The sequence below is a fragment of the Abrus precatorius genome, unplaced genomic scaffold, assembly GCF_003935025.1.
Source record: "Abrus precatorius isolate BTA unplaced genomic scaffold, Abrus_2018 Scaffold5, whole genome shotgun sequence".
In the NCBI taxonomy this organism is placed as follows: domain Eukaryota; kingdom Viridiplantae; phylum Streptophyta; class Magnoliopsida; order Fabales; family Fabaceae; genus Abrus; species Abrus precatorius.
Window position 1 is genome coordinate 17,413,986 of NW_020874395.1, and position 72,089 is coordinate 17,486,074.

A 72,089-nucleotide genomic window follows, 5' to 3' on the forward strand; every position below is an offset into this window, starting at 1 on the left:
AGAAAATAGGTTAGATATGAATGAAAAAGGAGAGGAGTAAAGATATTGATTGTATATAAATATAAAAATTACTCTTAGAGCTTCATTTCTAAACTCATGAGATGTTATAATTTTTATAATTTACCCCTTTTGTATATACCTTCCTTTTATTTACCTCACATCAATTATTATAACCATTTGGCCAAACTATAACCTAAAAAAAATCTCATGATTTTAACTTGCATTTAATTTATTTGATAAAGAGTCAGTTTATAGTCAAACCTATAGTAGTATACTTTTCTTTAAGAAAACTGAATGATATCTCATTTTATACCTTAGTAGGAAAGGAAAGTAGAGTACCTTAATTTGATGTTTGAGTGAAAAGTATGAGAATATAATATTTTAATTGAGAATCTTTTTTATTGCTTATGCTCAATAATATTACTCTTGTTGCTCTTTTTATCTCCTTTATCTTGTGTGGTATTGTGTTTCAAGTTATTCTGTTATTCTCTTAACCAGCACTTTGCTTGAAGACAAGCAAAAAGATAAGTATAGGGAGTTGATAAGTCTGTAATTAGGCCATCTTTTACGGCCCATATATTTATGTTTGGCCTTAATTTTAATTAGATTTTACACTGATTTATATATTAAATTTGCAGTTTAGTATGAAGAGGCCACAAATGAAATTTGAGTGCATTTTGAACCCAAATTGATAAAAGATCAAAGCTTCGCAGTAGTCAGCACGCCCAGACACTTTAAACAAGCACGAGGGTGCTTTGAGGCCATGCACGGTCATGCTTAAGGCCTTACACGACCGTACTCATCTTACGAGAAGTTTAATTATGAAGAGCTTTTAGGGTTTTCAAACCTTATAAAAGAGAAACCTTTGACATACTATTTTACATTGTTTACATCATGATTTTTACTCTCTAATATACCTTTCATCTCATCTCTCTTGCACGGGATCTTTGACATACTCTTAGTGGAACTTGGAGTTTCGAGCAGCTGTACTTAAAGATCAGGACCTCATCTTATTCTAGTTTGCTTTTCTCTATGATGTTATTTATGATTGTTTTAATTTTTCTCTTTAGTATAAGTAACTAAGTCCATAGTCAGGGCTATAGAAAGTATTGTTCATAAATTTTGAAGCATGAATCTATGTTTGATTTTCGTATGTGATTAGCTTTTACCTTATTACATATAATTGTATAATGTTAATTAATTATATCGTCAAGCAACCGTCCCTTGATTAATTAATGGATCTATAGGATAAAACGAGATAAATGATCGGGTTAACCAAGCCAATCTTTCTTTTCCAATCGTTATTAAATTAATAAGTTCATAGGCGTTTTATGCTTTTTTGAATTAATATCTTGCACGATCATTGGATATGTTAATTTAAAAAAAGAATATTAATATTGCATGACCATTGGGTATTAATAGTATTTGTATAAATGATTGGTAGTCACAAAGAAATCGAATTTAGAGTTAAACGGTAGAATAACATAAATGATTGAATGAAAAAATCTATATGTCCTAGGTTCTTCTCCAATAAGTTCAACTAAGAAGTGCATTGTGTTCTTCGTTATTAATTTCATAATTGATTTTATAAATTCTTGTTTTAATTAATTTCATATATTTGAAGTTCAAACAATTGAATTAAGAAATTATTAGTAATTGAGAAACAATTCTTGTGAGACAATATTTCAAAAACTTAATTTAAGAATATTTTATTACTTCTCAAAGGGTACACTTGCTTACCAAATATATACTAAAATTTTGATATTGGAAAATGTATAATATAAAAATAATAATTTTTTAAAATGTTAACATAATAAATAATATGTATAGCATTTTATTTATTTTTTTAATTAATCTTATTTAAAATAAATATAATGAAAAAAGATATAATAACTTTATTAAATACTAAAATTTTAATATTAGAAATTGTATAATATAAAAATAATAATTTTAGATTAAGTTAACATAAAAATAACAAGTATACCAAATTTTTTTTTAATTATTTTTAAGAAGAATAATATAATTTAAAGAGATATAATAATTTTATTAAATACTGAAATTTTAATATTAAAAATTGTATAATATAAAAATAAAAATTCTAGACAAAGTTAACAAAATAAATAATAAGTATAGCACATTTTTTTATTTTGTTAATTATTTTTATTCAGAATTAATATAATTAAAAGAGATATAATAATTTTGTTAATATCAAAATTTTAATAGTAGATATTATATAATATAAAAATAATAATTTTTACAAATTAACATAATAAATAATAAGTATAGCATTTTTTTTTTGAATTATTTTTAATGAGAATTAATGTAATTAAAAAAGATATAATAATTTTATTAATACTGAAATTTTAATATTAAAATTGTATAATATAAAAATAAAAATTTTAGACAAAGTTAACATAATAAATAATAAGTATAGCACATTTATTTTATTTTATTAATCACTTTTATTTAAAATTATGCCTTTTTTGGTACAATTATTTAATGTAAAATTTATAAATAATAAATAAAATTAAGTTTTTAACCACTAATTTTGATAAGTAAAAGGTCATGAATAAAAAATTGATTAAATTTGTGTTGAGTATAATTAAGTAAAAATATATCATTTTTTTTATAATTGAATAAAGTTTTATTTTGATATATATTTATTTCATAGTTTAATGATTGATTAATATTTTTTTTATTTCAAGTAATGAGAGTATTATGATATCGTCGGCCATATAAGCCTAAAATGAATTATATTTTACAAAATGTTAGACTTGATCGTGTCACACAAATATGTCAAATGCATAAACGATGGTCTTGTAAATGCATTTGTTAAACCTTAGATATTAGAAACACATACATTTCATCTTTTGTAGAGAATGCATAATAACATTAGAAAATATTGTTATGTTGTGTAACAGCTTAATTTAATTTCAATAAATAAAGAATTTCATAAATTTATAAAATAATAAATTTTTCATTTTCAATCCAAGTTCATTAAGCATTTCAAATAAAGAAAGGGTTTACAAATTATATCGAACAGTTGTTACAGGACTTATTCAAATACAACAGTTTTCAAAATAATATTCTAAGTCCTATAGCAATTTCATTCACCCCTTCACTAAGCCCGGTGCTGATCGTCTTGATTACCTGAAAAATAAATGTAAGGGTGAGTACTCTATGCTACCAAAACACGATCAAACATAGAGTCTCACCTCCAGCACATTTTCAACACATTACACAACCACAATCATAGGCAGCATTTCACATCCATAAGTACAAAACACAAATTCATGCATACGCACACCAACCACACTCATTGTAGCACTGTGATCACAGATTTACACCATGAATGGTCGCTGGTTACCCCCGTCTCACGGATACCACGTGGGCAGTCACGGGTCGCTCAGCAAAGGTAATGGACAGAGGTCTAGTCAGGAAGAGAGTGTGTGGCCTGTGGTGCACCCGTTCCATAGTCGGTGTCACCACTAATCTCTCTTCCCCAAGGTATTTCTACCGTCCTCATCTCCCACACCCCTAGTGTATCGCTGAACCATTCACAGTACATTACAACGACGCTAACACGCCTATTCACACATATTCTATTCATGCACACAAGAATCATGCTTACACATGGCACACAGCCTATATTCAATTCACATTACACGGCACATAACCCACATTTATAGTTCATATTACACGGCCCTTGGGCTCACATTTTCACAATATTCATCCAAATATACAGCACAAGTGCCCATACCCATTCACAACATTCGGCATACATGCCCTCATTCTATCACACAATATTTACATACAATCCACATCTATCAATTTCGGTTCAACACATATAATGTTCACATATCACGGCACATGGCCCACATTACATTTCCTAGCAAATTCCTACCCTCTAACTCAGCCACAACACAATATTAAACATAATAACAACAATTCATGCACAAAAGAGTAGGATAGAGTCCCCCCTTACCTTGGATTGAAGACTCACACACTAAATCTACCAAGAAGTGCTTCCCCCTCACAGATTTTGTCCTAAACACATGGAGAAACTCTATAAGAACCCATGGAACCATGAAAACAGAGAAAAGGGGATGAAAAATCGAAACCCTAACTATTAAAACTCACCTCCAAGCGTTCCCCACACGGATTCAACTTTCAATCAAGCTCTCGAATGGCTTTGGAGGTAATTAATCAGTGGAATAGGGCTTGGAGGATGAGAGGATCGAAAGGAGAGGGAGAAATAACTCTCCCCGAATCCTAACCCCCTTTAAATCATTTTCTAGTCGTGACCCTCGCTGCAGCGACACACCCTCTCGCTACAGCAAAAAACCAGAGAAAATTGCACCCTGATTTCTGCAAAATCTCGCTACAACGAGACCCTCTCGCTACAACGAGACTCCACCCAGAAATGCACCATAGTATGAATATTTGCATGCTCTGGAGTGATTACTATGAATATTCATAGTAACCACGCGCAGGTTTGGTTGATTCTGGGCTGCTATAGTTGTCACTTTAAGCTTTGAAAGTGATCACTTTGGTCCCTTTGCTGGAAGTGACTTGTTGTAGTTGTCACTATCAATATTGAAAGTAGTTACTTTCACCTCAAATTTCTCAAAATCCAATGATTCTTCAAAATAAGCTTGTGAATTCCTGCCACATTATTCAAATGATCAAAACATGAAAAATAAACTATCTAAATCAATGTAAATTAACCAAAAACTAAGAAGCCTATATTATTTAGCCTAATTGGAATATTCATCTTATTTACGCTATCTAAGTCTATTCTTTTCTATAAAAAGTAATAAATGATGTATAAAAATTTAGTAAAATGTGGATTCATCACAACCACAAACTTAAACTTTTGCTTGTCCTCAAGCAAACCAAAATTCAAGGACTAAAGTAAAAAAGGTTTGACTTATCCAAAAAAATTTCTCAAAATTTTTCTGTTCCAATCTTTCAACTCTAATATGCACTTTCTCCCTTTCAAAATCATGGAGTCATTCAACAAAGAAAGCACACTCATATCAATTAATTTTATGCAAAGTCCCATACAAGTGAAACAAAAATTCAACAAGGTTCATCATACTTCACACAATGCCAAGAAATTATCTGGCTCACAAGGTGGTGTTTCACTCTTCACTTCTCAGTGTTTCAAGATAGGTATTTTCCCTCAATACATGCAAATTGTTCTACCCTACCATATGCTTGCCCATATTCTCAATCTCCTTTGCCTTAATACAATGATTTACCTATCAAAAGGACTTCGTTGGTCACAAATAGGGATAGGTAAGGTTCAATTTGATCAAGGAGGGTCAAAAGCTCAAGTGGGTTTTCAAGATAAGGGAATCCTCTTGAGTGAGTGAATAAAACAATTAGAATGAAATGCATCAAATGAGGTAGCCTAATAGGTTCAAGCATTTTTCACCTTGTTTTTCATCATTTTTCATTATGTGAAGATCTCTTCAATCTCATGGACCTTGCTTCATTTTATTTTCTTTCCTTTTTCATTCTCTCTTTTATGATTTCTTGGACTTTGGCAACCACTCTTTTCCTTCAAATTTGAGCAAATTATATATATATATATATATATATATATATATATATATATATATATATTGACATGTATTAGTAACATGTATGATGTCTACCACCCCAAACTTGAGAGGTTGCTTGTCCTCAAGCAACTACTGTCAAAATCAACATCCCAAACTTAATGTTTGCAACACAGAAAAATTAGGTGCAAGAAAAATTGTTTGGGCAAACTAAGTTTGGCAAAAGAAAGGAATGTAATGCAATAAGGTGCAAAGGTGGGCAATGGTGAGTGGTTATGTGTGTGTGTAAAGGAGGCCTCAATCATCTAGATAAAAAATTGCATAATGCATATTAAATTAAGAAGTAGGGCAAGTTCTAGAGAATAGATGCAAAATTACATGAAGCATACACACAGAAAGGAAATTAGGGGCTCAATTCTCTACCATGGTAAAAATGGTGATAATTACTCAACATCATGTGAGGATAATTCACCTTGAAGAAAAGATATTCAGCATGGCATAGAGAGAAAATTATTTACAAAAGTGGAGTGTGTTCATAAATTGAATGAAAATTGCAGTAAGAGTCTAGAATTGGAATTACAAAATTGGATTCAATGAAAAAGAAAAAGAACAAAGATATATTTTTGTATTTTTATGTATAATGGTCCAGGGAAAAAGAGGTTAAGAGTATATGAAATAGAGGCAAAGAACTTCACCCCCCTCCCTTTCATGAATGATAGTGCCTCAACTAATGGCAAAAAAAAAATGATGCTCCTCTTGATGGAACTGAGGGCATGCTCTGCACAAAGAGACAATAAATTCAGCACCAGCAAAACAAAATAACTCAAACTGAGATAATATATATATAGCATGCAGGAGTTAAGTTGTTGTTCAGAGCAGAAGCAATAAAGGAGAATTAAAGGCAGGAAAAATAATTGAAAAAGTGTACTAATTACAGGAAAATTAGCTTAAAAGATATGTACAATGAAAGAGAATGTTAAATAAATAACAGAAATAAAGGTTTAAGACTATATTGCATCCTCATCAGCGCTGGAAAAGAGGTCATCATCATCAGCTGCATCAGTATCAGTGTCCTCATCATCTCTCTCTGCTGCTGCTGCCACTGGATCTGGTACCTCTTCCCCTGCAGAGTTGCTATCTTCCTCTTGGCCCTGGGTGCATTCTTCCTTGGAGTGTTAGCCATCACTCTTGGTGGAAAGTGACCACTATGGCTTGGGAGAGTGATTACCTTCATGGCAAATTTCAAAATTCTTTCTAAAGTAAATGCTTGGTGCCATGGAAATGATTATTCCTCCCTCTCTACTTGGACTTCATGAATATATGCACAAATTGAGTCCAAATACAGCAATTTTTCCTCTACCAAAATTCTAAACAAATCATCAATCAAATAATGAGTCCACGATTCATGATTAGTAATACAGCTTAAATGAAAGGATGCTTATTGAAATCAAAATAGTACTAGAAAGTGCTATAAAAACTGTGAGTTGCCTCTCACAAAGCGCTTCTTTAACGTTACTAGCTTGACGTGTGAAGTGATTTACTCATGACAGGGGCCTTGGTTGAAGGAAATGATAGGAGAGTACACATTCACCTCTTCAATCTCCTCCAAGGGAATTGAGTTCTCTAAAAAATAATGCTTCAGGCGATGTCCATTCACTGTGAAATTTTTGCTAGTGGATTCACTCTTGATTTCCACTGCACCATTAGGAAACACTTATGTAACTGTGGATGGACCAATCCACCTGGAATGCAGCCTTCCAGTCATGAACTTGAGACATGAGTTGAATAGAAGCATCTTTTGACCTATACAGGACTCTCCTCTACCTATCAATTTATCATGATACTGCTTGGTTCTCTCCTTATAGGTTCTTGAGTCTTCATATGCTCCTAAGTGCAGCGCTTCTAGTTCTTGGAGTTGTGGCCTCCTTTTCCTTTTCCTCTTTCTCTTTCTTTTCCTCTGAAGCTGCTTCACTAGTTTAGTCCACTCTTTCAACAAAATTTTGTGCATGCACAGGAGAGGGCTAATACCAGGAATGTCAGCTAAAGTCCATCCAATAGCTCTCTTGTGCCTTTTAATTACTTCCAACAATACCTCCTCTTGATCGCCTTCAAGCTTGGTGGAAATAATGACCGGGAGCTTCTCATAATGTTCTGGTAGGGGCTTCAACTCCAATGTGGGAGGTTGCTCCACAGAAGGAAGTGATTTGGCACTTTCATTTGACAAAGTCTCTGCAATATTCAAACCAAAGGCGTTAGATTCAACTGTACTTGTTGTACTTAATACATCACATTCTAATCCTATGGAATTTTCAGGTTCAATGTTGAAAGTAGTAGAGTTTGCATTCAAATAATTAGAAATCTCAGCACAAATGCCACACAGAGAAGAACTATTACACGATTCACAATTGGAAGTATCTACACAATAAGAAAAATTAAGGAGAGAGTCTCCTCCTAGAAATTCAGACAAACTATCATCTATTAATTCATCAAGATGGTTAATGTGGAAAACAGAGTGTTCTTCATTTGGGTGCTTCATAGCATCCAGTATGTTAAAGCGGACAACATTGTCTCCAAACTCCATAGTAAGTGATTCGGCATGCACATCAATCTTCGTTCTCGCAGTCTTTAAGAATGGTCTTCCCAAAATGATTGGTGCAACACTATCCATTGACTCTTTCATGTCAAGGATGTAAAAATCAGCTGGAAAAATGAGGTCATTCACCCTCACTAACACATCCTCCACAAGTCCAGCTGGATGTGCTGTGCTCCTGTTTGCTAGCTGGATGATAACACCTGTGGGCTGCAATGGTCTAAGAGACAAAGATGTGAAGATAGATAAAGGCATAACATTAATAGATGCACCTAAATCAAGCATGGCATTATCTATCCTATTGTTGCCTATAATGCAAGGAATAGTAAACGTCCCTGGATCTTTGCATTTCTCAGGCATGGAAGTTTTCTGCCTCTCAAAAAGAGCTGATACATTCCTCCCCATGTTCACTCTTTCATTACCCTTTAGCCGCCTTCTATGAGTGCACAAGTCTTTAAGGAATTTGGCATACTTTGAGATTTGCTTGATAGCATCTAACAAGGGGATATTGACTTCAACTTTTCTGAAAGTATCCAGAATTTCTTTATCAACCTCTTCTTGCTTCTTGCTGGGCTGAACCATTTTTTGAGGGAAGGGAATAGGAATGGACCTCTCCTCTTTGTCTACCACTTTTGGTTGACATGGTGTGGGCATAGGTGCAGGCCGCTCTTGGCTCTTAATCTCTTCTCCTTCACCTTCTGCAGCTAGAGTGCAACTAGGATCCTTCTCCTTAGGCATTTCTGGCTCTTGCATCACCTTACTAGATCTCAAGGTAATGGCACTCACATTCTTTGGATCGGTTACAGTTTGTGCAGGAAGATTGCCTGAACCTTGAGATTGAAGTTGATTCAGGGATGAAGCAAGTTGACCCATTTGATTCTCCAAGGTCTTGATACTTGCTTGAGTCTGTTGCTGGAAGGCCTGACTCTGTTGTTGGAAATTGAGATTACTCATGGTGAGTTGCTTCACAAGGTCTTCCAAAGATGACTCACTCTTTTGAGGTGCAGGAGCTAGTGAAGGGGAGGCTTGATGGTGTTGTTAAGATGAAGATGATGGATGGTGATGTTGCTGGGCTGAATATGCTTGTTTTGTCCAGCTTGATGTGGTTGGAAATGGTTGTTGGTTGGCTGGCTAGAGCCTTGATGCTGTGCATTTCCTCCCCACCTTAAGTTAGGATGGTTCTTCCAACCGAGATCATATCTATTGGAAGATAAATCCCAGCTTTGTTGTTGCTGCAGCTGCTGAAAAGGGAATTTATTAGCATAAATATTAGCAGCGTAAGCTTGAGGATTACCTTCTGAGGATTCAGTTTCTTGCAATGTGGGGCAACTATCAGTGAAGTGATTCGTAGATGAACAAATCCCACAAAGCATTGCTGGAATGGATGGAGGTAAGGTGTATATGCAGCAGAATTCTTTTGGATGGATGCCAACTATTTTACCATCGAAGCCAACTCATCTAGCTTATGCTCCAGCTTGTGTGAATCTGAAGTTTGAATTTCATGGACACTCCGGGACATGATGGAGTTTTTCCTTGTAGCAAACTGTTGAGAGTTAGCTGTCATATTCTCAATAAGAGTTCTAGCGGCTGCGGGAGTCTTGTCAACCAGGGCTCCCCCACTAGCTGCGTCGATCATGCTCCTATCCATTGGGTGTAAGCCCTCATAGAAGTATTGGATTAGGAGTTGGTCACTTATCTGATGATAGGGGCAGCTAGCACAAAGTCTCTTAAAACGCTCCCAATATTCATACAAACTTTCCCTCTCTAGCTGCCTAATACCACATATTTCCTTTCTTATTGAGGCAGCCCTTGAAGCAGGGAAAATTTTTTCCAAGAACAATCTCTTGAGGATGTCCCAACTTGTAATAGAGCCAGGTGGAAGATAATACAACCAGTCTTTAGCCAAATCCATAAGAGAGAATGGAAATGCCTTTAATTTGACATGCTCCTTCGGAACACCTTGAGGTCTCATGGTGGAACATACAATGTCAAACTCCTTCAAGTGTTTGTGAGGGTCTTCACCTGCAAGACCATGAAATTTAGGCAAAAGATGGATTAGACCAGTTTTGAGAACAAAAGGGGCATCCACATTCGGGTATTGGATACATAAAGTCTGCTAAGTCATGTCCGATGCAGCAAGTTCCTTAAGTGTCCGATCATTTTCTGCCATTTCTACAGATTCAGAAGTTAAAGAATATGGAGAAGAATAAATGGAAGATGAAGAATATGATTCCTCAGTATGTGCAGAATTTTGCCTACTTATCCTAAGGTTCCTAAGATTCCTAAGGAATGTCCTATCAATTTCAGTATCTAGAGGATAAAAATCTCCCGAATTTGATCTGGTCATTCATTAGGAATTAGCTATGGAAAATTGAAAAGAAATAAACTAATGATGCAGTAAAAATGCAGAAAAATTCAGATGACAATTATGCAGAAAAACTAACATCTAAGTGCAGTAAAATAAAGCATTAACACCAAACAGCAAAAACAGAAAGAAATTGCAAACTATGGAACGAAAATATGCAGCACACAAGCACAAGTTCTACAGAATTATGCAGAATTATGCAGCAGAAACAGGGCAATTATGCAGCAAATGAAAGTGCAGTGTAGAAAACAGCAATTGGTTCTACCTAAATGCAAGATAACTCTACTTATCTATAAAGCTACAGCTGTACTAAAGTATTCACAATGCAAAAGTTAAAAGAGAATTCACTAAATATGCAGTAAACAAAAACGAAAACAGAGCAAATAACATGCTTATAAAAATTAACACCAATATTCCTCGGCAACGGCGCCAATTTGATGATGGTTTTTTCTTGTTGTTTAAAAGATTTGTCGTAAATCCTCATCAAAATTTAAACAAATTAATGTAGTACTAGGGTAACCCTAGATTGTCTCCCGTGAACATTGGTTATTAATCTTCATTAAATATATTGAAGGCATTAATTGAACAAGCAATTAAAATGAGGGGTTTTGTGGTTTCAAATCAAAATAAAGAGCAATAAGCAAATGAGTTTAATTAATTCAAACAATAGAAAACAGCAATCCTTAGTTCAACCACATAGATTCTATCATCATTCTACTCAAGAATTAACACTTATCCTCTCTCCCATGAATTAGGTTAATTTAACAAGCGAAAATCAACCTTATGGTCCTAACAAAATTACGCAATTTGTTAGGCTCTAATCTCTCATCCAAGATTACGTAACCTTAGAATTAAACCTAGGATTAAGTAATCCCTAGTTTAGAATTTCCTTAAAATGAATTAGGGTTAATTAAGCAATGTCTCCCTCATTCATCATTAATTCAATTCAAGAGGCTAGGAAGAAGTAATTCATGTAAAGAAAGGATTTGTATTATCATTAAAATCAAGGAACTCAAGAACCCATGTGAATTCACTAAGGATTACACAAACTTAGCCCTCCATGGAAATGGGGGTCAAAAACGCAGTTGGAAAATGCAGAAAACTCATTAACATTAATGTAAAAGCAAAAGAAATGAGAAACCAAACCTTAGGTTGGACCCTTGGCTGTCACCCAAGGTTGCCCTAAGCTCTGGAAAATGTCCTATTTTAGTAAAGAAGAAGAAAAGGAACGAAAAGTGTAAAAGCTCCCTACCCTAATTTGGTAAAAATCTATTTATACTAAAGTTGGCGCCGCCTAAAGTAATTACTCTCATTCTTTCATAGTAACTACGCGCAGCATCAGTTGGGTTTTTCCTCTTTGGAGTGATTACCATGAATATTCATAGTAGTTACGCGCAGCACTGGGACATTTTGGGTCTCTGGAGTGATTACTATGAATATTCATAGTAGTTACGCGCAGCACCTTCAATTTTTGCATGCTCTGGAGTGATTACTATGAATATTCATAGTAACCACGTGCAGGTTTGGTTGATTCTGGGCTGCTGTAGTTGTCACTTTAAGCTTTGAAAGTGATCACTTTGGTCCCTTTGCTGGAAGTGGCTTGCTGTAGTTGTCACTATCAATATTGAAAGTAGTTACTTTCACCTCAAATTCCTCAAAATCTAATGATTCTTCAAAATAAGCTTGGGAATCCCTGCCACATTATTCAAATGATCAAAACATGAAAAATAAACTATCTAAATCAATGTAAATTAACCAAAAACTAAGAAGCCTATATTATTTAGCCTAATTGGAATATTCATCTTATTTACGCTATCTAAGTCTATTCTTTTCTATAAAAAGTAATAAATGATGTATAAAAATTTAATAAAATGTGGATTCATCAAAACAACATAGCACATTACTAGAAACCATTACAACAAGGCTTTATATGAGACTTCTCACTGACCATACACTTATACAGTTGCCTTTTTCTTTGTCATCCATGTTTTTCAATATGTTGTCATGTATTCATATCGAACATGAACTTCACTAATCACAAGTTTTATCTTAAAAGAAGGGTTAGTTTCTACCATTGGCTTAATGCATTTCACAATTGTGCTTGTATCCAACTTTCTATGATCTTGCTAAATTCTAGCCTGAGTGTAATTGTGTGACCTGTAATAGTTCCTCATTTTCCAAAAATATTTGTCCTTCCTCAAACGAGTCATCTGCAATCTATGTCATAGCTAACATATTTACAATAAAATGTATTTGTTTTAGACTCAAAAACTTTGTAGTTCACTCCTTTTGATATATTGTAATACTTAATTATTCGTATAATAGTTTCTATGTCATTAAATTGTATTTCAATATGCAATTCTCCATGTACCTCACAATCATTTATCAAACAAAAAACTAGTTAAAAAAACTATACATAAATTTATAAGCATAATTATAATATTTCAAACATCACATACTTAAGTTAACATACTTTGAAAGTTCATGTGCTTGCGTAGTAGTAAGATTTAAAGTAAACATGAACACTAGCTACTCAAACGGATGTTGGCCAATCACTAGGTTTGATAAATGGGAGTTCCCATTATCTGCATCATCATCTACATCCTCATCATCATCATCTCACCACTTCCATAATTTTCTTTAATGTTGGCGTTATCACTTTTGGTTTCATTTTATTTCTATTTTACCTCTCTATTAGGAACGATGCACGCATAGCTTCATCCTACTCATCGCCACCTTTTTCATATACACCAATTGTAATTTGTTTAAAAACAACATATAACTCAATATTAGGAGTTGGGGCACAGCACTCATGATGTATCCAAAACATCGTTTCTTATTGCAATTTTTCAGTATTGCATGCAACCTCCAAAAATATATATTAGAGTTAAAGATTTTGGCAAGTGCACCAAGTTTTTGATACAGTATAAAGGGTTGTTGTATCCGCAGGGAATATAGATACTTAAGCGATTTTAGCTATCCAATTTAAAATTAACAAATTCCTAAATATTCAAAAATGTACTAGTAAGTGATATTTTGGGTTTTTTGATAGTTTGGTCCATAGAAAATAAATACAAATGCAAATAAAAGCAAATTAAACTATTATGATAAGATTAGGGATTGGAGTTCATCTATTATCCTCTTCATATTTTAATTCGAACACACATTGAACAATTACCAAACTTCTATGATACATTCCCATTATATTTACTTGTTGGATTCCTCTCACCTGAGATTCTAAGATATATTTATTAAGTGATAATTCATTACTTAAACAACAAATAATCCAATATTATCAACAACATTTATATAGCATACAATAGAGTAATATAAAAATATCTACCTCTAAGATTTATTCTTTTTTTTTTAATAACATTTTTCTTATTATCCAAATTTATATTATTCATATATATTATTCAAATACATATATTTATATATAGAGAAATGTATAGAATATGATTTGATTTATATAATCTTTATTTTTAGAAAAAGATTTTATAATTATATTATAATTAACTTAATTTTATTTGAATTGTTCGAATTGTATAATCACCAATTACTGACACTAGTAAACGACCCAAAGCAATTTGATTATAATTCAATTTGTGACGATCATAAGTCGAAAGTTCATATTCTTCAGTCATTGATAAATAATTTGTTAGACAATACTCAATACAGTTACCACAAAATATACAGATTCTGAAATCAATACTGTAATTAAGCAATCATTTCTTTCGAATATCAATTTCCAGTTTCTAGTTTCCAGTTTCCAATCAACAACGAGTAGATCTATGGGACATACACAAACACATACTTCACAAGCAATGCATTTATCAAATTCAAAATGTATTCGACCACGAAATATTTCGATGTGATTATTTTTTCATAAGGATATTGAATAGTTATAGGTAAACGATTTGCGTGAGATAAGGTAATCATGAAACTTTGACAAAATATATTCCTAGAGTCTCAACCTATTGAGTGAGTTTACCCCAGATGGGTCTCAAGTTAGTTTTCCAACTCACCCCGGATTCGTGAATCATGAATTATTCACCGTAAGGTAGAAACAAGCATTAATATAAAGATAAATACACCTAACTCATAGAAAATGAACAAACCATATTAATGAACCAAAATACTCAAAAAGTTAAGATTACATCCAATCCCACACAAAGTTCTAACTGTTCATGTCATATAAAACAACAAGGAAATACATAGGAAAGAGATAGAAATTAGTTCTCCAATGATGTAGTTGCTTCCTCACACTTCTCCTCTTGCTCTGCACTCACAAAATTAGGTCAATGATGTGTTCGGGCTCTAAATCCCTCTCTGTCTCTCCCTTTTTGAGTTGAATCTTCTATCTTTATAAGACAATAAGTGAATTCTCACTCAAGCGAGCCTATTTTTACTCAAGCAAAAAATAACTCGAGAGCAAAGTCTGTTGTAAGATTTTTCGCTCAAGCACCATTTCTTGCCCAGATTCTCACTCAAGGGAGAAAACCAACAAAAAAAATATGGTGTGAATTCTGCATTTTGCACTCAAGCGAGGTAATTCTTGCTTGAGCGAGACTTGAAATTCTAGGAGACTTCAACAAATTTGACTTATCTTCAAAAAATATAAAAAATAAAAAACAATTCCAAATCTAGCAAACCATATATACATTTTGAAGCTCTGTATATGTAGAATCCAATCCAACTAGAATCAGACAAAAATAATATTTATAAAAAAAGTTATGGCTAAAAGAGTTGATAGAGGTCAGATTGGCTGAAAATACAAAAGTATAACATTCATATAGAACAAGTCCAAATCATTCCTATTAATAAGAAATGGTAAAAAAATCTCAAAATAAGGCATATGAAGGATGTTTTGAAGACACAATAAAGTTATAAATGTGAACACCTCATCAAGCCTTTGCTCATAATAAAATTCACACAAGAGAAGTGGATCAAATATCTTCTATTATTTGACAAAATTAAGGATAAAATTGCTGAATTTAAATGACATGAACTTAAATGCATTAAAATATAAATTGCATGAAATTTAATTACAAACCATGTGAAAAGAAAGCAAATAAGTGTCAAAATATATATTGACAACTACTAAAATATAACACTAATCAATTGAGCACCTGTAAGTTATACTTCTACTATTTTTGAAGTCTTCACTTCAATATATTTACAAAACCAATTAGTGCTTCATATGATATAGTGTAAGAAATATACGTATAAATTAGTTTTTCACATGTAAATTTCACACCTTAACTCGTATTTGTAACAATCTCATTATTAAAGACCACTTTATTTGCACTCATTTCTTTCTTCAACCATAAAGTAATAAAATGAAGAATGGAATGGTAAGATTCAGTGAAAAGAAATGGAAAGCTTAAGAGAAATGAAATAAAAATCTTAAAGTGCAATTTGCTACAAATAACAAATGTCTATTTATAAAATTAAATTTTAAAAATTGTCATCGACGATTTTACTTTTTAAAACTTGTTATTAACAATTTTTGCTTGCAAAAAAATGTTTTTTTTTTCTATTTTAACCATTGACAATTTTTTGGTTTTATTTTAATTTTTTAAGCTCACTATTAATAATTTTTGAAGATATAAAATTATTATTATTTATTTAAAACTTGTTATCGGTAACTTTTCGTTTTAAGTAATTTTTTCATTTTCAAAGCCATCGTTGACAAGTTTTCAAAATTTCATATTCAGATAATACTTTTTAAAAGCACATATTCTGGTAATTTCATAAATAAAAAATCCATATTAAAATAAAATAACCCCAATTATGAATATATGTTATAAGTGGGCAGAATTAGATGTGCCTCAATATATATACATGTTTTCACTAACTTTGTGATTAAAAAAAAGAAAAATTTAATAATTCAATGATAATAAGTTTAAATTAATACTCTTTCTATTTATTTATTAAAAATATACAAAAGCAATGATAAAACTTTATATAATGTATTATTTCATTAAATCTTGATTAAAATATTTTATTTAAATTTTACCTATTTTATTTATTATATTTTTAAATTTTTTATATTATTATTTGATGGATGAAAAAATGATAAATAGAAAATATAATTAAATTAATTGGTTGAAGTATTAATTTATATATTAAATTTGGTATATTTAGAAAAAATAAAATAATCTGAAATATTTAAATCAAAAACTATATAGCATAAGTAACAGTAAAAATAAAAAGGAAATAGATGGAGTATATTAAACTTTGATGCATTTCCCATATAAAAAGTACACTTGATAAATTAAATTAAATTAGTAAGTATATGAGTCAAATTCATTAAATGATGTCTCAACACATCATTAAACATTAGTATATCAAAATTCAATTCAACATATATTAAATATAAAGTTGTCAGTAGTATTTTTTTCTGGCTTTATATCCATTTAAAATCTTGACGCATTTACCATATGGTTTACGAAAACCATTAATACAGACATACGGCCAATTTTAAACCAGAAGTGCATCTGTTCATTATCTGACTTCAAATGGCCACAACACATTTATTTGACTGACCAATTGGACCACCGTTTAATTGTGTCTGCAAATGGAACGGGGTCAGTCATAAAAGCGATGCTGCATCAACTTGTTTTTTTTTTATTATTATTATTTCAAATTCTTACGAGACACTTTAAATGTGATTTTGAAACAATTATTACCGAAATTAATATTATTAATTATGTGATAACTCATAATTAAAAGATATTGTAAAAAAGCTTTTAACTATTAGTTTATAATAATTAAATTCTTTTTTCAGTATGAAATTTTTTATTCAATCATTCAATTATAAACTATTATATAATTTAAACTTATTAACTTAATAATAATTGCTTTAAACCTATATTTATGACAATATTTTAATATATTAACACTTGACGGTTAAACATTCTTTTACACTGATAATATATTAAAACTAAACTCATATAAACTCTTCAAACCATTTTTATAAACTCTATTTCAGAATAAATTTTTTTCTTAGTTTATTTCTCTTGTCAAATTTTCTTCCTTGAACAATATCTCTTACATGGACATTCATTTGTCACTGAACATACTATGTGGGAATACATGAAGCAAGTAACAAAACTCTCCCTCTAAGACACTTCTTTCTCGATTTGAAACGTGAGTCTTGAATGGGCTCTACATGTCTTCGAGGACTAACGTAATTGAAACACAAACTTTGGATTGAGTTTGGATTAACAGAGAAGGATAGAATGAAATAAAATAGTATGATAATTAGTTTGGATTAATACATAATCTGTGGCATGAAGGAATGGCATCGTGCTTTGCTTCTAAACCCCTGAAACGGAGATGACCTCGTCCCATGTCGCAAATGACAATCTTAACGTTCAAGCTCGAATTCAAGGAAAGAAAGTTTAACTAGTAGGTTACATTCAGTCAATGGACTTTCTAATGTGTGATTTGAAAAGTTTACAATATAAAAACTAGAGAAGCAGAAAAAGACAGGAATTTGTGTATTCAGTGACCTAGAATGGCATATAAACAGACGTAATTTTACATTACGATGAATTTCAATTTAAATATTTTTAACCACTCTATGGACTAGACAGTGTCTTGTATTCACAGTCCACTGAATCCTTTAAAATAAGAAAAATATTAACCAGTAAGGATATAAATTAGGAAATTAAAACTAATTTTTTTATTAAAGTAATATAATATATAGCACTCCTTTCAAGATTTTCAATCCATTACTAATGTAATTTTTAATAATATTTTATTTTTTAATTTCTGAACAAGTATATTAATTGACAAGACTCTTAAAATATAAACTTGTATTTTCAAACTATAGAATTATATTTTTTTTTGTACTGAAAATGTAATTGTTTAACGCGTGATCTGAAAAGTTTTTGTACATAATATGGTTTGTGGTTCTAATACTTGCAAGTTTAAGCTGAAATACAGAGGGTAGTTTTAGAATTTTAAACTCTTTTTGTCGGGTTTCTAATAGATATATTTGATAAGAAATAAATAATCTTGCTGAAAGTAAGGCTAAGTATTAAACGTAAACGTTTTTCCCAACCTAAAATATGGTTTGGCCATAATTTAGATTTCTAAAGTCAATAATAGGCCATAATTTAGATTTAAATTAAACGTCAATGGAAGAAAGTAGAGTGAGTGAGAAAAAGAAAAAGGTGAAAGAAATTAATATCCTTTACAATATTTAAGTTCTAATTGATGTGGACAATCTTGTACTATCAATCGATGGCTTTTTGAGTTTGCACTCAATACATATTTTTCATGTATAATTATTGCTATCTTATATTATGTTATAGATGGTGATATTATCGATCCAATTAAGCTGGCTCAACACGGGTAATTGACTCATCATGTTAATTTTGTCAAACAAAAAAAGTAGGTAAAGTTCTCGAGTCAAGAGAGTGGTTGAAGTTTGGGTAAGTAGTTTGTGGAAAACTTGTTTGTGATTTTAGTCAGTTACCCCGTTTAGAAATTGTAAGAAGACGAAGAAAATAAGACTCGTCAATGGTCAAACATTACGAAATTCCACAAAGCCCAGAGGGTTATGTGAACTCATTGACCGCACTTTCTAAGGCAGGTATCCCGCCACTAACACCATTCCCATGAACTTGTCTGTTCTCGGATAGATGAACGCAGCCAAATGCATAAGCAATCTTCTCCAAGTGATTTGCTAATCTTGTTTTTTTTTTTAAATAATTATAATTAGAAAATAATACTCAAATTTGTGTGAGATTGATTTACAAAGTATCAAAGGTGTTTAAAATTTTAAATGAAATCGGAGTTCCTGCTTCAGTATTAAGACATTATTATCGCCTAAACAATAACACACGAGTTCTAATGGGTACAAAAGAAAAATCAGCGACCGTTAGGGTCTCCCAGAGAAACAAAAGTTCAGTCCAAAGGTGCGTTTCAAATTTCAACAAGTTTGTAAAATATTTTAGCTTGATGAGTCAAACAAAGAAAGATGTCGTTTTCCTCTTCAATATGACCCTTCCCCTCTGTCATGTTTTCCTGCTATAGTCCCATTGTCATTAGAGGCAAGCTTTGACCAAAGACCACACACCCCATTTAAATCAACCACACACAAAAATCACTACACCGTATATAACCCTTTTCTCTTCTCCTATCTTGTGCTGTGTGTGTAAGACTGATAAAAAAAGAAAAAAGAATTCAGAGACAACAAAGAATAAAACTATGGCAAAGGTAAGGGAGAAGCTATACATCACCGTTCCGAACCTTTTCCGGTGCCCAATCTCTATGGACGTAATGAGGTCTCCCGTAAGCCTGTGCACCGGCGTCACATATGATCGCTCCAGCATTCAGCACTGGCTCGACTCAGGTCATGACACGTGTCCCGCTACTATGCAAGTTCTTCCCTCCAAGGACTTCATCCCCAACCTCACCCTCCACCGCCTCATCCGTCTCTGGCTTCTCTCCGGCGAACCTTCGCCGGATTCCCGAACCTCCGGCGACCAACTCCGTGCTCTCCTCCGCGGAATCCAAACCGCCGACGAAAACCTCGCCGTTTTTCTCTCCAAGATCGCCGAATTCGCCAAACTTTCCGGTGAAAACCCCCGATTACTAGCCACCTTCCCTGGCTTTGACTCCGCCATCGTTCGCGCTCTTGCCAGAAGTGCTTCGCGGATCGACGCGACAGAAAACGCGATTTCAATTCTCGATTCAGTTTTCCGGGAAAACGGAGATTCAGCCGTCGCCGGAGAGAAAATCCGACGGTTGATTCTCGACGCTCGCGAAGAATGCTTCGTTTCGATGATATCCGTTTTGAGAAACGGCTCGTTGCGATCGAAGATTGAAGCGGTTAGGATATTGGAGTTTCTAGCCGGGGATTTCCAATCGAAGAAATCAATCGCCGAAACGCGAAGTTTGTTGTCGTTGCTCACGAGCGTTTTGAAGGACGGGGGAGAGGAGATAAACGACGCCGTTTTGTCGCTACTGGCTGTCGTTTCGGTGACTCAGTCAGCGAAGGTTGAACTTGTTAGGTGCGGACTCGTTGATGTGCTTTCGAAGATGTTGCGAAACTCGTCGTGTTCGTCGACGACGGCGGAGAGGTGCCTGAGGATGCTGGCGGTGGTGGCGACATGCGCGGATGGGAGGGCAGCAATGGCGGAGGAGCCGTCGTGCGCTATCGCGGTGGTGGAGAGGGTGCCGAAGGTGCCGAAGGCCGCAGCAGAGGATGCGGTGGTGGTGTTGTGGAGCCTGTGCTGTTTGTGCGGAAACGTTAAAGTGAGGGATGACGTGGCAAAGCGAAACGGCGTCGCGGTGATCCTTTTGGTTATGCAGAGGGGGTGGGAGGATCACGTGAGGGGCATGTGCGTCGATTTGATCAAGGTTTTGAGGGGTGCGTGCAAGAACCCGTTGGAACTGGGAAGCTATGACACCAAAACCACTCATATCAAACCTTGCTAATGTTGAACCATATTTTTTACTTTTTGGTGAATAGTTGACCCTCTTTTTAGCATGCAACATAAGAATGTTTCATGTTGAGCTTACTCTGTTCTTCATCCTTTTGGAAAGAAAGATAATGTATATTGTTGCGAGAATAATGTTTGAATACAATGAAACAGAAGGAAAACAAATTTAATTTGAGATCTCCGTATTTTCTTAGGGCATAAAAATATATAGATTGATTTGCAAGAACTTGCTCTTTCATCTACTGAGAAACAGAAAAAGGTTTTTTGATTTTGGTGATGCCTTATGCATTCAAAGGTTTTTCATTTCGTTCACCCTAGGGAGGCAATGACGTAGGTGCATCCATGTTTGATTTCTACACCCAAATTGGATCCATCATGAACATCCAAACTAAAAGAGACCCAACACTCACCCAGAGCTAGGCCATGAACCAACCTGCCAACTTGTTCCAGAAGTTTCGCCAGAATCTCCATACGCTAATTTATTGGGTTAACTGTAGATATTTATATGGCTTGAAATCCGAACGCAATGGGACAGAAAACATAACATGAAACCAAGTCTTCCACATACTTGTAATTTATGTTTGAATACTGTCCAAAAGGAAGAGGATTGATACATGTAAGACCCTCTTCTTTCTTTGTTAATATTGGAAAGTTCTATTGTTTTGAAGGAAGAGGATTACAAAGGTAAAGAAATTTTTAGAATTGAGTAAGGCGTTAGCCAAGTTCAAGAAAATGTAACTCCCGTCGGAAAAGTCTTTCATGCTCAGAGAGTTCGTTGCCAGCTAAGAGTGGCAATTGCAGAGAGGAGTGGTAGGTAGTAAGCTTGGTTTCATGGCATTTTCGTGAAATAAAAAAATAAAAGCTAATTATGTATTTGCTGTGATGGGAGAAACACAGTAAACGGTAGGTTGAAATAAGACTGTAAAGTAGAAAAAGTTCAAAGATGTTGTTAATATACATACATCACAATTTATATATATATAAACTTTCTCTAAATAAAATTTATTTTAAATTATTACTCATTAATTATTTATTTTAATAATTAACTAATTTTTTTGTATGTTTGTACATAATGTTAACTTCTTTCAATTAAATAATGACATAACCTTTAATCTCTTTCTTCCACTTTATTTTTAAATTTTTACGTTACAAATTTACATTAATATTTTATTTTTAAAAAAATTAATATTTAAGCACAAAGAACTTTAATTTTAAAAAAAATAAAATTTATATAAACTTAAATTTTAAATTTTTTAAAAAATAAAATACTAATGTTGATTTGTGACGTTAAAGAAAAAGATTAGAATGACACGATAAACTATTATTTGACAGAAATTAACATAAAATATAAAATTAAAAAAATTAATTAGATATTAAAATAAAAAATAAATTTAATAAGTAGTAATTTAAAATAAAATTTATTTTAAAGTAGTTAAAATATTATATATATATATATATATATATATATATATATATTCTAATAACATGTGACTCTTTACATTGATCATTAGAGTTATATAAATTTGATTTGATTTTAAAAAAAATTTAATTATTTTAAAACTACGAAAGAGTTAGATGTAAAAATATTATAAGTTGAAGTATTTAACACACAAAATTTTAAACATGAATTTATTAACGAGAGTTTATTCAAATGATATATAATTTTTCTTTTAAATAATGCTAGCTACAATTTTTAGATTTAAGTATAAATATTTAATAATAGTATAATAAATATAATTTTAATAAAAAAAATAGATATTTAAATTTAATAATAAAGACTAAAATTATCAATTTTATAACAATTTAAATCAAATTGTATTTCACAAAAATTATTGTTAACCAAATCAATTTTATCATGACAATTTTTCACAACAACTAGTTTTATGCAGATCAATGGTGGCATGCTCTTCTCATACCACATGCATCGTGCTATTACTAAAATGTTAAAAGTTTAGGGTGGGTATTTGTCAAATTCAATTTTAGAAAATTCAAAATCAAAGATCAATATCTCTATACTATGACTCATTTTTGTTAGAGACAGTAATACAATTTGATAGGTATCGCTTCAAATGAGCAAGTTAAGCATGTGGATTTAAATAGATTTATTGAAACACAATTTGAGTATTCTTTGTGCCTTGAATCTTGAGAAACAAATGCATCTTCTTAACTAGAAGGTAGTGGAAGAAAGTAGGCTTAAGAACCTGAAATTGTAGCACTTGCATGGAATTTTAGATAGTGACTATTGGTAGACTCTCTTGGTATGAATACTAGCATCTAGCTAACATTTGATTAGTCTTCCTTTAGCTTTAGAGGGGAGTAATTTAACTTCAATACAAAACCAAACCATTAAAGAAGCTTTAGATGAGTGGGCTAGGCAGGTGGATTTAAACAGATTTATTAAAATACAACTTGAGTATTCTTTATAGTTTGAATCTTGAGAAGCAAATATATCTTCTTAACTGGAAGGTAATGGAAAAAAGTAGGCTTGAGAATCTCAAATTCTAACACTTGCATGAAATTTTTTATAATGGTTATTGGTAGATTCTCTTAGTGAGTACTAGCATCTTGTTAACATCGGCTCGGACTTCCTTTAACTTTAGAAAGGAGTAATTTAACTTCAATACAAAACCAAACCATTGAAGAAAACAACATGGGCCTTGACCTAATAGTATCCATACATTTGGGAAGTGACATTCAATTTAGTAATAGTAATAGCACAACATCTTTAACTACAAGGAAAATGAAAAAAAAAAAACAAAAATAACTAACAACTAATCAGTTTTCTTTATGAGATTCAAAAGGAATCTCATAATGCAAAAACACTAAAGTTCTACCACATCTTTTTTTTCACATAAGCCCACACAAAACTCCAACTTGCAACCCAAATCTATTATATTGTATCTGATTATTTTGCTATTGAAGTTGTAAAGAAGGACACACAGAATGAGACAAAGATAAAGAATGTGTGTATTTCATGCTTTTGTAGCCAAACTCACACCTTTTGTTCTAAACTTGTTTTTCCCTAAATTGAATCACCTTGTTGCTTTTGTCTCACAAGTTGCTAAACCTATGAAGCCAACAAACCAAAAAAATAAATAAAATTAATAAAATTAAATAGCTAAACTTGAACAAACTCAACTAATCTAATTGAAGTTCTGATAAGAGTAGAAGAAAGAGGTCAAAGAACCGTGAAAAGTGAGAACAAAGCCTAGAGAAAAAAGCAGTATGACAAACACAAAGGTAAAAGAGAACCAATATCCTCAAAGCAAAGGATGAGAGCCAGACGAGACTTAAGAATGAAACTAAATAAGGGGAATTAGTGTTAGAAATTGTGACATTAACATGAAAAAAGTGAGGTAGGGTGTGAACAACGAATCATCATATGCTAGGACTTAGAGTGACAATAACATACTCTATGAGCCACTTCCCTTCTATCTCCTCCTCCTTCATCTTATTTTTATCAATCAAATCCTAAAACCTATTATTCTTTCTCATACTCGCAAACAAAACCTATTATTCTTATTAGTTAGATGGTGGGGCAATTACTTACCAAGATAATGATCAGCCACACTAGGATTGAGATAAGGAGAAATGGAAATTTTTGAAGTTATAAATTTGCTTGAAAAAGTTGATTAGAAAAGGGATAACAAGTTTTTACTTAAAGAAAATTACTTGAAAAGATAATTTAAAATGGTTAAGATTTACCATTTCTTCTAAAAAAATTCTTATTTGAGCTAGTCAAAATTGATATTTTGACACAATTTTGCATAACATAACTTTAGTAAGATTTTAATAAAAATATGTCATTTTGATGAGTTTCATAAAAAAAATTGGTGGCCTAAGAAACATTAATTTTTAGTTGAAAAAGAAGTGATTTTTCAACAAATTTTTGGATAAATTATGGCTAAGGAAAAATATGATTATTCAATTAAAATGAAAAGACATTTCAATGAGTTTTATAATAAATTAATGACATAAGAACATGGTTTTTTGATCGAAAAGGAAGAGAATTTCAATAAGTTCTTGACGCAAAGTATAGCCAAAAGCACTGATTTATTAGTTGACTTAAAGTTAACATTTTAAATTGCATCAACATTCTTTAGATTTGTTAGTTAACTTAAAGATATAACTAAAGTCTTATTTACAAATCTAAGACCAAAGATCTTTTTTACTTCCTTCCATCAATCCAATTTATGCATATCGATATAAGACAACATGCATGTTGGAGTGCTAACTATCTCTTTTATTATATTCGTCCAAAGATAAATGTTGAGAATATAACTCAAACTTTTTTTTTTCCTAAATTTTTCTATATAAAATTTGAATAAAAATGGATTTAAATTCATTCAACTTATATCTTATTAAAAAAATATAAAGCTATGTAAACTTTGAATATAAAATTAAAGGATTTAAATCATTTCCAGTTTGTATGAGAATAAAATATTTAATTTCATTTTCGCTTAAACAAAAATGACTTTATTGAATTTTTCTTAAACAATTTGATATTTGCTCAAGTAAAAATTGCTTCGCATGTTTAACCCAACTTGAAAGAACTAGTTGATTGTACAATTTGTCTTTGTGAGTTCTTAGAATAATATAAGCTAATATTGTTTCCTTACTACAGAAATGACATGTTCAATAAAAAAGGTAAATGCTCTTAAACTAACAATAATGTATGAATATTTTTTTTTTGACATCTTTTTTTGAATGAATATTGGGTGATTTAAACAAAAATTTTTAAAGTCATTTTTTGTTTAAACAAAAATAAAATTAAATATCTTTTTTTATGCAAATTAAAAAAATTTAAATCTAAAATGAAACTAATAATAATAACAATAATATATCACGCTTAAATATGTGTCCAGTTATGTAAAACTTATAATATTAGACTTTATCATATTAATCTACCATAACATACCTCAACTAAGTAAGATACATATATTAATTGTAACTTTACAAGACTTGATTAATGTGAAAAGAAAATATTTAACATGGTCAAAAAGTTTAACAACTTTAATTATTATATGAATTTAGTTAAAGAAACAAATTTATTATTAATTTTCAATGCAATTAAATAATAATTTTAAATTATTTTTTCATCTTAATAAATTTGTAAGTCCATCTTTAACAAGTAAGACCTTAATGGACATTACATATGTTTCGTATCATTTACTTTCACCTGATTTTGTTTCTTTCACACTGTATGGGTTAAAAAAAAAATAAAGTAGACACAACTATCTTAATAAAAAAAAAGTAAAGGATTTTTCAATAAAATATATTTCTTAAAGATATGTTGTCTAGCTTACAAATGACATGCTACAAAAAAAATTGCAATTAAGCAAGAGGAAAATAAAAATAATAAGAAAATAAAAATTTTAAAACTTAATTAAAGAAAAATAAATATTTTTAAAATTATTTTTTACTTTTTTTTATATTTTCAAACCAAATAAAATTATATTATTATTTATATATTTCACTTTCTTTTTTCATCTAAACAAACAGGTGATTAGAAATTATTGAATCTCAAGACATGCCTACGGTTAGGGATTTAATTTTAATTTTTATCCTTTTCTTCAAATAAATTAAGAAAATTTTCTTTTTAATTTTTTAAAATTTTTTCCTCCTTATTCTCTCTCTTCCTATATATATACATCTTTTCTAATTTCTTTGACGATCCAACCAAAGGATGATGAAAATCCGTGAGACTAAATATTGAAAAAGATCAAATTCGGTGTCAGTGTGAAGCCTTCATGATCTATAAATACCACTATTATATCTTAAACTTTTGCTAGAAAAAAAATGAAAACCCAGGTTTATTAATTATTTTAATTAAAATAAAACACAGGGTACTGATTAACACGGTGATCGTTAAGATCATAATTAATTTTCATTGCAAGTGATTTCCCAGCATGTTCGTGCAGCAGAAGTTACCACTCTCAAGTCGTGTCTCGTGACCTCGACCACACCTGAGCGAGTAGCTGTAGCTAGCATCCACAGCAACACCAAAACCACCTCATCACCATCTGGGGTTAGGGTTTCTGTCATTCTCCATTTTACAAAATTAGGGTTTCTTCTCGCCATGACGGACGGCTTCTGGAACCGCCAACAGGCGCTTCTTCCCCACTCCGGCATGCTCAAACGACCGCGTTCCGACTATGGTTCGTTCTCTCTTCCGCATTTTCTTCCACCTTTCGCTCTCGTTTCTCTTTTGCTCTTTGTTTCGTGCCATTTGCCCTCTTTCTCTTTCGTAATTTGTGAAACTTTGCCATTGGGCGTTGCCATTTTGCCCCTTTTTGCTTTCGCTTTTTTGGGCTCCATTTTGAGTGGTTTTGTTGTCGTTTAAGGGTACCCCGTTAGTGAGGGGTGCGTGGCCTTCTGGGTTCTCACTTAGATGTGTAGGGTGCTTTCAAACTGATTGTGTCGTGCACGTGGCGTTCTTGCGGGTAGACGATCGATTTTCTGTTGAATTTCTCAAAGTTTTGCTTATGTAGGAAAAATAGTGCCTTTTCTTTGTGTCTATGATCTGGATTTAGGTGGTGAGAAATTTGTTATTTTTTAATTGAAAAAATTATATAATGTTTATGGACATGAATAATGATTGATTAGGAGGTGACAAGCCAAGTTCTGAATTAGGCAGCTATAACTCTATCAGGAAGTTATTAAGCAATTATAGGACAGAACATGATAGTTTTAGTGATATGTAAGTTGCATTACTGACATTAAAAGGTAATTACGGTGTCAGCTTGTTATTCCTTGTGTTTTGAGGGAGAAAACTCGTTAGGGGAAGCCCTATATGTGTGAGGGGGTACTCAAATCAAATCTGGCGTAAAAGCCAGATTATTATTATTATTATTACTTAATTTAGTGTGTTTATTTCTTGAGTATTGGTCCGACCTGCTGGATGCCATCAATGATGATGAATGATTGGAAAAGCACATCGAGGTAACGAATGCCGAGATACAAAAATCCAATTCTCACCAGATGTTATCCAATATATTTGAAGGGATTTTGGAGAAATGAGAGAAAGGCTTGACAATTTGGATACCATTCTACCATTGTTGAAGGATTTGAATTAAGCAAAAATAACTGATTAAAACTTCCTAGTTCAGAACTTGGCCAATCGGAAGGTTATGTGATAATTTTTCATTCAAAAAAATTCTCAAATAAAATGAATACAGAATTCAAAATGAAATATTAGCCCCTTCCATCCCTTCCCATTATAAGTCATCCATATCCAAACGTAAGGGGGATTGCTGATCCTTTTGTGTTTTTGTCTATCTATTTATTTATTTCGAGTTCATTCATATTTTGCACATTGAGATCCTTTTTGGTTGACTATATGAAGTATACAACACCATTGGGCTCTATCAAAAACTAAATTTTTAGTGATATTATTTATCATGAGATCCTTTTTGGTTGACTTTCTCCAAGGTTCCTTTTGGTTCCCTTTTACATTTTTTCACATGGCTAAAAACCATGTGATCAACTCTCTTCACTGGTGCTTTCAGTGGTCTTTGTACATGTCTAGACAACCTGAATTGATTTTCTTTCATCTTAATCTCTCTTCTTATACAATTATTTTTTACCTTGTCTCTTTTCATATACCACAAATCTATCTTAACATTCTCATTTCTATTACTCTCACTTTTTTCTCGTGTAGTCTCTTTAAGGCTAACATTCACTATCATATATAATAACTGGTCATATTCTAATTTAATAAAACTTCCTTTTAAGCTTGATAGATACTTCGTAGCTATATTTTATTAATAACTCTTGATGTATTTTTCTATTTTAATTACCTACTTTTTAATTTGTGTAATATCTTTATTAATTTCTCCACCATTTTGAAAGATAGATTCTAAACACTTAAATTTAAAATCTTGTGATAGGACATCATTTTCAATTTTAACCTCCAAATCAACTTCATTTTGTTTCTGCCTTAACACTAAATTCTTTATCCTTTAGTTTTGCATTTGTGGTGCAAAGATATTGTTTGGAAACACATACTGATCCCCTTTTGGCATTCTCACTTGAAGAATTATTCATACAGCGTTTTTATGCTTTTTGTCCAAGAATAGCACGTCTAGTTGAAGATTATAATTATCTACAATCTATATAGTGGAGTTATTGTGATGTCATGTAAATGGTGTTGAATTTGGTAATGTTTCCAATTGCTTTATATAGGTTTATATTAAGGAAGCTGATTATTTGGGCATGCCAAGTTAGGGTTTGATGAGATGATAGGGGTTAGGTCGTATTATCTTAATAATTCAATTGATAGAGGCATTCATTGGTGTGCAATATTCATCTGACACCTATATGTATGGCTTTACACAATTTCCTGGTGTTTTCAAGGGGTTATGTGTTAAACATAATATGATGGATGGATTATTAAATCTCAGTTTTTGTACACTGTAAATAACTTAGTGTTTTTTTTCCCTTCCAAATTAGCACAATGCAAAGAATCATGTGGATTATCAGTGTATTCATGTTTTAAGAACAGAGACATATGATAAGCTAAACTACTTGGGTGAAGTAGGAATCTAAGATGAAGTTGCTAGGTTAGTTGGAAGCTATTCTTGTCTCTATGCTTTTGAGATTTAAGTGATTAAGTTCTTACTGTATGTAGTTTCCATGACAAAAAGAGGAAATTTATTTTAGGTATCATTGGCATTTCTGAGCTTAAGTTTCAAGTATATCAGTAGATGCAACATTGACCAAGTGACCGCAGAAAAACAATCCTAAAATTTTGGGGGGGGTGGGGGGGGGTGGTCTTCAATGGTCATCCATAAATAGAAGTGCTTAAAACACTTTTTATTCTTTTTCATACTTCAACTCGAAAACAAAACTATTAATTCTTCTGGTATTCACCTCATTCACTATAGGGGAGATTTCTAAAATTTGTTTATTGGCAACAAAATAATCTTAGCACATGCTTCTGGTGTCAAGGAAATGGTTTTCATGATTATCTGAGAACAAAAATTTTCATGCTAGTATGTGATCACATTCCTTTTTCTGTTTAAGCGTTTTGGTTACTTGTTACATACCATTGTTTCAGATCATGGGCCCAAAGTTCCATGACTTTAGTATGTGAGAAAAAGGTTGGATAGAATTTAGGTGTTGCTGAGATTTGACATGAAAAAGAGAGTAAGAGTTTTACTACCTTAGTAACGTTTACTTGATTTAAAATAAATAAATAAATTGAAATGCACTGGCAGTGTAAATATTTTTTATATGATCATCCAATTGTGAATTACTACATCATTGAGCATTATTGACTCTTATAATAATTAATTTACAAGTCATATTTACTGTATATTTTAATGGGTTGACAAGATAAAAAGTTCTACATTGACAGTGCATCAGAATTAAACTTTTTTAAACATATAAAAATATTTTCATTTAATATGCTTGCTGCTTGGGGACAAATTTGTAAAATAAGGACAGAAAAACTATTTTACTTGGAAACTTTTTGTAGGACTGAATGACACAGGCTATATATGAACCACCGAAAATATTAAGAAAAGATTTGGGAAGAAAAGAAAAGCCTCCCAGAAAAGTGGGTCTAGCAAAACTTAGTTTTCTGATAAAAATTAGCTTATGATATTTCTTCCCATTCTTGCAGAAGTGGATCTTGCAAAACTTAATTTTCCTTTATTTTTATAATTCATCCTGTATATATAGGTTCAATTTTCTGATTTGGATCAGCATTTGGCATTTCTTTTATGGTGATTCTACCTGCAAATGAGCAGAATGAAAAAGATTCAATCCCCATATTTGGGGTTCAGTTACTCAAACCTCTCACTAGTCTAGTTTGAACTCAACAATGATAAAAATCAAATCTTATCGGTGGGTTTGGCTTCATGGAGCAGCTAGTGTCATAGGGCTTAATTGCACTTAAGGCAAGTTGAGTCCTCTGCAATAATCCATGAATACATCATCTGTTGTCAGGATTTAGGCTGCACTATGACTTCACTAGTGTTGTCTTTTTGGAATTCCCTGTTGCCTTTACAGTGTTTCCGTTTTCTTTGTGGTTAGTATTTAGTTTTGGGCTTGACACTATAGATGACTTGCTGTTTTGGTTGTTTAGTTAGCTGTAGTTTTGTCAAAGACAGATTGAAGAAATGTATCTATAAACCTTTTGACGATGGATAATGAGTAAATAGAAATATAGCATGATTAGAAGTGCGAGCGAATGATCTAAATATGACATTACCATAGGATTTGAGTTGGAGTAGTAAAAGAAACTTTTAAGAGGATGGACAATGGTAAAGCAGTTGGCTCCGATAATATCCCTATTGAAGTTTGGGAAAACAAAGACCTGAGTGACTCACTAATATCTTTAATGAGATCTTGAGATATAAGAAATGTTAGATGAATAGAAGAAAAACACTTTGCTTCATAGTTGTCAATAGCGCGCGATTGCAGTGGTGTTGGTGGAGCGGTCTTTGGCCGCTACAGATCTGGCATAGGGGCGCATTTTTTCTGTTGCGTCCATCACGACCAATGGTGGCTGTATCTGCAGCCCAAAATGCGGCCATTTACAGTGCAATAGTGCCATCACAGGGAAAGATATTATCTTTCCTTATTTTACCCTCAAAGTGAACGAATTTTAGGGTGTTTTTAATGGTAAAAAAGGCTTTTAATATTTAAGAAATAAGCTAATTTTTCCTTTTGCCCTTATGATGACACAATTTTTATGTTTTTTAAGGGCAAAATAGTCAAAATGAAATAGGTAAGGAAATGAAATGTTAAAAAAATCATATTTATTTGAAAGGGGAATACAAAATGAGAGAATTCCCAAAAGGACAGAGATGAAAGTAATCCTAATTGTCAAAACTTGTTCAGGCTTCGAAAAGGTATTATTTGTCTTCACCAATAACCTTTGCTATTCTTCTTGTAAGCCCTAATCATTCCTTCAATAGGGTTCTCAAAAACCCTTGAAATTCTCTTAAAATAAACCACCAGGTAGCAAAGCATGACTGTGCATACCTGCCTGTCAAGCACAGCTGTGCTGGTCCACAAAGCATTCTCATGCCGAATGCTAAGCATGGTTGTGCTAGTTTATGAAATACTCTCATGCTGAAATGTTAAGCATGGTCATGCTTGTTGCTAAGCATGACTCTACTGGTTACTCATGCTTTTCATCAAATTTTTTCCGATTGCAACTAAAATGCTTCCACAATTCATTGGTAGTTGCTTCATGCTAAGATGCAATAACACATAAATCAATGCAAAATTTTCATCAAGTAAAGGCTAAGTATTTTGTATTTGTAGTCACAACCTCACCAAGTTGAATGAGGCTTGGTTGTATGTGCTCAGTTACAGAGGTGATAGTGGTGTTGGCATATTTGTTTGATGTGCAGCATGTTTGGGTACTTTTTAGCTTTTGGAAAGCCCCAAACTGTGGATTTGGGGTTCCTAAAATTACATCAAACCTGCACTATCTTTTATTATATTCGGAATGAATATATTGTATTAGAGATGCAGACATTTTCAACATCGTGTTTACAGCTTTAGTGCTCTTTCTCAGTGAAATATAACACTAGAATTTTTATTTATTTATTTTTATCGTTATTATTGTTACATTGCAGATATGCCAGCTTCTGGTCTGTCTTCAGGTAATGAGATGCATAATTATATTGCTCGTGATGATGATCGGACCAGTCAGAGGATGCTAAAGGACACAAAAACAATTGGATCTGCTTATGACCGCTACCTTCAGAGTGGGGTAACATTTCATTTTGTTATTTTTGCTTTGATATTTCACTGTTTATTTATTGGGCACTTTCAAGTTTGTCTCTGAAAACATCATCCTGTTGGATTTTGAAGCAACTTTCTTCATTCACTTCTGGGGAAGCCAGTACGGTAGGGGGTCTTGGGTTGGCAAGGGGTGTCGGTGGATTACCAGGCCATTCACTAGCTGATCCTGCTGTCATGGGGCGTCATGGGGGTGGTGGTCCTGATCTTGCACCAAATGGACGGGGTGTTAATTATGGTGGTCAGCTAACAGTAGATGCAGTTTCCAGGCCTGGACCTGAGACAGTACCTTTACCTCCAGATGCTTCAAGTACTTTATATGTTGAAGGTCTTCCTTCTGATAGCACAAGAAGAGAAGTAGCTCGTATCCTTTTCATTCTGATACAATCCTTGGTATTTTATGTTCTTGTGTTCATCTATGTCTGAACCTTATTGATTTTACTTCATTTATTCAATATTCCTTGACATCACCTTAGATATTTTCCGCCCTTTTGTTGGGTATAGAGAAGTGAGACTTGTGAGCAAAGAATCCAAACATGTAAGTGTGCTATTTGTTACAGATGTCTGTGTGTTTTTTTGTTTGATTGGTCAAAGGTTACGAATCACTCTATCCTGAACTGCCTGTTTGTTGCAGCGTGGTGGAGATCCTTTAATCCTTTGTTTTGTGGACTTTGCAAATCCAGCTTGTGCAGCCACTGCTATGATTGCCTTGCAAGGTATAAAAGGGAATTAGTTACATGCTTTTGTTTTGTATATTATTTACTCAATCACTTAAATACGAGATAATATGTTGATGAAAGTTGTGAAAATAGAGAATGCACTGGGACAGTGTTTGGTCTGCAAACAGAACAGATTGGGAACATCTGTTTTGTTCTCATTGGTATCACCCTCTTTTAGTGAAACCAAAATGTAACTCTTTTCAATCTCATCCTGTTCTGATTTATTTTAAATGCATGCCTTTAGTGAAACCACTATATATCACTTTTCAACCTCATTTCTTGTTCTGTTTTACTTTTAGAATGCACCAATGGCAAACTATGTTATATTTTATCATGTTCTGTCATGCTTACCGTACACTACCTTTGGTTTGTTGGTACTCATGTTTGTTGGTATATTTTTTGAGTTTATTAGACGATCTCTAACGAGTAGTTTCCATATTTCATGATTTGTTTCCATATCTAAAATACGATTATGATTCTGGTATTGATATAAATAGGGGCTTGCATATTAGTATTATGTTTCCATATCACATGATTACTCACTACATATTAGTATTATATTTTATTATTGAGTTTATTCTCTTTTTTCCTCCTTTATCTAAATCATATGATTTCGACGAAATTATTATTGCCATCCCTATCATCAATATAATGAATTATGGGATCGTAGGAATTGTCTATTTGATCACCTGAAGTAGGATAGTTAAGAGAGCTGACCTTTATTAGTCATCTTTTTCTCTCTTTAATGGACTTGATTTTAAGTTGAATAACTACCAGATCAGCCTTTTAAATCTAGTGAAAACAATTTTGTTGATTAGTGATTAAAGGAAGTTGAAGTTCAATGGGAATACTAACTAGACAAGAACCAAAAAAGAAAAAAAAATCAATTTTAACAATTAAACTAGAATGTAATGCTATTTGTATGCTTATTGTGGTCAGCTTTTCTCCTATGGTTGGCAAAAATAACAGTTCGATGAGTATTTAATGATCTTCACATATTTATATGCCCAAACTATTTGGTTTTTGCTGACATTGTGGTTGGCATACAGGTTATAAAGTTGATGAGCTCAATCCCGAGTCTAGTCACTTGCGACTTCAGTTTTCTCGGTTTCCTGGTCCAAGAAGTGGACCTGCTTCACGTGGTAAGAGGTGAGCTGATTGTCATTGGCCATCAGGTTTTATGCTCGTCAGTCATCAGAATGTCGATGGTTTTCTTTACACCATCCTTTTGGGGGGCGACCCTTCACATGCGATTATATTTGCTCCCTCTGGCTACAAACCTTATTAGAGCCCCTTGAAAAATGCATAAATTATTAACAGGCCTAGATCAAAGTACAATTTCATTTTAGCGAAAATCCAACAAATGGAGATTTTTGGTGCGTCTATCTAATTACTCTGCTGTATCATTATTCCTAAATTAATTATTAACCTGGTGTCTGATTTATGGAAAGCGTTTCCTTTCTATTGCCCAATTAACTGTATTATTCCATTATTATATTTTGTTTCTTTAACAGTATCCATTATCCTGGGAGGTTCAGACCAACCACAATTGGGTATGTACTAATGTAATAAGTGGGTATCTAAAGGATTATTAGCTTAAAGGTCTGGGTGATATTAATAAATAAAGGTTTGTCTTTCCTCCAGGAGTCAGCTTTCTTTTAATGGTGCTAGGCCAGACTCCATAGGTTTCTGTGGATGTAACGAGGGATGAATTCAACTGAGCATTGTTGCTCCAAAATCTATATCCGGAAATAGGCACTATATAATATACTAGTTTAGACTAGACTTGTTTAAGGAGTTTGGTGCATGAACGCAATTTGGAAGAGATTATGAACAACTTAAGAAAATAGTTAATGATTTTTATCAGGTATTTTTAGCTTATTTTAATGAATTTCTGGATATGGCTTATCAAAATAAATTATTTTTAGCTTATTCAAATAAATTTATTGTTAAATTTATGACATTAGTCACGGTTTAAAAAGCATTTATTAAACAAAGTGCTTAAATAAACTGTATATTCTAATACACCCTTAATATGACCAGGATGAATGCTTGCGAGTCATGTAGGATTTGGTTATTGCTTGTCTTTGATGTCTTGTGTTCAGTTCAGATGCTTAATTGACGTAGAAAACGTGTTGTGTGAACATCATAACTCTGAAATTGATTAAAATTTTAATAAGACCTTCCGTAATTTGATTACAAGCGTCAGGACTTGAGTTGATTTTATTACGGCTTTGAAAGATTTAGGGTATGTTTTTCTTTAAAAGAAAAAATAAGGTTTTTTTTATTTTTATTTAAGGCAGGTTTAAATATTTACTATGATTAAGATTTTTGAAAAATGTTTTTGGAAATTTTTTTATGACTACATTTTTCAGACATTGATATTGGAAGCTTTTAATTTTTCGTTTTGTCACATTTCATTCTTAACATTTTTTAGAATAATTTTGTTTGTTTTAAGTTAAATTAAAAATTTAGTTCTAATACTTATTTTTTAATTTGGTTCTTATATATAAAAAGGATATAATTAAGTCTCTACATGCGTAAACAACTTTAAATTAGTTTGTGGTAAAAATATATTAACATTAAATAAAGACTAAAACATAAAAAGAAATATTGATATAGAGACTAAAATGTAAAAGTGGAGTACATGGACTAATTTATAGTTTATAAATTAAGTGTCAGCAATAGAAATTAAAAATGTATTACAGTAAATAATAAAAAATAAATTATGGACTTGTTTAGAAATAAAAAAAATTCACAAAATTTTAAGAACTAAACTTATATTTTTAAAGTAAATTTACATTTAGTGTAGTTTTATATATTAAAAATAATAAAAAATTTGTTTATAAAAAGCTATTTTTCAAATATTTTATAAAAATTAATATACAATAAAAATTATAAAAAAAATTAAAGCTAATACTTTATTTATTTATTTGAAGGTAAGATAAAAGATAAAAATATGAAATAAAAGTAATTTTAATTTTGACTCTTAAAAATAAATTTAAGTAAATAATTAATAAATTTTGTTAAAATAAAAAAATATTTATTTACATTTTTATAATGTTAATATAATGTATGCATTATTTTTTAATAAAAAATTTCTTACTTTTAAATGTTTATGTTGAACTTAAAAGACTGAGTTTAACATACTTCTATAAAATAAAGTAAAGTTTTCTATTAGTTATTCATATAAGATTAATAAAACTCAACACCAATAACTTAAATGAATAAATTTTTTATTTTATATGTTTATCTTTTATCGAACATTCAAATAAATAAATAAACAAACTATTAGTATTAATATTTTTATTATATTTTATTGTATATTAATTTTTATAAAATATTTTTAAAAGAAAATTTACTATTTTTATGATATAAACTATATTATATATAAGTCTGTTAGAAAATATAATTTTTAGTTTTTAACTTTTTTTATAATTTTAATAGATGTAATTTTTATTTACAAATTAATTTTTATAGTTAACATTTACATTTAAGTCTTTTATAAATATTTTTTAACGTTTTGATCCTTTTCATTTAACTCTTTAACATGTTAACATTAAAGACTATTTTACAAAATTTTATTTATGTAGAGACTAAATTATAATTTTTTTTTGTTACATAGGACCAAATTAAAAAAGTCCATCAAATATAGAGGTTAATAATTTAACCACATTTTTACAAGATTTTTTTTTTATGATTTTTGTTGGTTTTGAATATAAATTTTTTTACAAAGTTTTAAGAATATATATATATATATATATATATATATATATTTTATTATTGAATGATTTTAACTTCTTAATAATTAATATGATAATTTAATTTAAATTAGTGATAAACATGGAATATAATTAATTTTCTAAAACTTAACACATTAATTATTTTAATAATTTTTTAATGTGTGATTTAGTTGAAAGGGTTTTAAAAAAAAGAATTGAAAGGGAATATATGTTAAGAAGTCTTGCTGGTTCTTTCTGGTCTACGTCTACAGTTTACATTTAAGGGGCACTGGGCTTGTCAAAAGACTCAGCCTTAACTAATTTAATCTTAATCTAAGTAGCTTAAGATCGAAAAACTTACGAAATCCGTCAGTTAAAAATTATTTTAATTATTTTTAATAGAATAATTTTATACTATTTTATGAAATAATCTATTACAAATATTTACTTTATATAATATATTTTTTATTATAAATTTTTCAATAAATAAATTTTTAAAAAATTAAATATAAAATAATTACATGTTTATAATATTAAATATTTAAAATAAATTATTATTACTAAATAATATTAAATAAAATATAATATTTTTTTATCAAATTAAGTTACATATTTATCAACTTTTTATATGTAATAATAATTATTAAATTATATTAACATTTTATAATTTTTTGTTATAGTATTTTTATATTATTATTTTTTCTTCATTTATTTTCATAAAATCATTAAAAATATTAAATATTTCTTTTTCCTTTTTGCTGAAATTATATTTGGTCGGTGTATGGACATCTCATGTTTAACTTTTGGCTCATTTTAGTTTTATAGAATTTATTTTAATTTAAAGTGAATTAATTTGGCTTTTTAAATTTTTTTATCTTAATAAAAAATTTATAGTAAAATTTGATATAAAATTTGGTTGAATGCATCGAAACCACACTCATATACATTATATTTATATATAATTTTTTATTATTATTTGTAAGAAATAAAAATAAATAAATAAATAAATAAATAAATAAAAAATATATATATATATATGGACGTGATTTTTTTAAACTATTAATTTATTCGCCGTTATATAAATTAAATAAAAAATTTAAATTAAATATAAAAACTTTTAACTTATACATTGCAACAAGACTTTAAAAAAAATCGAGGTATATAATAAAAGGGATGTACTATGAGTTATGTTGATAGATCGACCTATTAGCAACAGGTCTATTACCAAAAGAATCTGCTCATTCGGTCTATTTTCTCAAAGGTCATTTTATGTTCGTTTATTTGATTCTATTTTTGTTTAAGATATTTTAATAGTTTACTGGTTGATATATTTTAAGTATATCATTATATTTTAAATGTAATATTATAAAATAAAATTGTCATTAATTATATTTAATTAGTTAATGCCATTTTAATTTTAATTTTATTAATTTACATTATTATTAAATGATTTTTTTGCCAGATATTTGATAGTAAAATTTACCATTAAATTAACAGTTTTAATGATATTGATATATTCAATCATCAAAATTGTGGTAAATTTTTCTAAACATAAAGCACCACAAACACTTTTACTAAAGCTAAATTAGAATATGAAGTTGACTCAAACTTCAATATATGATGAGCTCTAATGTGAACTCACTAAATTGTCAACATTTTTCGAAGCACAAGGCTGGCATTGCTTTGTCACTGCCCAGAACTTTTACTTGATTCGGCTATTTAACTTTACTACGCACTACGAAACAGGCTAATAAACTATTGCTTTTATCGATCTCAATTCTCAAGCTTTCTCTAGATTTACACCACACATTGTTTTAATGTTTCGATGATATGTTGAAGGGGAAAAAAAACAGATCAAGGAAAATTAAATATTCAAGATTATGCACTTTTTGAATCATACTTAATGTTAGTACTTGATTTTCACAGTATTGTTTCTAAGAATATCATGAAATGGAGGTGTTTGAGGCTTAAAATCACGTGTTAAACTAAAATAATTTCTAATTAGTTGAAACAAGTTGTTAATGCTATTTATTACGAGTTCTGAGGAATTTGTAATTTCGAAGCAAATGATCCATTGAATTGAGTTTCTTAAAGACGTGTTCTCGTGGCAGACATAAGTGCAGGCAACAGCGGGGAAACAGAAGTACCATATTTGTAAAAGTGAAGAATGCTGATGTTAAATTTGATTTGGAAAACATTATTTTCTTTAGAAAAATATTTTTTTAAGGACAAAGCTTGTGTTCTATGTTTTAGGTCTTAACAGTGTTATGAAATTAACTTTTATTTTAGTAAAATACATATATTTAATGTTATCATATAGACTATATCGAAATAAAACTTTAATTTTGATTAATAAATAATACTAACAATATTTAAGAAACTATCCTTAAATTTTTTTTACTAGGTTATTCATGTAACTCAAATGATGTAGTAGATATGGAGATATTGCGTTGTTGTTATTTCTATTATTATTATGATTAAAAAACACTTAAGTACTCACTGGCTACACAAAAATATAACCAATTACACGTCACGAAGACATAAAAATTCATGGAGTTGAAGCCATGAAAGTTACACACTACAGCACAGTTCTGAATGGTATTAAAAGATAACATCGAAAGAATCGACAGCTTCAATTCCAATTGGCTAAAATTTGTGCTTGCTTAATCAAACTCTACCTTTCGTGTCTTTTTTAGAGTTGGTGAGCGACTTTTTTTTTGGTTTCATATTTAATGCATAAATTAAAGTATTCTATACAAAAAAAGAAAAAGAAAAAAGAAATAGCCTCTTCTATTGCCTCAGCCACAACTGAGATCATGGTTCGTTCTTACTCGTTTAAGAAATTGGCGTGTGGGGTCTTTATGTCGTAATGCTGTTATCATTTTCCCTAAGTTAATTTGAGGGGATTCCTTTACATTACTCCCTCCTCTTGCCTTTGTTCTCAAGCAAAAAAAAAAAAAAAAGAAAAAAAAAAGAAAAAAGGAAAAAAAAGAGAGTAGGATAATGCAAGAGACAAATTAAGTGCAAGTGTTGCCATCATTACGTTTGAGATTTGTGATAAAATGTTATATTTCATGTTCATGGAATTAGCAAATAGCAGAGGAAAAATGTGTGTAATTGTACAAGTACTTGGTAAATATGGTAATTTCATTTTTGATAAGTTTATTTTAGAAAGAGCTAATGATGTCTCATTTTAATATAGAGAAAATGTCTGCATTTAAAGAGTTCTAATATATTTATGTTAATTTACTTCGTTTCAAGGAAATGACTGGCTCTAAGACTTGCAACGTTTCAAATGTAAAATTTTATTTTACTTAACTCGATTGATAATAAAGTGCTCAATAATAAAAACATAAATATTAAGTAAATATGGTAATTAAGTATGCAATAATAAGGAAATTAACTCCACTTTGTCTATAGCATGCATGTAATTTTACACTCGCTATGGGGCCAGTGAGGGGGAAATGGAAAAGCCAAAAACATCTAGACGAATCTCCTTTGCCCCCACGTTCTAAAGCAATACTTTCAAGCTCTTTTTCTCTCTTTTTGCATGGCATATCGTCAAAAGTGTGTGCCTAATAGTATGATTGATTATCTATCTTGCATTATAACTAGCTCAATCAAGAGAATTGCGTGCAAGCATAAAATTTGGTTTAAACCAATTAACCACTAAGAATAGTTATATTTTCTATTTGTAATTTTGCAATAATCTTCCTCTAGTACCACCTTAATGAATTATTTAAACACGTTTTAGCTACACCGTGACAGAACATCTAGTGGTTAGGATATCAACTTTCTTATTAAAATCATATCAATAATCTCACTTTATTAAAAAAAACACATTATTGTCCATACCTTCAATAGATTACGAAAATTGGTTTTCCTTTCTATATTATATAGTACCTTTTCATGTGAAATTTCAACTTCCATTCTCCACTATCAATAATGTAAGTGTTCATTTTTGTAGTATTGAGCAATCACTGAGATATATAGTAAATGGGGAAAATTTAAGTAATATCCATGTATCTGTGTACATTGGATTTGGAGGCATCACACCATTAAAGTAGACTTTAGGGTAACTGAGAAAAATCCTTGGATATTTGTGGAGGGATATGAAGAATATGAAATAGAGGAAAGATAGAGACCATACAGAAATATGGTAAAGTGGTCCACAAACCCAAGCCCTACCTCACCAGGAAGGAAAGTCAGCTTTGACAACAGTTATAGCTTTCACAATTAAGACTTTTGGATCTTGTTTGGCAACTGTCCCAACAAAGGAACCTTCAAAAGATCCAAACACTAAGGCTAAATAACCATAGGCTGTGAAGTAAAACTATACTTTGGATGTTTGCGTGGAATTTAGGTGTGTTTGGTGGATGCCAGCATGCTATTTCTTAAATTAATCCACTTAATCAAATTGTGGGAATCAGATCCTGTTCATGATGATGTTGCTGTATGGCTAGCTAGAATGTGAAAGTCTTAAGGTATCATTTCTTTGTCGGTAACCTAGGTAAAATATTTGTTTGACCCTAAAATTATAATGTTTTATTGATGAGTTTCTAAAGATATTATTCAAAACATGTTAAAAAAATTATTAAAAATATTTTTTTTATAAATTCTTTTCACTGTTAATAATCATGGTTAGTATTTGCAAAATTATAAAACGAGAGCTGTACAAATTTAATATTTTGTAAAAGAAAAAAAATTAAGTGTACTATTATAAGTATATATAGTGTTATTTTTTTAATTAAATTATATCTTATATTTTATACCATAGAAGTTGACATCGATTAGTAAAATAAAACTTTAATTTTATTTGAAAGTAACATTAAAACTACTTCTATTATTTTACTCAAGTTTATCCTTAACAAATTTAAGACTTTAATCATCTTGGCCCTCATTAATTATGTTCCATTTTGACCTACAACAGGAGCACAGATTTGTGGAATAAAGATAGACATATAAATAAAAAAATTGGGAGAAAATTGAATTATAATAAAATATTATAAATTATATTATAAGGATATTAATAACGTAACTCCTTTGTTTAATTACACCTACTTTATGTTCGTTAACACGTCCTATCTATTTTTGTTCTATATAGGATCCTTGATCCAAGTCTTTTTTGTCTTGTTAATTATAAATAAAAAACAATTCATATATTCATTTAAAAATAATATCATAGGGATGATTGATTCTAAGGCAATAATCACAAATAAAACGACCTTAATAATGAGTAATTTTATACTTTATAGTTGCCAATTGCAGGTTTGGCTCTCATTGATGATTGGACAGTAAACAAAAACAGAAGAAAAAAGTTACACGTACGCGCAATTTCGTAGTTGGTAGCTTATCATGTTCTCCAGCTAAGTTGTAACAAAATTTCGTAAGCAATTTGTTATTTAAATTTGAAAATAATGAAAGGATAAAGACATTCAATTCACCTAAACACTTTGGCTAAGTAAAAGCTGCAAAAAGATTTGCATACTTTTAAAATGTGTACCTTCTATTCTATATATGTTCTAGAAAGTTATTTTATGTGTGATTTAATTCTACTTGCCGTACATATGCTATGATTAGGTTTTACGTACCCTAAAAGATTATGTATGTTCCTTTCTTTCTTGCAAGGTTACTTACAGCTTCACATTCAATAATACAAAATTATTACAATTAATATCTTCGATTAAATGAGTTTTCAAATGTTCGTTTAAAGAAATTAAAACTTGGACTTCTTTATATACTTTAGATTTAAAATTTTATAAATAAATAAAAAAAATAATTAATATTTTAAAATAGAGATATAATTTTTTACATTAGTGTAAATTAAAAAAAATTTACATTTAATTTGAATTTTTATTTAATTAAATTTAACATGTTATTATTTTCTTTTAAAATTTATAGAAAAATAATTCGGAAAAAGTCCCTTACAGTTGCATGGTTTCCAATTCTTCAGAAACATTCATCCAACTTTTGCTACCAATATTTATTTATCCCTGAGTGGACAAAATTTGCAGCAAATATCAACACGTCCATCTATCTGGATAATTTTATTATATATGTGATTACTTAATTTTTTATTTATTATATTTATTATTTTATTTATTTATTTATCAGCTTCCATTATATCAATATTAATAAGTAAATATAACTATAAAAAATTTTAAAATATTTTTATACAACATTTCTTAAAATAATTTATAACTAGTTTTGAATGCTTATTTTGTGATCTTAAAAAGTAAAATAAAGGTTTTAAATAAAATTTTGGAAACAACAAAAGAATTATTTAAAACTTTATTTTACCTTTTAAATAGTAAAACTAATAATCAGACCTTAAATATTAGTGGTTCAGAACACCAAGGGCCGTTTAGTAATATTAAGACGAGACGAGGTGGGCCATCTATTTTTTAAAATTTTAAAAATAAAAAAATTTAAAGAGTAACATATTGATAGCTTCATAGGAACGTCACCTCTAAAATAGACCTGTTCCATATGAACATTACCTCAGATATTGACTTTTCTCAATGCCATTGCAAAGAGCTAGCCAAAGCCAAATCGTACCGTTTTAAGATGCGTAGCCTCTTGTGGACTCTATACCCCTCCCGCAGACATCATCATTCATCATTCTCCATATTCACATGCTAACTACCCTACCATTCTTCTTCTTTAGTTCATTCTTTTTAAATCATTTCATTATTTATCAACCTTTTTTGACATCCTAACATGCCTACATGTTGGCACATTACAATACAGCTTAAGTGTTTCCATATGTTTTTATTTTCTTATCTTTGAAATTGTTAAAAGTGGGCTCTGAAAAATTAAGTTTGAAATAAATCAATTTTACGAGAACTGCTCTATAGTATGAAAATTACTTTAAAAATAAATTGACCAATCAAATTGTCTTTTGACAAAATTACATGAATAAATAGTTAAGTAAATAAATCGTTAAATCATTTCCACTTCATTTATGATGAAAATGTGGTCTCAAATATTATTGTTACCTTCGAAATGGTCAACACAAATTTACTATTACTTTAACTCTGTTGATCTTTTGTTGGGTCATTCTTCTTTTCGTTCTGTTAATTTAATTAGAATACTGATAGTGCATAAAATTAGATTTAATATGAGATATAAAGGTTTAATTTAGATAAATATCTAAAAAAGTATTTTAAAAATAAATAATTTTCTTATAAATTGAAATTAATTCATCTCTCTTAAATTTTAAAGACTAAATAAAATTTTTCAAAAATTATTTTGAATTAAAAATGTTTTATTTTTATTTTTATCTCTTACAAACGTATGAGTCTAAGGGCACGAGTCTAACGTATGAAAAAATATAGCATGCGTCAATGATAGACGGTCAAAAAAGGAAAGGCAGTGGCAGAGCAGAACCTGAAAGCTAAAGATTTTTTTTTCCATTAAAATGTTTACCTTACCCTTACATCAATTATAAATAAAGTAAAATAAATCACCAAAAGCAATATAGTAAGTCAAAATTCTATTGTTGTACGTCAATATATTCATTTGACCTAGCTATGTGCCTAATCTACTGAATAGGGACAAAATGTAAACTTTCAACGATACTCCTAATTTAATTAGTTAGGGTATAAAAAATTAGATCAATGGATAGTTTATTACAAGTGACATATGTAAGTAGATTTTTACATGAGTAGATTTTTTATTTCTAGTTTAGAAAAGTAATAGAGAGAAATAAAGCTTATTTGATTTCAAGAAAAAATAGCATTTTATTTCTTATGTTAATTATAAGTTAAAAAGTGTTTTTTTAAAATAAAAGTAAAGTAACATTTTATGATTATTAGTAAAACATAAAGAATAAAGTATGATCGCATACTATACGAGTCTTTTATTTTAATTTTCTTACCTTCCTTTTAATAATCAACGCTATCTTCCACTCAATAGCTAGAAATTTACGCCTTTCAAAATGTAGGGATCACCGAAATAAAGTATACTCTTCTTTTAATCAAACAAATGATATATGCTTCGATTAAGCATAGAAACACTCTGTTCCCTCCCTCCCCACAAATATCTTTAAAGATTATTTTTTTTGATAGAATATATATGAAATTATAAAATAAATATAGGTAAAATCTTAAAAATATAAATTAGGAAACTATTTAGTACGATACATACATAATTTATTTATTTTTAAAAAAATTAAGAAATAACGTATATCAATTATATGTGTATGTGAACATTACTGTATATGAAATGACAATAATATGCAGATGCTGATGATGAACTGTTTTGCATTTATATTTAACAGGTTTGTATATGTTTCCCTGTGGACATGAACGTGCTCTCCATGTTAGCAAATTTCTTTAAATTTATTGGTCAAATTATAATAAACATCAGATATGTATATGCGTGTGTGTTATTCCATTCATATAATGTGCTATGCATGTGAATAAAATTCTTAAATTATTGGTTAAACTATTCAAAAATATTATGAAAACACAGTTATGTATAGTTCACATGCTAGATAAATATATAGCTGAGGTATGCAATTAGTTGAAAGTCACAGACAATTTGAGAACAAGTTTCAGTTTATCTATATTTTAAAAAATGTCTTTTAGACCTTTAAAGAGGTGTATATACCTAAAATGAAAAAAATAAAAGACATAATAAATGAGCCAATGTCATAAAAATAAAAAAATAAAAATATTGATAATATTTACGTAAAATACTAGAATGCTCAAAAGTAAACAAATCTCGCTACGCTTGTCTTTATCTGCCATATCGGCAGCCAAAACAATAACATGCAATGTGTACATATTAGTTTTAGCCTCCAAAGATATACCAATTTATCAAAAGTGAAAAAATTGAGATATGAACTTCATTATAGCAGCCATGGTCCCAGTTGCGGTACAAGAAGGGGAGAAACAACTTAGGCCACCATACTGAGTTTTTAATGTTTGGTACAAAATTAAAGATGAAGAAGAGAGAGGACAAATAAATTACATCAAATACCCAATAATTTAACAATGTCTATATGCATTTGTTAATTTTTTAATAGTAAGGGAATTTTCATACAAAGAAAAAATAAAATAAAATAATGGTTGGTGCTTCTTATAAAGAAAATAAGGGCTGTGTCAATCAACATTTCCAGCTAATTAGTTAGTTAATTTATTTCGTTATTTATAATTCATCATTCATAGTTTGTTGTCTCTGTCAAGTCCAAATCCGCGTTCCACTACCCACTTGGATTGCATTGGTCCAAAAACCTCTATAGCTAATAATTTTTAATGAGGGTGAATTTAAGAAATCAAGTCAAACTACAGCAACCAAGATGAATAGCCGGTGTTACAATGTGGGTAAAACAAAGAAGCTATATAAAGGGTGGCACTACCTTTCCTAATGGCATTACCAAAACCCACTTTAAAGTGAAAGTTGAGGAAAGATGGGGTCTCTAATGGCCTCTATTACTCTCACTCTTGCATTAACGATAATCTCTCTCACCTTGCCATCTCAAACATCAGCAAACAACTACATCTATTCATCTCCACCTCCACCACCTAAGCCTTACTACTACCACTCTCCACCACCCCCAGTGCACTCACCTCCTCCTCCTTATTACTACCACTCTCCACCACCACCTCCAAAGAAGCCATACAAGTACTCATCTCCTCCACCACCAGTGTACAAATACAAATCTCCCCCTCCTCCCTATAAGTACCCATCTCCCCCACCTCCACCATACAAATATCCATCTCCACCACCCCCAGTGTACAAATACAACTCTCCTCCTCCACCAAAGAAGCCATACAAGTACCCTTCTCCACCACCACCAGTGTACAAATACAAGTCCCCTCCCCCACCATACAAGTACCCTTCTCCTCCACCACCACCATACAAGTACCCATCACCACCACCTCCAGTTTACAAATACAACTCTCCACCACCCCCAGTTTACAAGTATAAGTCTCCACCACCCCCAGTTTACAAATACAAGTCTCCTCCTCCACCAAAGAAGCCATACAAGTACCCTTCTCCACCACCACCAGTGTACAAGTACAAGTCTCCTCCTCCACCATACAAGTACCCATCACCACCACCCCCAGTTTACAAGTATAATTCTCCACCACCACCAGTGTACAAGTATAAGTCTCCCCCTCCACCATACAAGTACCCTTCTCCTCCACCTCCACCATACAAGTACCCATCACCACCACCCCCAGTTTACAAGTATAATTCTCCACCACCACCAGTGTACAAGTACAAGTCTCCTCCTCCACCATACAAGTACCCTTCTCCTCTTCCACCACCATACAAGTACCCATCACCACCACCCCCAGTTTACAAGTATAATTCTCCACCACCACCAGTGTACAAGTACAAGTCTCCTCCACCACCATACAAGTACCCATCACCACCACCCCCAGTTTACAAGTATAATTCTCCACCACCACCAGTTTACAAGTACAAGTCCCCTCCTCCACCATACAAGTACCCATCTCCTCCACCACCGCCATACAAGTATCCATCACCACCACCCCCAGTTTACAAATACAACTCTCCACCACCACCAGTGTACAAGTACAAGTCTTCACCTCCACCAACGAAGCCATACAAATACTCATCTCCTCCACCCCCTGTGTATAAGTACAAATCTCCTCCACCACCAACTTACAAGTACAAATCTCCTCCTCCACCACCAAAGAAGCCATACAAGTACCCATCTCCTCCACCCCCAGTTTACAAGTATAAGTCTCCTCCTCCTCCAGTGCATCCACCACACTATGTCTATTCTTCACCCCCTCCTCCACCACATTACATCTATGCATCTCCTCCTCCCCCATATCACTACTAGATAGTGATTTAGCATAGCTTCTCACATGGTAAGCTCCTTCATACAACCTACATTATCATAAGAATGATATTTGTATAAACTTTTGTTTAAATACTCTACATATTTGGCACATGCAATAATGCAACTCATTAACTAACTACTCAGACTACGTTGACCTTTTACGAAATAAACTAATAATGAAATCAGTAGTATGCAACTATCATTCTTCTATTTTGTTTCATAGAGTAAAACTAGTTTTTTTTTTTGGAAATTTTTAAATATATTTTTATTTTTTTATATCTTATTTTTTTAATTTTAATTAGTCACATATTTTTTTAAATTTTTTTTAACTTAAATCTCTCATCTCTCTCTCACACAGACTAAACTTATACCAATGCTCTTTTTTAGCAAGATCCACTAAAATAATAAGATACTTTATTTTAAAGATTAAAAAATTATAAAATAATATGAATAGTTAATATTAAAAAAATCAAAATCACATGTAAATTAAAAGTTCTTAGCTCTTTTTTTTTGTTTCCAAAGCTTTGTTTAATAATTTCAGTTTCATTATTTGAACACTAAATAATTGACATTATATATAACTATTTTTATTTTTCATTTATTTTAATCATTATACATATAGAGTATATAATTTTAAAAACTATCGAAAATTAAACGAGACAATTTCTCTTTACAGAAGAGGTTTTGCCGTAGCCTACTAACAGTATTTTAGGCTGTAAAATTATTTAAGGCATAATCATTTTCTCATTTATTTTTATTACTGAGCGAAATTAATGACAGGGACTGATATGCTAATAATTATTTATCCATATGTGTGTACTTTTGGAGGTTTTCAAGAATATGCGCGAATAAAGAATGCTGTCGATAGCAAGAAGATGCACTTCACAATTGTACAAGAAAAACAACCGGAAGCAAAGTTTCCGCTCGCTTTGTCTTATAGAAGAAAGAAGTGTCATTTCTTTTCACTTTCTTTGTATTGTTTATGACTTATTATTGTGTATTTAGACAGTTGTAAGGCACTGCTTTGCTCTACTGTCGTTGAATATTGAATGAATGCATTTTGGTTTGCAACCTGCTGCGTTTGCAAGAGGGTGAAGCCAATTCAATAATAAATAAAAAAACAATTATGTTCTTTATTACTCTTTTTGGTTATTGAGAAATTCTTCATTATTCTTATTAGAGTACTATCTTCAACGACTAAAATTTGATTTAAAAATAATTATAAATGTTATAATCCGACTGCTTATATCATTATCTAATTTATTTATTATGTTTTTCACTACACTAAATATAGTCATCATTTTACAGTGCATAGAAACTTCACATACTCCATTTCGAACTGGTCCACGTTTAACATTTGTGGACTCAACTCTAGATTTGGACCAATAACGACAGATACTTGCATCATGGCCATTGAGGTACTGACATATTTGTCGGTATATATATATATATATATATATATATATATATATATATATATATAATCTCTCGTTATTTTCTATCAATTAAGTACTAGTTGATTAATGGTGTTTTAATTTAATGTTTATCATGTGTTAAATACATAACAGACACTTGTCATAATTAATACATAATATTTAAAATAGAGACATAAATCAATTTTTGGCTAAAAAAAGTTATTATAATTTCAATTAGTCTCTAATTATTTTTTTAAAATTTAGTGTTTATTCGATCAAGTAAAAAGTTAATCTTTACTGTTAATTTATGTGTGCTAAGTGTTGAATTGATGATTGAAAAAATTTCAACAACTTAACATTGTCACATTAAATACCTATTATCTCCTTATCCTAAGACTAACACACAGTTATTACAATAGTGATACTACCTGTAAATTCTAATGACCATATAAAAACTTGGTCAAAGTTAACATAAGTTGGTAAGAGAGTTTCCTGCTATGATTGTTTTTAAGTAAGTTGTGTAAAAAAAAATAAAATGAATTCATGTACTGGGACCAAATGAAAGAAAAAAATGCTAAAAAATATTTAAGAAATTTGTACAACCACATGTAAGCATCCATTTTTCTTTTTTTACAGTTGCGTGTTAATTATAATAAAGGTAAACTGAATATATGATATGTATGATATTAAGTAGAAACTTTGATAATTAATTCAACATTTAACATTTAATAGATCAGGATAAATATTGGTAAGGCTTAATTTATTATTTTTAAATTTAATAAAGACTAAATTCTAACAAAACTTTTTAAAAGTTAATTGTAAATCTAACACCTTTCATAAAAACTAAAATTTTATTTAAAATTGTCAAATATTTTTAAAATACTATCAATTGACTTAAAAAAAGTTTTGTCAAGTGTTTAATATAAATTTATGATAGAACGTATTTATTTCGTAAAAATTCTTAACTTTTCTCAAAGTATTATAATAAAAAAATTTAAATTATCATACTCCTACGGTATATTTTTAATAACATCTTTTATAATATATGGCTTTTAATACATTACTCATTCTATTCTTATTTATTTATTTTATAAAATTATAAAATAATCACGAGTAATTTACTATATATACACTAGTATTAAATAAATAAATATTAATTTACTTTCAAAACCTAATTAATTCAAATGAGATAAATTACTCAAATCTTATAAAAATATCTTAACCATATTCAAAAGTAATATATTGTATCTTAAAAATATTTTCTTTTTTTTAAATCGTTTTCGTAAAAATTGCTTGTGCATTCAAGTCAAGCTGTCAAACAAGTTGATTTTGGTTCTTTGAACTTGTATTGTGAAATAGATAAATGTTGTTATCTATTCGTACAGTTTTTATTTGGCAATATCTGCAAATTAATTAAATTGAGCCATGTGAAGAATTATTCGGATGACTTTGGTGATGAAAATAGCTTGAAAACAACTTCTATAAAAAGGACTTGCATTTCCACGAATTTAATTATAATATAAATTCAACTCTAATAACGAAAGAAGATTATATGTACTATTTTGTGTTAGTGCTAGTTAAATAGAATAAAATACTAGGTGTGTCTGCTCCACGTTGAAACATAGCATAAAGCTTTCCAGCAAAACGTAATCAATTAAGCTATAACACAACATTTTGTTCTTAATCGTCATTAACGATCATAATTTTTTCATTGTATGATGTTTGGCATTCATAAGTGCTGAGTAGAATAGTGATGATGGAAGGTAGCACATTTATAGCGACGGTATTGAATTTAAAGTTTTATATTTTGTTAAAAATTGTTTTGAGATAATAGTTCCTGTGTACGTGTTTTACTTCAAAATCAACTGCAGCCAATATCAATTGTAAAATTTAAATAATTAACAATCAATGTTCACCTAACTACGCAGACAAGTTAAAATAAATAAAACTATTAAAATAATAATAAATGGATATCAAGCACAGCTAAGTGTATGATTGAATTATCAATTATATAAATAAGTAATAATTGCCATCCCTCTTCATATATAATAGTCTTCTTGTTCCACTCGTTTTTCGTATCTATGTCAAGTTAAAATAAACTAATTAACTATACACATAAAATGTTTTAAATGTGAGACTAATCGCTATTCTGGTCTTAATTAAATTAGTTTTGAAGCTCTTGAGAACAAAGTAATTTGGATGAATTTCAATGGTGCAGTGATAAAATGATAATCCAAGGAGATGGAGCTATTATTGGTGATAATGCATAAAATGAATATAAAAAAAGAATTTGGACAATGTATTCAATTTGATGGCCTTGGCTTCTCTGTTTTCTTTAAATCTTTGGAAAAACATTATTGAGTCACGACAAAGGCCCTACAATGCAACATATCCTTTGTAGCTACGTCACTTAATTGATCCTATGTGAGTAGGTGAAATTGGAATTATGAGAATTTGGTTTCTCTTCTCTCTCTCTCTCTCTCTCTCTCTCTCTCTCTCTCTCTCTCTCTCTCTCTCTCTCTCTCTCTCTCTCTCTCTCTCTCTCTTATCATGGATTCTGCTTGCCCAATGGAATCATTCCTCTACAAGGGTTTTAATTTTAATATGAATTCTTTCTAATGTTATATTCTCAATAATTAGAAATAATTTGAAATAATTATCATTATACTTACTCTCTCCTATCATTTCTATCATTTTTTTTCCTCATTTTTTTATACTTGAAAACATTACTTTATGTGTGGAGACTAAAGTGAACTTGACTTTTCTATTAGAGGTTATGTTGAAAATTTTCAATATACAGTTGTAATTGAAAACAAATAAAATAATATGCAAAAAAAATATGAATAAAGCTACTTTTCGCAAATTCAAATTAACTTAAGAGTATATTTAAATAAATAACTTAATTAAATTTATATTAAGATTATATTTATATTAAATAACTTAAAACTTCAATCCCTTAACAAATTATCATTTTCACCTAACACCCTACACCATTAGGGGAGGTTTTATTTCACATGTATATTGTCCTTTAACTATTAATAAGGTTTAGTAACAACCCATTCTCTAATCTGCAATTCTATTCAAGAACAAAGTTTTACTTTAGATCTATTATTAGCTTTCTTTTTTTTTTTTTTTGGTTTGCATTTAGATTATCAATTTACACCTAAGTATTTGTTATGTTATGAGTTACATTAATTTTTCTTTTTGTTGTTTTCATTTCCATGCATGTAAGTTCATCAATTACGTATTGTCTAGAAGCTTAATATTAAATGACCATGGTTGTTTAACAGTGTTTAAAAGCTGAAGGACAGCATGTATCTCTTAACTCAGTGCATGCAGAACCGACATGAATCTCCTAAAGTTATTAAACAAACTATACTATATATCTTGTGTAGCTAATTATTTGAAGACTTACAATTTCTTAATAAAAAATTACTTCAGTGTTTTACTATAGAAGTAAATTGTTCTAAGAGCTCAAATGATGTACGGTTTTTCTAAACAAAGAAAACTACAAAGGATCCTAATCCTTATAGAACACTAGGCGCTGAATTCAAAAGTGCTCCTTTCATAGCAAGATAAAAGATATCCTCATCGCCTGCTAATTTTGACCAGATAAATGGAAAAGAAAATTATGGAATTAAAAATATTTTTTCTCATCGTTGAAACAATAAATATATTTCACAGAAGATAATCTTATTTGAATAAAGCAGTATCTAGGGTGACAAAAATTTAAATAATGATTAAATTCAAATTATAATATAATTAATTTGTTAATAAAAATTAAATAGTCTTAGTTACTAACTAGTGTTCTGTTTAATAAATTAATAGATAATAATTTTTATTAAAAATTATAAAATGAGTGTATTTTTTTAATAAAATATTTTTATTTTAATCCCGCATTAGGAACTGGTTAGTTATTTTTGTTGATTAACTTTGGTTTATATCCCTAACAACGACATATAACTGAGGCTTCGACTTTGCAGAAAGGTTAGTAAAGTTAGGAAGTTAGCTATTTTCATTGAAACACAAATATTAAAATTTCATTTTCCAAGTAATATTATTTGTAAGTCAATGTGAACAAACTACACGTATTTCAACAGTTGATTCTTCGACTGGAATTGTTTTCACACTGGCGTACGTAGACAAGTCCAAATACACACATATCTTCGTAACTTTATTGATGATTACTCGTAATTTGATGAATTTTTGAAGTTTTTAAATTTGCATGCTAAGGTTATCTTTGGGGCAATGCATAATTCAGATTGCTAATTAAATATATAAGTAGTTTAGTTGGACCTGCAGCGTTGAAAGGACCCCCATAACTAAAGTGTCAAATATCGAAAAGCTAAATTGATAGCTTTTTCTTTATTTGAAAATGTTATTATTTAAACTGGAATTTGTTTCACGTAGGTTGAGGACAAACAACTAAAATAATACATATATTTTTAAAAGAATATAATAAATATTTGTTATTGCAGATTTATTATCTTTAGATATCTAACATCAGTTTTAAGGGTTAAATTTAACAAAATCGTTATTTTTTCAATTGGTTCCAGCGTTGTTAAGCGATAATATTATGTAGAAAGATCGATTTAATTTTATATATTGTCTTCTTAAATATGATTTTCTCAATGTAGGAAAGTTATTCGTTTTAATGATAAAGGATGAGAAGATACTTTCTTCCATTTTAATTATTTTCATTGACCATTTTGTTAATGGTACTGAAAACGATTGAATCAGAGGCTTCAATTGCCATGCTATCTTCTTTTGATCTAATTAACCTTGTAATGGCTGCTTAATCACAGTGAAGCTGCCATTGGGTAATGTAGTAGGTATTGACTATCTCTTTTATTTTTGTTATTTGTTGCTATTAGTTTAAGTATATAAGAATTATAATAAGAGATTAAGATAGAGAACCGGATTGAGACTTCTTACCTATCAAAGCTTCTAGTCCCACAATCAAATCATCAATGCTTCTATGCATCGAGTAGATGATCACTTTAGTCGTTAATAACTTTTTTAAGTTTTATCTCTAATTTAATATATAAAAAAATATTTTAGCTTTTAAGTTATTAGAAAAATATCACCTTATTCTCTATTTTTATTATTATTAAATATATTGATAATACTTATTAAGCATTCACTAACATGTTAAATGCCAACAAAATGGGTTAATTATCAATTAGATCAATATTCAAAGTTAAATACATCAATAAGGATTTATGACAAAAAGAAAAACAACAATTTTATAATTTTTTAAAAAGGAATAATTTGAATAAAAAAAATCAATAATTAATTTCTTAAAAGTTATATGATATTTTTAAAGTTATGATACATTGCTTAACGTGTCATGTTAGAAATTTAGTGTGTCAAATAAAAAGTTTCAATATATTTTTTTATTGTTAACCTGTTATTGGGACTAACTTAAAATATATTTGAATAAGTTAGAGATAAAATATAACTTGTAAATTAAATTAAATTAAAAAGGAAATAAAAATATAAAATTAGAGACTAAAATTATAATTTAGTGCTATATACTGTATTATGATATGATGTGATAACTGTAGCTATAGGTCAACCGAGATGGCGACTCTATCAAAATTCAATCATATTATGTTGCTATAGTATAGAGGAATGATGGGGGAAAAGATGGCCACACATGCATATTCTCAGAGCCTTAAGTTACTCCTTAACAACAGAAACAGCGTTTCAATGTCAACACGCACTTGATCATTGTTGTCCCTATCCCGAATAGTCACTGAGGATTTTGAATCTGCATTGATAGCAAAGGCACACCAAGTTCATCTGTTCTTCAATGCCATTTTTTTAAAAGACATATATATATAAGATTAGTCTTTAGGTATTAACACAACAAAAATTGGGATAATTCATAATTGTCAATTTTTAAAAAGGATAATGTGTGGATCGTGTTAAAAACTTAAAATTCTTAAGGAGAAAAATTAACATATTTAAAAATTAAAATATTAAAATAACTTACTTTTAATTTGTGAGGAGTTTTTCAAACTGGACCAAATACAACTAATGTGTGAAAATCAAATATTGCGAACTTAAAGAACAAGATCACAGGTGACCTTTACATTCCTTGTAAACAAAATGTCTTCTATATTTCAATCTTCTCTGGTTGCAGATTCTTCATTTACTCACAATTTCCAACTTATGTGCAATACTCATTATAAACTTTTGAACTTGTTTGAACACTGGAACTAGCTTATTAAGTTAATTATTCACAATATAAGTATTTTAATCATATTCGTATTTAATGTGAAGCATCTTATTGCAGTTTACTAATAACACACTGTTAGAGTATAAAATATTCACTTCCATTATAAATCTCATAAAATGTCATATTGCATCTTTTGACTCTAAAAAGAACCTTCACCAAATGCAATAATGCATATACCCTATCAATTAACTGCTAACTGTTGAAGGAAATAGTATACTTTTCATTTTAAGCATCTTTTCATTTTATACACTAGTTTTTCTTTAGGTAATGCTTGATAAAGGTGGACTTCAGCTAATTCATGGAAGTTGTAACTCTAAATGCAATGAAGTCAATAAACAACTATTATGCTTATTGGTTAGGGATCCATGTCAGTTTTCCAAAAGGTCAACACCACAGTTTCTAGTGAAGATAGTAATGGTTTGAGAGTAGTTTTTAATCCTTAGCGTTTCATTCCAGTAGCTGCAAAACCCTAAAGCAGGACCTTATTTCAAACTACAAAATCATGCACAGTAAAACTGTGGAGTTTGCACAATGTATATATAATATATATAGGACAGAAGGGGACTTGACCCTTATGATTATATAAACACGATATTGTAACACTCAAATTCCAACTTAAACTTTATCCAAAAACAGGGACAAAATAGAGAAAGTAAGGAATAAGAATAGAAGATTAACAAATTAAGAGTATTAAGTTTTTGGGTTGGAACTCCTATAAATTCTAAATTGAACAAATTTCCAAAGACAAATTAAACTAGTATGCAAAACAGGTTCAGAAACCTTAGGGTTAAAAAAAATAAAATGAAAGTAACCACATCCTTGGAAGGATGTCATGACACTTCAATTCCATCATACTATTTGCATGAGAATCCTAACAATACACTCTATTTAATACACTCCTAATTATTGACTCAAATTTATTAAAAAAATTTAAAATGTAAAAAATATTAAATTAGGAGTGAGAAAAATGAGACATGCATAATTTTTATAATTTTCAATAAATTTTAGTTAATAATTAAAAGTATGCTAAAATAAATATATTAGGTGGTGTGTTGTTAATATTCTTCATTTGAGCATTCCAACCCTAATCATGGCATAACCCTCCTCACAAGCAATTACAAAGTCCTGATTTAATAACTTGGCCTTAACAGCAATTAGTCATGAGTCTTTATCACTTTCAACTATTTTCTCTAGTTTTTTTTATACAAGAAGATTTAGGTGATTTTTATTATAAGACATTTTACAATTCTAATGAAATATTTTGTACATATATTAGGCATTTGTATATGTAAATCAATAATAGTTAATTTTTTATATTTTAGATATCTTATCATAATTTAGTATCGATTAATTTTTGAGTCGGGTGAAAATTTGTAGATTTATATAATTTATGAAAAATTTGAATTTAACAATTATATTGACCGGATTTTCTTTACATATTATAATTATAAATATGCATGATTAAAATAATAAAAATATATAAAAGATTAAAACTAAAGCTTCTTATTTCTTTTTCTTTTGTTTGAATAAAAGAACACCTATATCTTTCCTTTAATTTGATTTTTCTTTCTTTCTAAATGTTACACTTATAAAAGGATATTACGTACGTTGTAATTTGGTAATTTATTATAATGTGTTTGACATTAGATGAATTGTTTTGTTTGTAATTATATATGTTAATTATTTACTATATTTTTAATGAAAGGTCCATGTTTATAATGACATTTATGTTCATTAGTTTGCAAAGTAGTGTTGGAGAAATTGTATTTTAATTATCTAAAACTATGAGTAAGGGAATGAATAATTTGAGAGTTTACTCTCCAATTGCTGAAGTTTAACACAAACTAGCTTAAGATCATACCTCGGAGTAAGACTTCTAAGAGTGAAACCTCAAAATCAAAGTTAGGTTTCACTTTTTAAGAACATACACAGAAACAAAAAGAGACTTAGTTGTATTTTTATCTCTCTATTTTAGTATATGTAAAATTTTGATCTCTCTAATTATAATTGTTCATATTTAATCTATTTAGCTTTTCAAATGTTCAAATCAAACTTTTCATCTAAAAAAATCTAATAATTAATAAAAATATAATAAAAGTATGTTATGTTATTGATTTATATAAATAAATAAAAATATATAAAATATATTTAAGTAAGATGTATATAAAATAAAATGTATAAAATATAATAAAGGTTTAAATATAAACAATTATATAAGGATTAAAATTATTAATACATTAAAGTATAGGAATCGAAAATGCAATTAAATAAAATATAAAAAGAAAACCAGTGCATGAGAACTGAAGGACCCCGAAAGGATGAATGAATGCCCGTGAATTAAAAAAAAATGAATTTAAGAATGAATGGTGTCAAAGCAAATCGGTGAGAGTTAATGTAAATAAGCCACGGAGAGAAAATACCCAAAAATAAAATAAAACATTTAATTTTTAACAACCGCATGTTTTTTTATTAATTTATATATTTAATTTCTATAGCTGATATTGATTTATAAATTAATTTTTATATTTAAAAAATATTTTAATTTTAATATGAATATTTTTATATTTTAATTTTTATTATTAATGGTAAAAATAAAAAATTAAAATATAACAAAACATTCATATAATAACTATAACATAACTTTTTTTAAATATAAAAACTATTTATAAACAAGTATTAATTATAGGAATCAAATATAAAAATTTTAATCACAAACAAAATGGTAAATTTGTTTGAAAAATATATTAAAAATTAAAAATTAAATAAAAATTATAAAATTTAAAAGATAAAAATTATATTTTAAGTTAATATTATTATTTATGATTAAAATTATAAATATTGATTGATATTTAACTTATTCATTTATGAATATATATATATATATATATATATATATCATAATTATAATTAATAAAATATTATGAATAATTTATATAATAAATATTTTTTTATTACAGGTGAAATAAGATTAAATATACTAAGATATTTTTATATGAATAAAATATTTAATTGATTGAAAAAAAATACTTTAAAGATTAATTAAGAAATTTTAATTATTTATTTATATTATGATAAAAATATTAAAAATTCATTTAAGTAATAAAATTAATCTATTATGATTATAAGTAATGATATAATTTCACATATTAAATATAATAAATATTTCTTTTTTTATAAAAAATTATATATTCTACAAAAAGTTCATAAAAATTGATAAATTATATAAAAAATGTATTATATATAAATGAAAAAATTACATATTAAAAAAATATTCTGTTGATATTTTATTTATTTTTTAAAATTAAAATAAAATTTAAAAATATATAATTAAATAAATTATTTTATTAATAAAAAATAAGCATGTATTTTATTTTTTAAAAAACATTTAGCTCTTATAATTAACACATTTAGAAATTAGTTCTCAAATTTTTAAAAAAAATTATTTCTTATACGAGTGATTTAATACATTTTAGTCTTTTCGAAAGAGATTGAAATACTAATTTTGTGTAATTAAGAATAATTTGTAAACAAATATTATTATGAGAATTGAATATATAATTTAATTATTTTTTTAACAGGACTCAGCAAAAATGCAATCTAGGTGTACTAGATCCACACCAACAAGAGATTATTTAATGCCTGTCTATATGGAGACTCATGAACGTGAATTTGGCATTTGGTTGAGTATGAAGAGGATAAGAATTAATATCAATCAAAAAGTCCAGTCACTTCTATACCACTAGAACAAATTTTGATATTTCGTGCAAATTTTGGCTTAGGAAATACATTTTCTGTGAATTTTTTCTTTTATTTGTTTTTCAAATTTTCCTATAAATAGTTTGCAAGAAACTATGTCACCTATAGCTTTTTCTTTTTTATGGTGATAATGGAGAGGAACTGAAATAAGAATAGATTAAATTGCACATTTTCACTACACCTCATTCATTTGTTTTCATGGGGAATAATAACAAATTAAAAAATTATCAATTCCATGAGACCTACTAAATTCCTTTTATATTTTTTTAAAAAAAAAATCTTATTATGCTGTGAAATGGAATGAGCAACTACTGGTGTGGGACGGGTGAACCTATTATTTTATTTACTTTATTTATTTTTATTTTTGAATAATTTTTATATAAAGATAAGAATATTAAAAATAAAAAATTATTAAAAAATAATTCTTTTATGATCACTGTAAATAAATATTTGATATAGGGCAAAATTTGAAAAGGTGAAAACAGAGATTGATTCAAAGTGCACGTGAACGACTTAAACACAACGAAATTGTTTCCTTCGGAAGGCCACACCTGGATTGTGCTAGAAGTCATACATACAATTAATCGATCATCTTCGTGCCACATATCCAATTAACGTGTAACACCGCCATTTCAACTCAGAAAAAAACCAACATGAAGTTGGACTAACTCCTTTACCAAATTACCATACTAATATATATTTCAGCGATTTAGTGTGTTCAATTTGAAAACTTCAAAACAACTGAAAAATAAGTGAGTTCTTCTACTCTTCAAAGTATATTTTGAAATGAACACATTTTTCATTATTTTTTTTTACGTATAAACAACGTCCTTCCAATTAATTCTTCTCTCGTTACTACTCCCCTTGATTTAGGAAATGAGCTAATCCAAATCTTTTAGCACTTTAAAAAGTTTAAGGTTATATAATATATAGACTACTGTTGTTGTCTTTCTCTTGGAGACTACGACAACCAAAGTAATGCCATGCAAAATGTGTATATTTATAGAATAGGCTTGTCTCTCAAACAACCAATCGATCCTAATTAAGGAGGCGAGAAGAGAGGTAAAAATCATTGAGCATCATGACATGATTACTGCATTAGAAAAAAAAAAGTGAAAAACGACATAGTTAGGCAGAAAATGAAAAGTGTATGCCTAATTTAGGTGTAAGAAGTTGAAGGAATTAACAAAGAGGTAGAAAAAATTGAAATGTAAAACGTAATATGATGAGAGAAAAAAAATAAAACTAATATGAAAGAGAGATAATATTATGTGAGTATATGAATATTATTATTGTGTGAAGCAACATGTACACAGTTTTCAAAGTTTACTATAATTTGCTAGCGAACGAAGAAGTGAAAGACACAAATTAGTAATACTTATTGTCAGGACTTTTTTGTGTTTGAATATTGGAGTCATAAACAGTTTTTGTACAACGTACAAAACTAAAATTGTTAAATAAGGTTGGTGTCCTTTTCTACAAAGAAAAATTAAGGGTAATGTCAACATTACCAGCTACGTAGCTGGCTACTTTTCTCCAGCTTAATTAGATTGCAATATCTAATCCAAAATCTAAGAGGGTAGCATTGGTCCAAAAACCAATAATTTACTCAACATATACAACGATTACTGAACTTTCAGTAAGGTAAATTTGAATAGATCAAATCAAAGTACACCTACTAAGATGAATAATTAGTCAGTGTTAAGGTGCTAAAAGAAACTATATAAAGGGTTCACTACCTTTGCTACCAGCAGAACCAAAACCCATTTTGAAGTGTAGTTGGGAGAAAATGGGGTCTCTAATGACCTTCGGAACTCTCACTCTTGTATTGGCAATAGTCTCTCTCAGCTTGCCTTCTCAAACCTCAGCAGATCAATACTCCTATTCATCACCACCGCCAGAGAAGCCTTACAACTACCACTCTCCACCACCACCACCAGAGAAGCCTTACTACTACCACTCTCCACCACCACCACCTCCTAAAAAACCCTACTATTACCACTCTCCACCACCACCTCCTAAAAAACCCTACTACTACCACTCTCCACCACCACCACCACCAGAGAAGCCTTACTACTACCACTCTCCACCACCACCACCCCCTAAAAAACCCTACTATTACCACTCTCCACCACCACCACCACCAAAGAAACCTTACTACTACCACTCTCCACCACCACCACCACCTCATAAAAAACCCTACTATTACCACTCTACTCCACCACCACCACCAGAGAAGCCTTACTACTACCACTCTCCACCACCACCACCACCTAAAAAGCCTTACTATTACCACTCTCCTCCACCACCACCACCAAAGAAGCCCTACTACTACCACTCTCCACCACCACCACCCCCTAAAAAACCTTACTATTACCACTCTCCTCCACCACCACCTGTCTACAAGTACAAGTCTCCTCCTCCTCCTGTCTATTCCCCACCACACTATGTCTATTCATCACCACCACCACCCCCTTACCACTACTAGATAGTGATTTAATATACCACCCATGGTAAGCTTCGTAATAAAATCCATATTATTTCAATCAAGATTAATTTCAAATTACTGTTACAGTTATGCAAGCTTCTAAAACTTTAATGTTATCGTAATCAAAATTATAGTTACAGACTAAAACCTTAAATCCAACGAATTTTCCAGATATTATGAAAATATGAAACATTTATTTGTTTATTATATTTTTAATATAACTATTTTTTACTGGTGCATTATTTTTTTACTCTTGCTTTTTTCATTTATTTTTTATGCCTAAAAAAGAGAGAGAGAAACTCATATTGGCTTTTGTCTGTTTTCTTTTTTAATAAAAATGTGAATATAGTATAAGCAAATTATGACAATCCTTAAATTTTATTATTCTAATTTTTACATTTATCTTACAGTTTTTACATATATTTTTTCTCTTCTTATCATATTATACTGATCATCATATGTTATTGCATTTTTCTAGATCTTTATCTCTTTCTTCCATTCGAAAGTGTATATATCCCGTTGGATGTACAAAAAATAATCTTTTTGATTTTAGAATGCATTAATATATCGACTGTGAAAACATCCTCATTACGAGATTGGGGTCCAATTAATTAAATGTTATTGCAAACTTATAATATATGTGTATTTGTGTGTTTTCAGGATCTAGCAGAGAACATGTCCAAATAAAGGAGACAGTTGGATGGAAATAGACGATGCAATTTATTCATAAAATGAAACGCGTTTAGTGAAAATAGCGTTAATTTGGTTTCACTTTAATTTTTATTTCGTATTTTGTAATTTCAATGTAAGGCTCTGTTCAGATCTGATCCATGTGTGTACTCGTTCCTTTGCTGCATGCGTTGTGGGTTTCTACCTGCTGGGTATGCAAGGGGCCAGTATTGCTAGTCATATTATATAATAAATAAACGCCCTGATTTTTTTACTATAATTTCACGTTGCATCTTAAATCTTTTTATAAAATTATTATTACATCATTTATCATATCTATTTTTAATTCTTTAATAACACCACTTAATCACATGTTAACATGACCGATTCTTCTCATCTTAATGCTTCTGAGAATATTTGGTCAAAGACTAAATTCACGTATAGATGGAATTAATAAAAATAGTGAGGTTTGAAAATCAAATATTTTTATTGAATTATATTATTGAAGGGTCTTATAATTAGGTGGAATTAATAAAAGAATATAATATTATATTATTTAGATAATAAATAAATTAAATCCATAATACAAGGTACTTGGTTTCTAGAAATATATCTGTCCTTGTTTCTCATCATGAGTGTCTTATATTTATTGATTATAAAAAAGAAGCACGTGATATAGATGTTTCTCGTTCCTTTCTAAGTGTTTGCTTGGAAGTTAAAAATTCAAATATGAAGTTAAAAACTCAAATACATCACATAGTAAATCTTTCTTAACAATAACCTCAAACTTGTTACTTAAACTATTCTTAATGGGTAGAGACTTTTAGAATAAAATTTTGACTTGAAAATTTAATTAAAAAATATTTAATGTGTATCACCAAAAATTTAATTTTTGGTGCCTAGCTACAACTGGATCTCTCAATAAAAAAAATATTTGTTTTATTGAAGGAATCATATGTAAACTCAAATTGGAATTTGGTTATGTAAACTAAATCCCCAAATAGCTATGTGATGTTGCCGGAATCGCAATTATTGAGTAGTAAACTATTGTATCAACATAAAATGTGTTGTTAGGTATCAATTATTACTCACAAGTCAATCATTTAGATGTTTCGATTGAAGTTTTAATATATAAAGAGAATAAATATTGCAATAGAACAAATTTGAAAACAAATTTTAACTGTTATGTTTATCTCAATTTGCACAACCATGTACACTTGAGAATTCTAAGTCGAAGAAATTTTAGGATTTTAAACTCTATTAAAAAAATATCAGCTTAAATCTTTTTTATATCTTTCACATCTGTTTTCATCTCGTTCTTTCCACACCTTTATTACATCTTTTTCACATTTTCAATCTTAATGTTTAACGATCGCTGACGACTATTAAAGTTTTAAAAATGTGTCAGATTAAGAGCTCTCTTCATCTCTTGCAGACTCATTTAGTTTGTAATTATTTTCAAGTTTTATGAATTTGTGTAAAGTTATGGTGAATTCTTTGTATAACTTTATGAGATATTTTTTATTAATAATAATTTCACGTTTTCTTTCTTGATTGATGTTTACCTATTACATTATATTTGTATGTTTAGAATTCAGAACTCTTAATATATCATAATTAATTATATCGTAGGTGACCGTACCATATATAATTAATGGATTTATAAGATAAAATGAAATAAAAGATTAGATAGATCAAATCAATTTTTTTTAATCATTATTAAATTAATAGCTCATAGACTATTTATATTTTCTCTTCCTTTTACTTTATATGATCATTGGGGATAATAGTTTTAGTATGAGTGATTAAAATCATAGTGATTTGTCGAAGAGCTTCATTTATAAACCTAGGGAATGTTTATAACTTGTTACCTCTTTGTATATTCCTTTCCTTTATTTATATCATCTTAATTATTACAACCATTTAACCATGTTATAACCTTAAAAAGATCAAAAAAAATTTATTTACATTCAATTTATTTAGTAAAGAGTCAGTTTAACAAGCATCCTTACTATGTTAATCAAAATGGAATCCAGTTTTTGAAAGACATCAAAAGACATAAATGCCCTAAATTAGGTTATTAGCCAAGTCTATTTCCATAGGAGAGACAATATCAAGTGTCTTATATGTAGGAACACGTTATAAGATATTATTAAAATTTCAGTAACTGTCAAAATTTATTCCCAATAAATCTTGGATAAAATTACTTTTAGATATGTTATTACTAAGTTCTTATTGTAATATGTGCATTAGGAACATAATTTCCTTATTATTCAAAGTTATAGTAACCTAGTCCTTATCCTCAGGGACAAATTAGCTATTGTTTTATGACGACTATTCAAATTAGAATTTAAAGTACTTTTGCTACAAGTTTAGCCTTAGTTAATTCACTTTGACCCATCCCTTCACACATACCAATTTATGGTTATCTATTGTGTTTTGATAATCACCAAACCTTCTTGACCCGACTCATAAGAAGAAATACTCAAAACATGAAATCTAGATCCTGAGGGAAACTCCTTACCCTTATCACTATTATTAGATGTTCCTATAGCTCTAGATTGTCCTGATTTCTTCCTTAGAGAGTTTTTAGCCAACATCTATGAACCAAATTTACCCTACTCCTCTCCAAAATTATCCTCATGCATATCTTGAGTATCATCCCCTAAATGACCACTTGAGAGACTAGATTCATCCCTTTTATCCCTTATAGATACTTTAGGGTTAGACACAAATTATTTATATTATCTTTGATTAATTATAATTTTTAGTATATGATTTTAATATATGTCCATACCTATCACAGTTAAAGCAAATAAGATGCAATTTCTTATATTCATGGCTTAGGACTTTAAAAGAAAGAATCAATTTCTTATTTAAATCTAACTCAACACATATTCTAGTAAATCTACCTCTAGATAATAGAAAAGTGTGCGGATTAATTTTTAACATCGAACTCAAATAGATTTTTACCTGCCACATAAATTTCTCATTGTATAATTTAAGAGAAAGATCAGGGATATACACCAAGGCTACCATATTCCTAATGTTATATTCTTTAAATCTAAACAAATGTCTTCATCTCTAAACAAGAAGATAATGGTCCAAGATAAGTTAAGAACTTTCAAATAAAACATGTTTATAGTCCTTTGAATTTTTAAATTTAACAAAAAAAAGTTATTGTTAAGATCTAGAATTTAAGTTGGTCATTTTTCTCTAAAATATTACTTAATTTTTAATTAAAAAATTAAAACTAATGAATTTTCTTAGAAGTTTTACTATTAGAATAAATTTTTATGGAGAACATATCTCAGTCTTTTAAGGGAATCTTTAGTTCATGAGGTATATGGAGAAGTTTAATATTTCTTCTAAACCAATTTAACAATTTCATCATCCCCTAATACTAGATCTATGTCTTTTGATATTAGTACTTTATCTTTATAAGTCATACATATAGGAGGTACATGGTTAAAATACACTTGATTAGTAGGACAATCAACAAGAGAATCTTCTTGCATGTGCGAACTTAAAGTTTCCATGGATCTTGACCTTTTTCATGTTGTGATTCATTAGATTTATTTGTTGACTGTTTCTTTGTTCCATTTGCTCCATCCGTTACTCACACTTCTTGATTGAGATGGGTATTAAGGCAGAAACACTCTATATGACCATTGGGAGGCCACCAGAGTCGCAATGATGCATGAAGGAACCAAAGGAAAACCTAAGATTAAAGAATCTCTAGCAGAGAAAAAAAAAATAAAAAAAAATCTCTCTCCATAAGCAAGAAAGTATTTCTTTTAGAAAACTATTATATATTATTGTGATTTTCTATGTCAATTTTTATTAAATTTAATATATATATATATATATGAGAAAAGATCTTTTCATACTAGTGTTAATCTAAAAACTCTAACATTCGATTAAAGTCTTTCATTTAACTTACATCTAACGGCTAGTGAAGTAATAAATTATAACTCATTAAATATAAGTTAAATGAAAGGTTCAAATTGAGTGTATAAGTTTTTAAACTTAGACTAATTTAAAAAGATCTTTTATATATATATATATATATATATATATATATATATATATATATATATTAATCTAACATAATTTTATAGACATCATCTAAATAATAAATTTTTTTAAAATTTATCAATTAATTTTAAATAAAATTACCTAATAAAAATTAGTATAATTCTACCGAAATAATTTTATTTTGCTTATATTTATTTGTTTTTCTGCATTCTTTTAATTTTAGAAATTTTGTTATGCTACTATGCTTAAAAATTAAAGTATAACAAATTAAAGTAAACAGGGATTCAGATTTAAGGCAAATAAATAAATAATTTTTATCTGTTATTAAATTTTAATTTGATTTTAGAAATTGATTATACACTAGAAAAATAAAGTTTAAGAATCAATCATAATAAAATTAAATTTTATAGTATCTATTTGTAAAATTAGTAAACTTTAATAATTAATTGAGCTAAAATTATATTTGAAGGTATCTAATTATAAAACCAAAAAAAAAAGAAGAAAGATAAATCCAAAAGAAATTAAAATTTAGTGTGTCTGTCTATTTATAAAATAAAAATATAAAATTCAAGAAAACTAAATACTCTTTATTCTAAAAAGAATTGAGAATAGTATTACTCTTATTTTTAACAGTTTTATTAATATTAATTCTTAAAAAAAAATTAAATGACTGATAATAATATTTTTTATTAAAAAATAAAATATCATTATAGTTTTATATCTTTAAGTATAATTAATAGTTTTTAATAAATAATTATTATTTTCAAATACTTAATATCAGGTCTGAATAAACTGTATTTTCAATACAAGTGAGACGCAACCATACGATATAGCAAGTACATGAAGTACATGAATCCCTACGTACAAGTCATCTTTTTCTTCTTTGGGGTAAACGTACAAGTATATGAATAATATGATATAAGAGCTTCGTAACAAGGACAATGTTTGAGGTGTTCTAATTGGTTAAGTTGATTTTCATTATTGTTTTGAAAATATATTAGATGACAGTGCAATAATTAATAAAATTTTGTACTAACAACGATTAAAATTAAGTCATATATATAATTACAACTACTGCTGTCTTTATTGCTAATAGCAAAATAACAAGTTTACAATGGGTAACATGATCCTTTCGAATTTTGTATATACCTTCAAATTAAAGTAAATATAAATATATTTATTAAAAACTCTTAAACTAATTGTTAAGTTGATAAAATTGGCTGTGCCTAGAAAATTATTAATTGGGTATATAAAACTATTAAGTAAACTAATCATTTTCCTATGTTGCATGGAGTTGAATTCTAAGATAATATACATGATCTTTGAATGTCAAATCTTTTTCTGTGCTTTTTAATGCTAACCAGATGGCGTTGTTAATTGGTGTGAAAGGACAGTGCTTATACATGAATATGCATAAAAATGTGTCTCTTTCCTCTGTGTATTCCTAACACTTTCGTACCGTTCAGAATACCCTTTTATAAGAGAGTCGCTTGACTGGTATTGGTAGGTGATCTCAGGATAATCATAAATATTTTCATTTCTTTCATTATTTCTTTCTATCTTCCCCTTTCGTCGATTCTCTCTTCTTTGACAAATGGAGATGAAAATTAATAATTAATAGATATAAGGAAAATCAATCGATATCTGCCTCAATCAATCAATTTGTTAATGTGTTATTAGATAGAATATGTAGGATGAAAACCCATCAAATTAACTACTAATGTATTGTTATTCATCAATCAATTTGGTCTGGTCAATAGTAGCCATCAATGTTAATGTTATATAAAATTAACAAATGTTATATAAAATTGTGAAAAATTGAGAAAAAACACTTACTAAAAAGTATAACTAATATAAATATATAGAAAATATAGTTAATGAGAAAAATAAATTTATACAAAAATACACTAATGACTTTCTGCAACATGATTTTACATCAATTAAGAAAATCAATATGTAAATAAATGTAATAATATTTTTAAAATTTATATAAATTTTTTATATTAATTCTCTCTTAAATAATGTAAAAAATATTTATTACATTAATTGCATACACAATCAGTATAATAAATAATAAATATTTTTTATACCAATTATGAAGATCAGATATAAAAAATAAGATAATAGATTTTTTAAAAATTTTAAAAAAGATTTCTACAGGTGATGTAAAAAGTGTTTTTTACATCAATTGTAAAAAATTATTATATTTTATAACTTTCGAATAATCACTTTTTTCACATCCTATACACGTAGTACTCCATAATTTTTATTTCTCTGACTCAAGCCATAAAATCTTTCACCGTGTATAATTGTGTAAAAAAGTTCTTCTCACTAAAAATATCTCTCTCTTTCTCTACCTATCTATCCATATATATATATTTAGTATTTAGCTTAAGAAAAATTTTATTCTAATCCTTATTTTCTAAATTTACTCATTTAAATTTATTTTTGCCTTATTTTTATTTATATTTTATATAAAAATAGGCTAAATAGAAATTAATTTATTAAGTCAAGAATTAAAATATTATTTTTGTAAAATGAAGAATTAAAACAATTACCTTTTATGATTTATAATATTAAAATAAATATTTGAAAGGAAAATTATTCGTTGGATTGAAGAATAATTAACAAATTCTATTAAAACAAATGTTATAAGCTGAGAAAATTTGATTTGAACTTGACATTAAGTGGTATCTTTGAATTAAGGCGAGTATCATTGCTCATTATTTGTGGTACAATAAGGAAATGTGTTCTTATCATTATCATATTATTTTTACTGTGAAACATTATTTTTTAATAAGAAATTAAAAAGAAAAAAATTATATAATTGTACATGAATCTATGTAAAGATATAAAATGTTACATTAATATTCAAAAGATACTTGATTCAACTAATTTAACTATTTAATTTGAGTTTACTTTGTAAATTCTTTTAACTAATTTAACTATTTAATGCACTTTCTTGTTATACACATATATATATATATATATATATATATATATATATATCCATTCCTTATGTTATCAATCGTGATGCATAAAATTGCAGCAACTCTTTAAGCAGGTTTGTCCAAAAGATTGAACTGCTTTTAATGAACGGAGCAATTTGACACATTTTTTCTTGTTTTATATTTATTTCTCCCCATTTTAATTTTTATGAAATAAATAAAACTAAATATATAAGGAATAATCACTTGTTCATCGTAGCTTTCCTGGAAATTGTGCTCTTAATTTATCCCTCATTTCTTTCATATTTTCATTTTCCTGATTCTGTAGATTAAATTAAAAAATATTAATTTGAATTGAGAAATAGGAAGGACCGAAAAGGATAGAATATAATTTGAAAAAAAATATTGTATTGAGTTTATGAGTACTAATTCATCTAAGCTTCTATTAGTATTTTTTAATTAACTGTAAAAATATAAATTTAATTTTTATAGTCATTTATTTGTAAATTAATTTTAAAAATACAATTTTATTTTTATACGATTATTCTTTTATATTTACTTTTTTTTTAAAAATCTCGTAACAAAATATTTGTATAACACTTTTAGCTCTTAAAAAAAGAATATTTCTATAAGGAATAAAATATATTATTTAAAATATAATATTAATTTTTTTAAATAAAATTCATTTAATTATAAAAATTAATTATATATTTTAGAAAATATATAATTTTAAAAAATATAAAATATCATATTTAATTGAGAAAATGTTTTAAATTCAAATTTTTATTTAAAGCACACATAATTTTTCATTAATAAATATTTTTATTTTTTATTCTACCTTTAAAAAAATAAATAAATTATTAGTGTTAATATTTTTATTATAATTTTTTGTTACGTAATTATTTTAATTTACATGTCATATATATTTTTGTATGATATATTAATTTATATTAAATTAAAATATGTTTTCTTAGAAAATTAATTGTCTTTAATATATGAAACTCTATTGTTGTTCAAAAGTTTAGAAAAGTAACTTTATAATTATAAATAAAATTTTAATTTAAATAAATAAGCATTCTTAATATATTAAGTTATAATTTTATTAATTGATTTTTATAGTATTTTCTTTATCGATCAGATCATTTATCTATAAAACATATACTTAAGATAATTTTAGTTTTTTTAACAGTAATATATAAATTTATTTAATATTTTATTAATTATAATTATAAATTTTTATTAATTTATTGTTTACTAAATTAATAAAAAAAGTTATCTATTTATATATATAATTTTGAATCACAAATAATAATTTTTGAATTCAATATATAATGCTTTCATCTTTTAAAAATTTATATATTTTTTAATTTAGTGTCCCGTTTTAACAGTTTTAAACAAATTAATAAATTTTTTTAGTTAAAATATGTGTTTTATTTCTATAGTTAATATTTATGAAAAATAATTTTTATATCTAAAAATATATATTTTAACATGGATATAAATATTTTTTTAAAATTATAAAGATTAAATTTATATGTTAATAGTAATACGAACACTTCAGTGGGTATTTGACATTGTGCAGCGCTACTACATATTCGGTAAATAATATTCCAAAGCATAACGAAGGTTCCCTGCCTTGTCGTGTTTATTGGGTCAAAAATTGATGTTGTATATTGACCGCCGCAGATGGTGGAAATTACATATTTGTTCAATCATAACCGAACGCTGTAAAAATATGTCACCGACATTGAGTTTGAGTTGTATTATTCTTGTCAGAAGAAAAGGATATATCAATGGGCATCAACATCACATCGCATAACTACCAATTCGTTACTATTTAATCTCTATTCATTATTTAGGCCAAACAATTTTTAAAATTTTTTTTATAAGTTTTTTCATATAGATAATTAATATTTATATTTCAAAGAGCATTATATTTTAACATAAGCTTCTCGTTGGGAGGACTTTATATTTTTTTATTCTTAAAAACACCTATGTAAAAAAAGGAAAAAAAATATATTTTTAATGTAATTTAACATTATTTTTTATTTTTAGAAAATTCTAATGTATTTTTTTATTTTTGAACATAAAAAATTATAAACTCTTCCTTAACATATAATTCTTGAAGATTTTAGTATATCTAAAAGACTACACGTTATTATGACAAGTAAACATAAAATAATTTTTTTATTTATAATTTTTTTTCTTCTTTCAAGGTTGTTGATGTAGGACTTGAATATATAGTTCATTCTAACCAATAAATTCTTTCTACATTTAAAGTTTTATTTCTTCATTTGATTTTGTTATAATCATTCCTTTCTGTAAAATCTATTAACTAATTTTTTTTTCTTTATCTTGTAAAAGGAAAGATTTCTTTTTCAATTGCCTCTATTTAACTCTAATATGATAATCTAAATGAACCATTAGCTCTCATTCTATTTATGGTAACAAAAAAAAAAGAGAAACAAGAGTTAATTGTATTCTTTATACCTAGAAGCAATCCATAAAAAAAAAAAAAGAGAA

The 72,089-nt window shown here is 29.0% G+C and overlaps 4 protein-coding genes and 1 non-coding gene across 9 annotated transcripts; all 5 read left to right on the forward strand.

Moving 5' to 3' along the window:
- The first annotated feature begins 9,851 nt into the window (after window positions 1-9,851).
- Window positions 9,852-9,956, forward strand: LOC113868249. The gene has a single exon (XR_003505270.1). It is a non-coding gene; the product is annotated as a small nucleolar RNA R71 (small nucleolar RNA).
- Window positions 9,957-19,646: 9,690 nt separating this feature from the next.
- LOC113868116 (U-box domain-containing protein 28-like) lies at window positions 19,647-21,149 on the forward strand. The gene has a single exon (XM_027503681.1). The coding sequence runs from the start codon at window positions 19,745-19,747 to the stop codon at window positions 20,975-20,977; it is 1,233 nt and encodes a 410-aa protein (XP_027359482.1). The 5' UTR covers window positions 19,647-19,744; the 3' UTR covers window positions 20,978-21,149.
- A 5,620-nt stretch (window positions 21,150-26,769) lies between these two features.
- LOC113867455 (RNA-binding protein 1-like) lies at window positions 26,770-34,930 on the forward strand. The gene is made up of 6 exons (XM_027502798.1): window positions 26,770-27,140; window positions 32,577-32,713; window positions 32,815-33,106; window positions 33,219-33,280; window positions 33,377-33,458; window positions 34,511-34,930. Exons 1-6 carry the CDS (start codon window positions 27,062-27,064, stop codon window positions 34,612-34,614), a joined length of 756 nt encoding a protein of 251 aa, XP_027358599.1. The 5' UTR covers window positions 26,770-27,061; the 3' UTR covers window positions 34,615-34,930.
- An 11,634-nt stretch (window positions 34,931-46,564) lies between these two features.
- LOC113867782 (extensin-2-like) lies at window positions 46,565-49,180 on the forward strand. 5 transcript variants are annotated; one of them, XM_027503252.1, is made up of 3 exons: window positions 46,573-47,029; window positions 47,090-48,036; window positions 48,837-49,140. In XM_027503252.1, exons 1-2 carry the CDS (start codon window positions 46,599-46,601, stop codon window positions 48,006-48,008), a joined length of 1,350 nt encoding a protein of 449 aa, XP_027359053.1. In that variant the 5' UTR covers window positions 46,573-46,598; the 3' UTR covers window positions 48,009-48,036; window positions 48,837-49,140. The 5 variants fall into 5 exon arrangements, with proteins under 5 accessions (XP_027359051.1, XP_027359053.1, XP_027359055.1 ...); XM_027503254.1 differs by having other exon boundaries at window positions 46,573-46,972; XM_027503251.1 differs by having other exon boundaries at window positions 46,573-46,750; window positions 46,808-48,036.
- Window positions 49,181-61,181: 12,001 nt separating this feature from the next.
- On the forward strand, window positions 61,182-62,855 carry LOC113867783 (extensin-3-like). The gene is made up of 2 exons (XM_027503255.1): window positions 61,182-61,936; window positions 62,572-62,855. The coding sequence occupies exon 1, from the start codon at window positions 61,213-61,215 to the stop codon at window positions 61,909-61,911; it is 699 nt and encodes a 232-aa protein (XP_027359056.1). The 5' UTR covers window positions 61,182-61,212; the 3' UTR covers window positions 61,912-61,936; window positions 62,572-62,855.
- The last annotated feature ends 9,234 nt before the right edge of the window (window positions 62,856-72,089 follow it).

Coding starts and splice junctions, on each gene's coding strand:
- LOC113868116 (XM_027503681.1), top strand. CDS start 19,745: ATGGCAAAGGTAAGGGAGAAGCTATACATCACCGTTCCGAACCTTTTC.
- LOC113867455 (XM_027502798.1), top strand. CDS start 27,062: ATGACGGACGGCTTCTGGAACCGCCAACAGGCGCTTCTTCCCCACTCC. Junction 33,107..33,218: donor CACAAGAAGAGAAGTAGCTC/GTATCCTTTTCA, acceptor ACATCACCTTAG/ATATTTTCCGCCCTTTTGTT. Junction 33,281..33,376: donor TGAGCAAAGAATCCAAACAT/GTAAGTGTGCTA, acceptor TGTTTGTTGCAG/CGTGGTGGAGATCCTTTAAT.
- LOC113867782 (XM_027503250.1), top strand. CDS start 46,599: ATGGGGTCTCTAATGGCCTCTATTACTCTCACTCTTGCATTAACGATA.
- LOC113867783 (XM_027503255.1), top strand. CDS start 61,213: ATGGGGTCTCTAATGACCTTCGGAACTCTCACTCTTGTATTGGCAATA.